This window comes from Zeus faber, assembly GCF_960531495.2.
Source record: "Zeus faber genome assembly, chromosome: 8".
Classification (NCBI taxonomy): domain Eukaryota; kingdom Metazoa; phylum Chordata; class Actinopteri; order Zeiformes; family Zeidae; genus Zeus; species Zeus faber.
In genome coordinates, this window is record NC_137195.1 from 14,266,990 (window position 1) to 14,335,994 (window position 69,005).

Genomic DNA, 69,005 nt, shown 5'->3' on the forward strand with positions numbered 1-69,005 from the left:
AATGATTTATTTTGTTATCGATCAAACGCAATTAACCTTGGGCTATCACGGAAACGTTCCACGTAATTTTTTTTGTGCAATATTCCTCGCTAATTTAACCAGAAAATCTTTGACGCAGATTGTTGTTGTGATTATTCTTAGCGTTATTACCAGCTAGCTACGTTTGCAGCACATATAGTTTGGGATGAAAATTGAGGAGATTTTCATTTTTTTTTTTTCACTCTGATTTTCTCGACGAATTTTACTGTGAATTTCTTCCATGCAAAGCCGCCGGGGCGACGGCGAGCTCTGTGACTGTGTCAAAGTGTCAAGCATGAGTGTGCACAACGTGAGCGAGAGCGAGAGTGTGTTTTATTATGATTACGGTTGTTGTTATTAATATTATGATTATTATTATTAATTTTCTTGATTTTATTTTCAGTTATAAACATGAAGTCAGATGTGAATACTGTACATTGTCTTCCAATAGTGTTACCTGATGAAATGCAACAATAATGTGAGCGACTGAGCAAACTGACCAACTTGAGTGTTATTATGAGTTTCCACAGTCCTCTGTTAAAGTCTTCTTTTCATTCTGATCCGTGTTAAAACAGTAGTACTCGTAGCTGTAGACGTGTTGAAGATGTTTGTTCTTTGGGCATTAACAGAAACCTCTGACTCGAGGAGGCGGAGAAAAATGTATTTGTACAGAATCAGGTAAAAAAGGGTGTTGTTGTCTGAGCAGATAAACGATAAAAAAATAATAATAATAAAAAAAAAATAAGGACAACAGCTCTTATGTTTTCTACCGAGAGTCCCAAAGCAAGTTCTTCAGAACAGACATGCAACTCAATATTTTCAACGGCATTGGCAAAAACATCTATACTACTATGTACGTGTTGGGGAGGAGGGTTTAAAGAGAGAAATCTTTCCAAGTGATACATGTTCATTGTAATTTAAGCATCCATATATTTGCAGAAGTCTATAGATACTTTCTTTGGGACCCTGCTCAAAACTGGGGATGTGTTCTGGGCTGGGAGAGTTTGGGGTGAGGTGTCTTTGGGTGTGGGCTGCACCCCGCCCGCCCCCTCTTGGACTTGGGTGGACTGGTCTCCATCCAGCCCCGCTTCTCCAGCGCCCGACTCCACCTGTGCTCTTACGGGGGTCACGGTGACAACACGCGACCAATAAGAAACTCACGCCGACGGGTTTTCGCCCTAAACTCCCCAAAAAGATTCTTTCACTGTGCTTCCCCCAGTGACACCCTTGCACCATACCCCCGTGCGCCCCCCCCCCCCCCCCCCCAAAAAATCCTGCAAAACCACCACCACCTCCACCCCACCCCACCCGGACCTGACTTTTTTACCGAAACCTAACATTGATCCGGCCCGTCTATGTCGATGAGCCCGTGTACGCCGTGTATGCATACAGGCCCCGGCCCTCTCCTCTTCCTCCCCCGCGGTCCTGAGCGACTCCAGACTCTCCAGGTCGAACCGCGGGCACGAGCCGCCGTTGTTCCAACGGGAAAAAAAACAACAAAAACAAATCCAAAAAGATGCTTCCAGATTCATAATTTCCATTTGTTTTATTTTCATTTGAGAAAAAGAATAATATGACAAAAACTGCGCACAGATAGCATTTATGTGGGCAATATGAATAGTATGTAGTTCAGAATAGATATATCTAGAAAATGATTATGGTTTATCTAAATGTGTGATAAACTCAAACACTGTATTGCACGACGTTTATAAAAAAAACCCAATAACAGACATATTCACAGACTGCTGGTTTTTGTTTTTGTTTTTTTCATCAGAGGAGGTCTGTTTTGGAGTGTACACTGATCACGCTGTTTTTCAGGAGCACGGTCGCGTTGATTGAATTTGGAACCTCATAACAAAAGGACCATCGTTAGAAAATGCGAGAAAAAAAAAATCATTTCTAAGCATTGATTTAGAAAACGATACGAGGTCCGATGTGACTAGACCTGGAAGACTCAAAGCTGATCACAGTCACGCTGCAAAACTGTCACATAATATTACAAAAGCCATATTTACCAAATGAGTAAACATCATCATGTTATTCAAATTTTTATGGTACAATGTGGGTTGTGTTCGAGGTGAATATGCAAATGCCATAAAATGCAGAGAGGACGGGACAGACGCTGGGTTATTATCAGTGGCAAGGGCACGTCCGGTGGGAGAAGAAGAGCAAATAATTTGAATGTGTGAGCTGGAAGGGGAGAGGCAAGGTGATTGTGCAGACGCATCAGGGCAGAGGGCCCTCGCGTGGTGTCAGGGGACCTGCAGTTGCCAAAAGCCCCCCTAGTCTGTGGGGACTTAGTTAGCGAGTCTTTGAATGCCATTCCCTGCCATTATCATACCCTTGGCACCGCACTTATTAGCACAGTCATCCCATAATGAAATGCCCGAGGAGCTCTGTCACCCAAATAACTAACTGTGTTGTATACGTTTTATTTCATATCGTATCTATCATAGAATTGTTGCGGAGATGTGTGAGGATTTCTCACAAATTACAGCATGACTATGGTCTGTTGTCTTTTACTGAGAGGAAACACCAGAGACAGAGTTAAGCCTCGAGAAGTTCAACCTTCAGTATATTTTAGAAAATCTATAATCTTCACCGAAGGTCTTCACTGGTTCATTTCCAAAGGAAACAAAAAAAAAACATGCGAGCGGTGATCACACACCACTAGCCACGCAGCCCCCTTAAGAGTTATTAAACGGCTATATATACATCTGGGATAGTGTGTCTGATGTATTCAGTTTCTGCCGACTGGGAGGTAGGAGTTTACAGTGTGTGTGTGGGTGTGTATGGCTGTGTGTGTGTGTGTGTGTGTGTGTGTGTGTGTGTGTGTGTGTGTGTGTGTACCCATGTAATCAGAGTGTGCGAGCCGACTCGTATGCCGACGTGCTGAGACATTGGAGTTTGAATGAGAGGAGCTTTTTAGGACATGTGACCTGATCCCCAGGTTGGTCCTATGGGCCTCGGGGTCCTGGTTTGGGGGAGGGGCGGGGGGGGCTTCTCCCCTAGAGACAGCAGGGAAAGTGACGCAGAGATCCGGACGGGCAAGGGGAGTAGGGACGAGCACGGAGCTATGTGGCCACGCTGGGGCAGGGGATGCATTATTGAAATTCATGGGTAAGGTTTCCCAACCTCTGCAGTGAAATGTGAATGCGATGAGATCTTCCCTAATTATAGCGTCTGGGCGGCGGGAGGAGAGGAGATGTTCCATCAGGAGTGTTGTTAGGAGACGCAGAACTTAAAACGGGTTCAAATGGGTGAGTGTCCAGTTTAGTAGCAACAGATGAGAGGGGTTTGTATTTCTTTTATGCCAAATCACTGTTTATTAAGCCAAACTGGTACAGAGTGTGCATGTAGTGTGTATGTAGACAAAAAAAGGTGAGTCTCACATAGCATAAAAAATAAAAGGGTGTTTTCTGTATATGTGTGTGTGTATGTGTGTGTGTGTGTGTGTGTGTGTGTGTGTGTGTGCGTGTGTGTGTGTGTGTGTGTGTGTGTGTGTATATATATATATATATATATATATATATATATATATATATATATATATATATATATTATAGGGTTATTATATATTTTATTTATCTATCTACCTATTTTATATATTTTATATTTTATATAAATATATATATATATATATACATATAATTTTCTTTTTATAATATATATATATATTTATTTTTTGTTTGTTTATTTATTTATGTATTTATTTAGCAATTTATCTATCTATCTATCTATCTATCTATCTATCTATCTATCTATCTATCTGTTTGCATACATTTAAATACACCAAATACCTGCGAGAGCACTACAAAACATTATCAAGTAAAATATAAACACATATTTTATATACAGTTTTCTGGTTATAAAGTGAGTCCATACAATACACTGTGAGATACAAATTGCCATTTTAAAAATGTTCCTCACAGTTGATTTCGACCCCACACAGATTCGTCTCATTTTGAAACAGCATTCATCCAACACACCTTTACACCACACTTTGATCATAAATATCCAGTAAAGTGATACAATTACAGCTTCTTAATAATCACTGACATATTTATAACATAGGAAATGGCAGGACATAAGGCAGTAACTTCTGTGATGCTCCTCCATAAACAGCACTAATGTATTGTTCAACAGCCATGGATCAGGACCAGCATGATATGTCACTATATCAATATGTTTTAGTTTATTTTTTGTCATTTAATACATTGAGGCTGTTTTTGTATTCTTTAAGAGGAGGGAGACCACAGCTACAGATTCTCAGTTATGCATAAACATCATGACTTTAGTAAACATTCTGTCAATCGGAAGATCCACAGGTCCATCCTACACCTCTGCACTCCTTCAGTCATTTCCTCAGTTCGTCATTCAATCAAACCAGTAAGTGTCAGTTGTGCCATTTGTCCTCCTGTTTGACAAAAAAAGGCGGAAACCTGTTTCTCAAAACCAAATCCTAGGATCAAACAGTATCCTCAAAGCTCGTCATCAGCCTTTTAAGACCCGCTATCAGTGTTCTGAATCAAGGTCCCAAACCCCGCTCATCATTTTTCAGCTTTTAGGAGCCGACGTACAGCGGCTCCGCTGTCGACATCCCAGAGGCGTTGAGCCGTCCGGCGCTAGGTGGTTCTGTCCTGCTGCATCAGGCATTTCTTCCAGGGGCTAAAGGGAAGCGAGAGGAGGAGGAAGAGGATCCCTCCGAGGATGAGTATGGCCCCCGCAGAGCCCGCGCAGGCCACGGACCAGGACAGCTCGTGGTGCAGCGGGATGGAGTGGTCGCTGGACAGAAGGGCCAGGACGGACTGGTGGAAGACCAGGATGGAGAGCAGGACCAGGACACCTGCGGGAGCAAAAACCGGGACATGGGGGATTAAAGATGGCGGCATGAACCTTTTTGCGTTGAAATGTCGGTGTCGTACCTGACAGGATGAAGCAGAAGGACGCAGGCTTCAGGAAGAACTGCACTCCCTTGCTGAGCAGCATGGTGATGCAGATGGAACCCATCACCATCATGGTCAGACTCATCAGGGCCAAGATGGCCGCCGCCAAGTTCAGGTCTGGTCAGGGCGATAAATCGACACATTATCAATATCATGATGCAAGACTGGATATTTTGGTTATCGCGATATCTGTAATGTAAATAAACGTTGACTTTAAGGCTGTTTGCTGAACTCCATAGACTGCTCTAGCTGTTCCAATAAATGCTTCTCCCTGCTTCCTCATAACATTCACCTTATTAATGATTGTTATACAAATATTTTGTGCGTGTGCGAATGAAGCGCCAAGAAAAAAAAAGGCGATATTTGAATTTGTCAATGTCATCGCAGCCTTTCAGGGGATGAGAAACTACACACCCGCCCATACTTTGGGTATGGGCGGGTGTGTAACTGTTTGGGCGTGTTCCACATGTGTGTTAAAAGGATGGAGGCAGGGGTGTGGGTAGGGGGCGGAGATGTCAAACGAAAAATTGAAGGTGAGGGGGTCGGGGTGTTATCTCACTCTTGTTTGTTGTCTTCTTGAATATGACCGCGTTCTCCCCAGAGGTGAAGAACTTAAAAAAAGTGCAGTTGGATTCTGTGGGTAAAAGGGAAACAAATCAGACAGACAGATATGTACCCAACCGGTGAGTAAGTAGACATGCACGCACATACACGCACACACACGCGCACACACACACACACACACACACACACATGCACACACACAAACAACACACACTTCTATGGATGGCTGCTGGTCCTCCACGATGTGCCTCCTATGCATCCATGTGCTCTTTCCTCCAAGGCATCATTCCTATTTATATCCAGTGTGAAGCAATGCTGGAATACCCAGAGACACATTGCTCCACACACATACACACACACGCACACACACACGCTCCCCAACATCGCACATATGGTACCGCCAGAGAGAGTGAGAGACAGTGGAAAAACAGAGGGTGGATAAAAGAAAAGGAGGTAGAAAGCGCCGGGGCAGATGGAGGAGGAGGAGAGACGCGGAGAGACATGGGAGCAGAGGAGGAAGCAGAAGAGGGGACACGGGGTGCGGGAATAATGAGCAGACTGACGGAGGAGAGGATGCTAGCGGTGAATACAGAAGGTTAAGGGACGAGATAGGAAGAGAGGGAAAGGGGGCAGATGGAGGGGTGGTGGGAGAGAGAAGGAGCCACAGATGGAGAAGGGGGAGAAAGGAGCAGGCGATGACAAGAGGAGAGGGGGTTAGGGGGGTGGTGGTTAATACTGCATTAGGCGCGCACACACACACACACACACCCACACTCTCCCTCTGCCCCCATCCCTCTCTCTTCCTCCACCGCTCTTCCTCCTTCACCCTCGCCCTCTATATTTAGAAGAAAAACTGTGAAGCAGTCAGATTCCGCTCGGCTTCATCGATGCATAGTGATGACTTTCAGCCACTGGATGCTGAGCTCAAGGGGACCACATGCTCACACAACCTGAAGGCTGCAACTTCCGATACGGCAGACCGAAACTGACTCAAAACCACCTTCCTTTCCCACACACAACTTGACCAACGACACAAACACAATTGTAACACGTGTAAAGAAGATCCAACTATCGACCGTTGTCTAAGGGTCAGGTGATCTTGGAGAGCTGGCGTCTCCGTTCCTGCCGGGGCTCCAGCCACCGAGCTCCAGCCACTGAGCTCCAGCCACTGAGCTCCAGCCACTGAACCATCATGGCTGTGCCCATGGAGATAGAGAGCGGCTCTTCAGATGACAGACAGGGCGTCGGTGGGGCCCCTGTGCCAGGGACGGCGGCCAGAGGCGCGTAAACAGGAATGTGAAACAGAGAAGCACAGAAGGCAAAACAGTTGTTTTTCCTCCAAACATGACGAGCCCACGGTGGCTGTGGCAGGCGGCGCGGGCCAAAGGCGTCGGTTTGGAGAAACGACGCGGAGCGGCCCGGCTGTTCTCAGGACGCCCACACTCCAGATCCTCGCCGTGGTTCATAATCAAGCGGTGAGATTCAGGCATTTTTAGACAAGCAGCGAGAGACAAGAAAGATTATCGGTCCGAGTCATCCATTGAACGGCAAAAAAATGTAAACTTATTTTATAGCGTTATATTTTAAATATTCGTAAAAATAGAGTGTTGATTCATGACAAAATTGGAAACAAACGCTGAAAAATACGATGAATGAATTGATAATTGAATTGAATTAATAATTATATCATCTTTTTTCAATGTCCTGCATGACCCTTCTACGTCGACATGTTTACATATGAAACATAGGAAGGACCTCTGTGTCAACATACATTTTATAAACCACATAAAAAACATGGCCTTGACATCATTTTTGCCGTGGAATTAATATTCATAATCATACGCTGCATCTATCATTCATCGTTGCCATCTTGCACGCGTGCAGGAGCTGTTCAGCCTCGCTTGCCGTCTCTCTCGCCTCTATTTGGGTTCTTGCGATACCTGCGTGCCTCCATCTCTGGACGATCTTTTCAGACAGAAATAGGTCATTGTGCAAATAAGCTACGCACACTGGAGGACCTAACAAGTCAAGTGGAATAAATGGCTCATGAGAGCATCTAGAAAGTGCTGTCACAACACTAAACACGGAGCGTCACCAACGCTAATAAACCTGTTTCTCTGTCGGCTGTTTACAATACCGGACCAATTGTAAATTCTCGGTAGTCCCGCTGGAGGAGGCCACTGCAATGAACGGCCACGTTCGTTTTGTGTCCACAAAGGACGATGTGACATGACGCCGCCCATGCGTGCCGATGTGCCGTTGCTTGTCGGGATGAAAAAAAATAAATTCGAAAATCGATCACTTTGTGTTGGGGCTGAAGCGAGTCCCAGTGTTTGGGTTGGATCGTTTTCAAAGCTTCGTATTTCTTTAATGACTCCGTTTGCATATTATCTGTAGGATGACCTAGATACATACATATGCAGACAGCCTCACATAAACAACGCGTCTTTCTCAATCCCTCCGCAAGATTATTGTACACACACACACACACACACACACACACACACACACACACACACACACACACAGGACATGGCGGCCTCGAGGATCTCGTAAAGAAAATCCCGAACTATTTCACTGATAAATCCATCGACTGCATCGGAGGGATGCCAAAATATGTTAGTTCCACCTCTGATGATTCCATAGCCCTCTGCATCCCTCCACGGGCTCAGATGAAATACTTTGATATTTTCACGAGCTTAGACCTACAGATGCATGCGTACTGGGCATGCATCACATTAGTTCTGCCTGCTCCTTCTGTTTTCAGATAAGTGCAAATAGTGTGTGTGTGTGTGTGTGGGGGGGGGGGGGGGGGGGTGGTGAGGTGTCCGATTTCGCAACCAATTCAAAAAAGCCTTTTGGGGCCTTTTCTGTGGTAATTCAATTTCAATAATAGATCTCTTAGCGTAAGGAGCATAGAAGTGGCCTGGAAGCAAGCATACATGGCGAAGAGCGGACAGAAACGAATACAAACACATTCCCTCCGGAGGCCGACTCATTCCTCCAGGCGGATACCTACCCCCAGGTAGGTCGGCGGGGCCGCAGCTTGTCCTTTCAGGATCTATGTCGGCCACCCACAGGGTCCTGGTGCAGCCCTTCCACAGGCCGTAGTGCGCCGTCTGGCACGTCTGGTTGCTGCTGAAGTTCTTGGGCTGGGCCAACTCCACCCAAAACTCTGTCCCCACGCCCAGCACCGTCAGGGTCACGCCGACGATGGACACAAAGAAAGCCAGTTTGATCTTCCCCTCCTGGCTGTCACTCATCTTGTGACGCCTCTTCCCCCGCCCACCTTTCATCCCCGAGGAGCCCCCCAGCCCCCCGCCGGCGCCCGCTCCCGCCACGCCGATGCGGCTGTCCTCGTCCTGCGGCACAAAGAAGTTGGACCACATGGTGGTCGCTGAGGGAGCAGGTCAGGGCCTGCAGAGGCCACACGGGGGGCGGGACAGATAGAGGGTGGAAAAATGGAATTATAGGGTGAGATGATGATGATGATGATGATGATGATCTGAGAAAGAAAGAAAGACTGAAAATGGGAAATAATGTCCAGTTGTAAGTAAGCAAAACAAAAAAAGAGGATTTGAGAGTGAAAGTGACAATTGTTTTATATGGGTGAACGGAGACGGGGTGAAAGTGGGCAGAATGAATGGAGGGTTAGGGAAGAGCCGTGGGAGGAGTGTGGCGGAGATTGAGCAGCCCCGAGATGTGGCCGGAGCTGTGTGAAAGTGTCAGGCGGATGAAGAGATATACGGATAAAATGTTGGGAGGGAAGGAGGAGGGAACCAGGGAGGCCGCGCGTCTGTTTTCTCTCCAACCCTCTGAAAGAAAAATACGAGAGGGGGGGGGGGGTGAGAGAGAGGGAGCGAGAGAGTTAGAGAGAGAGAGAGAGAGAGAGAGAGAGAGAGAGAGAGAGAGATGAAAGAAGAGCCAGCTTTGGTCACAATTGCAATATTTCATTTCCAACTGCCTTATCTGCATCTATTCCCTTGTAAAAAGCCCAGCCAACAATAGATACAAGGTAAGCCATATGGCATCTCCCTAAGAGGCACATTCTCGGTTGAGATGAAGAAGGAATAGGGTTGAATGATGTCCCCTTTAGAGGAATTACACTCGGCTGGTACTGGGGACAGGGTGAAGGACGAGCCCCAGTGCGCCATGCGAGACCACCCACTGTGGACGGTGAACTATTTTCCCAACGGATTAGACAACAGCGCTCCTCCACCAGCAGGTATCTCCGGCTTAGATGCAGATCCCCCTTTGATCTGAGAGGATAATGGGTTGCCACAAATACCTCCACTCCAGTATTACATGTACCAGGAAACACCAGGAATCTAGGTGTGCGCGGATGCTTGCATGCCTGTGTATTTGCATGCTGGCATACGTATGTGCCTGTGTGTGTGTGTGTGTGTGTGTGTGTGTGTGTGTGTGTGTGTGTGTGTGTGCGTGCGCGCGTGCATGCCCGTGCGCATGTTATCCCACCGTGTAGGCGGGTCTTGTTCCTGCTATTCCAAACAGAGAACAAGGGGGGCTTTGGGCAGAGTGAGTGACGGGCCACACGGCTTGGCCACCCGGCGCTGTGTGTATGGAAGGTGATAATTCATGGCTGAGCCCCCTGACAGAGCGGGGGGGCCAGAGTAATTAACTGTGCGGCGCAGGCGAACAGGTCACATAGTGGAGGCAGCGAGGCTGGACAGGAAGCAGGCGGCACTAGAAAGGCGGGTCACACAACCACTGGCGCTTTGTTAACTTCACAGGTTGCCGCCATTTCGCCGTTCTGCATCTGCGACCAAAAACCTCCAATGACCACTTGACGTACGCTCAAGCTTCAGAGAGTATTTGTCGCGTCTTGCCCAAACCTATAAAATAGCACTTCGTGCATTAGGAATACCTCTCAAACTCACAAGAACACCGAGGCTTGAGCTGGTGACGGCCGAATTGAGTGGTGGTAAAACTTGCACTACTCTATCACGTTACATTCATATCAACCACAGTCGGATCCAATGGGTCGGAGCGCGCCGGTACGCTCAGCAGCAGCGAGAACACTGACAAACGATTTTCTCACTCGATGGTATTTTCCCGGCTACACCGAAATGTGCTTTCTGTTGACCGTGAAACAACCACCATGTCACACGGTAAAAAAAAACAAAAAACAGCTGTAGCAGATGAGCCGAGGATAAGCGGGAGCACTACTCCGGCCGAAGCATTTTACGAGTACAATCTGTTTGTTTTTTTTTACTTTATGAGCACGGCAATTCTACGCTCATGAAGCGGAGGAAAACCCGCCGACATTTACTGACGCAAAAGCCACAGCCGGCCAATGCAACTCAAAGCATTCGAAAGAAATAATTCTGACCTGTGGAGTGTGTGTTGCTCGGCTCGGAGGGAGAGACGCCTGAAACTTAACAGAGGGGGAGAACGGCAGTGGAAGAGTGAGAGAATGAGAGACGGAAAGGGGGTGGGAGGGAGGCACCTCAGGGTTATGGAAAGAGAGTGTAAGAGGGGAGGAGGTTGCTGCAGGGTGGGTTGGTACTGTTGATGTTTAAATGTGTACGTACTGGATTCTGCGCCACAGACTGTACCTCCGGACTGGACTGTGGAGCACAATGCAGTTTCTGATGAATAATTAAAATATAAAATGCGTGACAGGTGGGTGCATCTCAATGGCAATAAGATGAAAAAATGTGATTATTTTTGTGTGTGTGTGTGTGTGTGTGTGTGTGTGTCTATTTTAGACAGCCACCTGTTAATGACATTAAGGGGGAAGGAGGAGCCTGTGTTTATATACAGTGAGAGGGACCAGGACCAGGCTACTAGGGGGCAGTAGCTCAGGAGGTACAGCGGGGTGTCTCGCGATCGGAAGACTGCCGGCTCGGTCCCCGGCTCCTCCCGGTAGCTGTCTGAAGTGTCCTTGAGCAAGACACTTAACCCCCTAACTGCTCTCGTCGAGCTGGCTACACCGAATACCCAGTGCGTTAGAGAGACGCAGCCACTGGGGCGGCTTGGAAGTGACGCCGCGTGTTTTGTGAGGCGCGTGGTGGGTCCATTCCACACAGGACTCGGTCCAGGAAAACTAGGGAGACCGTTGCGGGTCGCTCTTCCACCTCGAGGCCGCAGAGGTTCTCGCCGGTTTGCCAGTGTAGGCGCTCCTCATGGCCCCGGCTCTACCCGGCTGTTGCAGTGACAGTTTAGGTTACACACTGGCAAGAGTCGACGAGGGATCGAGCCGAGCAGCCAGCCACACTCAGCGTGAGGAGGGTGGGAAAGTGGGGGTGGAAGAAATCAGAGGAAAAGTGGGGAAAGGAAAAAAAAACAAAAAAAAAACAGACAGATCCTTACTAAAGCCATGGTGCAATATGGGAGTTTAAGACTCACAAGACATAAGAAATGTGAAATCAGTGGGAAATGATAGAAAAATAAATACACCTGCAAGGTGTATAAAAAAGGATTATCTTCTAGTGCAATATCTGTAATTTTCCCTCATGCAATTAATGTGGACAAGGTTGCCTTAATCTTAAGTCATCAACAATACATGGAATGACCATGTGACCTGTCCTGGGCTCTCTACATATCTGAGTTGTCCTGTCAGCAACACGCTGATGAATGATCCAGCAGTCAGATGCACTTGTGCAGTCATAAATAAACAAACACACTCAAGGCTGCATCCATCCCTTGAAAGTCGCTTGAAGTAAAAAGCAATTCAAGTCATTTTGTGAGAGTAGGCCCGATTAACATGTCTATGGTATCAGACATGTTAACCGGGACTACTGATCAAACAGACCTGCTTAGCAGAAGACACACTTGCCCATACAGACAAAATGCACTCACACATGCACCCCCGGGCTTCAGTGCTGCCTCCTCCCAATGCTGCAGTGCTCTATCTTTCTGAATGAGATCAATTGGGAGGTGCCGCCTGGAATGACAATGACCATGTGCCAGCTTGTGCATCCTCCACTAGAGGGAGATGACGCACACAGCCTGCACTGCAGTACCAGGCCCTGGAGGAGCTGCCTGTCCTCTAGGCCTCACATGGGGGCTGTTCATTTCCAAATAAAATGTTGTAGTCGTGCCCCTTCGCTTGTTGATACGGCCCATGCAATGGGCGGGGCGATCTCATCTTTCACCCATGCCCATAGGGACCGAGGCCGTGGATGTGGGATTGTGCAGTGGGGTGCAGCGATGCATGGAGATGGGCTGCAGAGCTGACACAGGAGATTATTTCACGTCAGAGAGCCATTGCTGTAAAGCGCTTTATAGGAATTCCCTGTTGGCCAAGTCTCGGGTGGGCAACGGCTTGATGCTGCTTACTGCTATTGACCGTGACTCCGTTATGCTGCTGGCTGAGCGATACGCAGAGGGAATTCCACTTGAAACTATCACAAACGCCATCATTATTTTAGAGGTTGCTTGGGTTCCCCCTCATCTCACCCACTGATGCATCATTCATCACTAAGTACACTTAACATAAGGATATAACTTCATATCCTTTTATAAAATACCATTCCGTCTAAATACAGAACTACACATGCCGAAGAGCAAAAGCAGTGAGCTGAGCACTGGACCTTATATTATAAACGTAATACAACTGTAGTAAACTCAGGCCTGACAAAGGAAGCAAAATGGGAAAGAACATTCAAATTCAAATTTTAATCAATATCCGAAAAGAAAAAAAAAAATACAAATGAAAATGTTTCTTTTATCAACTTCATGTGGTTCCAGCAGTTTAATTATTTCACGTATCACATTTGAGGCAAAAGAAAGACAATAGGTTAAGAGCAATTTTGTGATTAGTTATGTTTCAAAATAATTTTCTCAGAGTTGTCTGTGCAACCGATTAAAAACAAATATTAGAAGGTTACAGCGCATGCCTATACAGTGTAAAAAGGTGAGCCACACATCAAAAACAAACAAGAGTAGGTGGGGAGGGTCAGGTTTAATGGCTGAGCACATGGTACATTCTGTTATCTCCAAAAACGCATTCTCTAGTATGATTACATCTATAATGATTATTATTATTTTTTTTTTGTAAAGCCAATCAGCTTTCGATAGAGCCGACCTGTTGATCTAACCTGTTACAACCGAGATGGTTGCAACAGGTTAGAGAAGCACCCCTTACCCTGCCTTGTGGCAGACAACAGTACAACATGAGTCGTTTGTATTAGTCATGTGTTTATTTGGTCTTGTGAAAGAGGTGAGATATCTTACAGAAAAAAAAAGGGTCCAACACATCTCCAATTTACATCCCACAATAAGGAAACAGGGAAAAAGTAAAAGTGGAAATGCAATGAATGCTTCAGAAAGATAGTGAAATTCATGGAGATACAGATCTAGGATTGACAGAAGGGTAAATCTATGACAGTTTAGTTTTCTAGTGGGACCGACGTGAAAAAGTAACATTAAGGCTTTGTGGCCAGGAGCAGACGGGTCCTCACTAAATACCAGTCTGATGTTTGCCCTCGCTGCTTAATAGGGAGTTCTCCTATTCTAACCTTTACTTCATTTAAAAGTTGTTTAGGACTTGCGCTGTTGAGACAAAACGATCCCACCTGTTAAAATGGTGCACAAAAAAAGATTTTCTTGAAACAACTCAAACCCAAGCAGGCGTGATTATTGGACCGTTCTGGCTCCTTCTCGCCACCGTGGAGCGTGGTGATGTCACAGCCCGGATCAGTGAAGCTACACACGGCGTCGGTACAACAGCTCACACCCAGACGGTCAGTCCAATATTAATCAGATTTCTCTAGCAATCACCCTGAGGGGGGTGGGGCAGTAGTCAGATGAATATGTAGGAAACTTAAAGAAACAATCAAAAGACAAAATTCACAAAACAAGGCGGCTTCCTTTCACCCATTTAATGAGATGGTATAACTGAAACGGGCGATACAGCTACATCTACATAAGACAAAACTAAAATGCCCTCACCTCCTCTCGACCTTCAACTCCTGCTAACGTTTCACGACAAATTAACACGCCTTTTTGTTATCCGTCCTCCTGGAGCACAATTGCCCAGTTAGTTTCTCACCTCGACTCCTTCTCAAAGTACTTAAAACAGGCCCGCTCCATTTAAATACAAACCTTAATGTGTGGCACCCCCCTCCCCCCCCCACCCCATAACGACATCCCTTTCTCACAAAGTATAAAAATGATTTCTTCCCCCGCCCCGAACCTGTTACTACACACAACACATTTCTCAAAAACTTAAACCCCCTCCCCCCGCCCACTAAATCCAACCTTATTGGTTTTTGACAGAATACAAACCCTCCCCACTTTATTCTCACTCCAATTCCAAGTCTGCGTTTCAACATAAACACTAGACATTTCACGTAGATCTGAAATGATAAAATGGGTATATCCAAAAACACTCTCCAAACTTTAGGCCGAGATGTACTTTAAATGCTGTGCCCAGCATGCGACCAAAGCGGGTGATTTGGAATTGGCCGGTACGCATCACCCCACCCAACCCCCTCTCTCCCTCCCCGGACCCCCCCTTTTTCGGGCATCCTCTACCAGAAGTCTCGGCGGTGATAAGCGTCTGGATCGCAGTATTTGGTCACCACCACTCTGTTCGCAAACTTCCTGCCGGTCAGACCCTGCATGGCCTTCTGGGAGTCAAACACCGACATGAACTCCACAAAGATCTGGAGCAGAGGTAAAGAAGGATAATTTAAGTTTTTTTTTATTTTTTATTTTGTTTACAGAAAATCTTAAAGTAAAACAAGTGGTCACAGTAATGATCATCACATACCTTGCCGGTCCCGGGCACCTCCAGGCCGTCCACAGGACGAGGGATCTCGATGCTCTTCACCTGGCCGTACTTGCTGCACTCTTCCCTCACGTCCTCCACAATCTCCTCGTACTCCTCATCGTCCAGCAGCTCTTCTGGGGCCACCATGTTCATCAGACACAGCACCTCAGTGGGCAGGCCGCCCATCTGGGTCACTGAACTGTTCATCAGGCCGGGCACCTGGAGCGTCACGGGGGTCTGGTTTATACTTGTCTGGTGGGGAGAAGAATAGCGGTTAGGTCACGATTTGTAGTGTAAGGTTTGACAGATTGACAGGAATTCAGCCTACCCTACAACATGGGTTCTTTCCTACCTCATTAGTTCCAGTATATAAAAAAATATTGTTTTGTGATTGTTTGTCATTTTTTACCTTTTATATTCAGAGCAGATTAGGTTAATAATTAACCAATTAGTTAATAGATTAAGTTACTGACTATACAAAGATTTGTATTATTATTATTTTTTTTTTAATAACTAACAAACTTCCAGGTGTTTCCACGCAAAGACACTCACCAGAGTAGCATCCTTGGATCCCACACTGGCTCTCTGCACCAGCAGCTTCTTGTCTCCCAGCTGCATGCCATTCAACCCAGCAATAGCCTGAAATGGCGAGAAAAAGCAAGACATTTAGAAAATGGGGGAATGGACTTGGATAAGTTCGGATTATGAAAAAGGTTATGAAAGTAACAATCCAAAAGGAGAAAATCCCAATTTGCTTATATTTTCCTGGTTATGAAAGATATGAATTCAGAGTTTTTAATAGTAAAAAATATTTAGCAATGTTACAGTGATTGAGCGAATATATATTCCTCCTATTGTAAATTCAGTAACCAGGCTCCCTTAGTGCCACTATCAGTTTGGTCTGAGCTGGGCCCCAGGTGCCGCATTGATGCGTAGATTACATCTGCATTGGATTTAGTGGAGCTTCGGGTCAAACAGCAGTGGTTGGTCTGCCAGAGAACATCCACGGATCTTATTCAGCAGCAGACACCTACCACGTGCCTTTCACAACATAACCCAATTTACATGCACGAGTATAGAGGTCTAAAACAAGACAAACTCGACCTATTAGCACAACTTCAAATTCAACATACACAACATTGGTTATGTCACCATCTAAAAAAACAAGGGACGGGATGTTTATAAAATATTGAATATAATACCAAACATATCCGTCAATTCATGTATTGAATAACGACACATCAAATCGACCCCTTCCATAGACGTGTCTCAGCAGGGTGAAGCTCATAAGATGAATAATGAGTCTGTTCCATGTAGAGATCCCAGTGCAACAGTACAGACTGAGTAGAGCCATTTCAAACTCATTGTCTATACTGGTGCACTGTATTCCTACATGGAATATACTGAAAAGGGTTCATATATCATGTTCATTTAAAAATGCTGCGGTGAGATGTTCCGATATAATTGTTTAACAGCTGTATACCACTAACCCTGTATGGATGTGATATAATTGCTATCATTGTTGTATGGCATTACTCAGGTTTGTAAAACATGAATAAATGCATACCGAGAATGAATACCATAGAACTTTCTTTTATTATCTAGTTTGACAGTCAGTCATAACTAAAAAAGAACATAAATAAGGAATAAATAATATTAAATAACACAAACTAATTCCTTTAAAAAAACGTTAAAGTGCAGCCACAATTTAGTAAAATAAAAGACATTTAGAATTTTAATTGGACAGTAAGTATAAAAAAGTAGTGCAACAGCAACTTAAACTAAATAAATCAACGACTACATCTGGCACTGTTTCGACAGGCCAGTGTTCCGCTTTGTTATTGTTTGTGACAATGCTGCTTCACATTAAGGTTTGCGACAGTGTAGTGTTTGCTTTACTGTTGTGAATGGTGTTGATTAAATGGAGTAAGCTCTGACTATGGCTCTGGATCCAGGCTCAGTCATTCAACATAACAATCATCATGTGATTAATTATGTTATATTGGATCGGTGCATAGACTGGCAGACTCACGATGCCCAATCCAGCATTTTAGGCTGTATCAGAACCATTTCTGATAACGGTTATTGGAACAACTCAATTTGTTTTCATTTTCTAATATTCAATATAGTCATTCAAATCATGATGAACCAAATGATTTCAGTGTGTATAAGTACTTTACCACAGAAAAGAGGAATGACTCCTATTTTGCCAAATCATTTGTCGACCCTTAAAACTATGGAAATAAAGAGAAACTTCCGCCCTAGGCTGGGATTGTTACCTGGTCATTAAGGTTGACATCAACATATTCACAGAAGGCGTATCCTTTGGATAGGCCAGTAGCACTGTCCTTAACCAAGTTGAACGCTTTGAGAGGACCAAATGACGTCAGCAGCTCCTTCACCTGAGACATTTAGCACACAAGAGAAATTGGTCAATTAAAAAGACAAAAAACAAAACAGCAACAAAATGTTCAAAACATTTGGATCTCAACCTCTGCTTTGATCTGCACTGATGCTAGTGAAAATGACAGCTGTGTAACAGTTTAAGGTGGGGTTTAAAGTCTTACTTTTTTTTTTTTTTTTTTTTTTAGTAGAAATCACTCCTTATCTAAACTGCAGTAATGTGTTCAGAAAATGTATTTACATTAAGATAACTTTCTTCAGGTGGGGAAAGTCACGTGTCAGAGCAACAATTATCCAAAAAAGTTGAAAACATCTGTACGCCTAAAATCAGCTGGTTGCATCAGTTCTCACAAGGTGTTTTCCACCTCATGTGCCCAACATTGCACTCTGTTCAACATCAAAAACGCTGTCAACTATGAAAAAGTGTAGTCTTGAATAAAAGTTTAATTTAATTATGTAACAATATCATCACTGCTGCTGAGATTACATCTGCACAGTGGTGCAGACTATATTGGTATGGCTTCCCGAATGATCCAATAAACTGTGAGAGATCCAAGCCGTGACCCAGTTGGGACGTTAAGCTTGTTATCAGAAGCACTGACCTGGTCATCGTTCAGGTAGTTGGGTAGGCCGCCAATGAAGAGCTTGTGTGCAGAGTCGGGCACCACGGTGGACACCACACCTAAGTGACGGAGTTTGGAGAACAATGTGGCACAGTGGCATGAGTTGTGAATTATGCTGCCATCAAGACTGAACTTGAAACAGACACCAAACGCAAATCTAGTGTGTACCTGGCACGTAGACACTCGGGTTTTCACTCATGCCGGGGAGAGGCTGGTAGTCGTGGGGACGGCGGATCTTCAGGCTCTGGCCTTGAAAGATAATGCCATCAAACGCCATAGCCTGGGTGGTTTCATCCACCGAGCGAAACTAAACAGACAAACAACAAGTTAGACATAATATCGCCCCTCCTCTAAAGGTTCTGTGGTACTCCTCCACAGGGAAAACAAATGGGATAGCTTGCTGGATTCTGACCTCAAGGAAGGCAAAGTTCTTATCTTGGTTGATCTGGACCGCCAGGACGGGGTTCCCAGGTGCCTGAGTCAGACCACCTAAACGCATTTGAGCGTTGAAGAAATCCATCATGGATTCCTGCAGAGCGGGAAAATAAATATTATTGCAGAAATTGATGATGAAACCCTGATCTGACTGTTGGAAAAGGTTAATCGAATGCGGTACCTCTGTGATACCGAAGGGGATATTGCCGACATAAAGCCTGCGAGCCTGTCTGGTCATCTGACTTCCCACCACAGGCACAGGAGTGGGGGTGACGGCGAGGCCATCCGGGGTCATGGTTGGCAGGAGAGCTGTGGCTGGGATCTGGCCTGCGGCTGGAGGTCGGAGACAAATGACATTAAAAAAAAAATCTGACTGCAAAAAGACTAAATAGCCAAGCTTCACCAACGAGAAGAAAAAAACGTAAGTTAAAATCTCTACAGTTGTGCGTTTTCCCTTTTGACTCTCACAAGACACTTTGTCCTTATCCCGCGTCCTACCTATTCATTACTTCCACAGTGCAAAAAATAGTTAAACTGCTAGTTTGAGTTGATTAGACCAAGGGCATGAATAGCTTTCATATGATTTTGTGGGAAAAGAGTATGCAGGGTTTAATTCTGATCACCACACCAGCCGTCTATTAGGAGGCTAACTGATTAAATAAGCTGATGTCAATAGGTTGGAACGTGACCCTGCATACTCTTGGTCCTTCATGGCCTGTGAAGGCCACTTTGTACACTTGCTGGATACATTAAAGCATATAAAATAAAAGCTCTCGTTAAGTCAATGCATTGTAACCACTGTGGAACTTTATCATTATCTTGAAGAGCGAAAAGAAAGTTGACCAAAAACATGCCAGCAATAACTGTGCTACAGCTGGAGCAGAATATGTAACTATGTATAATCTTCAAAATGCTTATTTCTTAAACGTTGAAATAAGTTGTGCTGTTACTGTTATAAAGCTGTTTTTTTTTTTTATCCTTTGGTGTAGGACAATTATTGAAGTTCATTATGAAATAAAAAACTGTGCGTGACAAATTGCATTACTTGAGTATCTTCAAACTTTAAGAAATGTGAGATATTTTAAGAAATGTTGCTTCTAGTTAAGAGGGGATTAACTTGCATGAGGCCTGGGAAGATTTACGATTAAATCGGTGATCGACATTGATGACAGACCATTTGAAAAAAATAAAAATAAATAAAATTGTATCCGCCAGGAAAATCCGAGCATTGAAATGGAGTGAGTGCACTTTACCGTGTTCTGAAACTGGAGCAGAGAGGGGGCATAGGTTCTTGCCCTCTCTGCTCAGAGTTGTTGAGTAAACACTTATGATCGGATCTCACTTCCCCGCTCTATATGCAAATCTGGTGATTAGAATATAGCAATATATAATCTCAGAGAAAGATTGATTTATTTTATTTCCTTTGTTTCTTACTTGTATGGAAAATGAAAAATGTAATGGGGTGGATTTAAAATAAATAATTGTATTTCTCCTCCAGACGGTGGTGCACCGCACACGCAGCGGTTCCTGACTGCGTGCTGGTTTTCCTGTGTTTTTATTTTAGATCTATTTATTTTTGTTTGTTTCCTACATGTGTGATTTTTTTTTTTTAGTGAACATAACTTGAGTTAAGGGAAGTCCCGTTCCGTCCTGTTCCAAAAAAAACCAAAAAGACGGTGCATCACCCGTTGCTTTCTGTTGCTGAGACTTCATTTAGTAAGTAAACTGGATGTTTTGTGTAAACACTTTACTTGTAAATAACAAACTGCACATCGGTAACGGGGAGACCATATTTGCCGCATTACATTACGTTATGTGCGTGCCCCCCCCCTCGATTAAATCTTCAATTGGAGTTTGGAATTTTGCACAATCACCCAAGCCTACCTTGCATGGCTTTATACTGCATGGGAGTGATGTGTTCAAACCCTGGAGGAGGCACATCCCAGTACTTTTTCACCTTGTTCTTCTTCTTCTCACGGTGTGGGGAACGGCTGTTGGGGGAGGAGAAAAGAGATGAAAAAGTAGTAAAGAATGAAAATGTATTCAGGCATATGAATCAGACGTTAAGTGACGAAAGCAAATTGCAGTTCTTCAAGTACATAATTGCCCGATAGCAATTATTTGAGTTGATCATAGTGGTTTTGCAAAATTGTTAGGATTCCAAAACTTTACATTTTCATCCAAATGTCATCGGAATTTTACACCAATATGAGATTAAATATTACTCCAGCCGAGTTGAGGGGAAATTATTGGAAGAATAAAATTTGACATTAGTCAATGGCAATAAAGGGCTCTGATTCATCAGTTAGATAAAATATCCACCTGATAGATAAGAGCCATTATGCTTGCTACCATAGGCTTATACTATTATATGGTATAAAGTTGGCAAATAAAGGACAGTTTCATTATTAATTGCAATGATTTTCTGTCAACTAAAATTTCGTGATCGTGACATTCCTTTTCCAAGGCAAGATGGGGAGCCATCCAACCCAGAATGAACCCATACTCTGGTAGTTTACTAGTATAGAAATAAATACCCAACTTGCATGAGGTCACCCATTTGATTCTCATTATATTGAAGCCAAAAAAACAGTGGCCTGGAAAAACTATTTTAAAACCAGGGCCCACATGGCAAGTACATAGAATCAGGACACTGCAGCGATTTGAATTGTGTTTCAACGATGCAGATATCAGCTCTGTGTTAATTTGCTGTATTACCTTACAGCAATCTCTTGGGGTTGGTTGGGTGGTGGGCTGAAATGACAGTGGAAAGGGTTCACATTTTTCTCAAAACAAACATGATGCTAACTAACATTTCTACCATATAGGATTTGGGGCGAAGCCACATGGGCCTTCATGGCATTCAAAAGGATGTTAATTGGCTGTTCACAACCAACCTCTTGGTTCACTGTGTATAATGGAAAGCATTATGTTCAGATGATACGTTTGGGTCTGTGATAATAGCCAATGTGGCTATTCACTTTTCCCCTATTTCTTTTTCCAATCGCTCATGTTATGACCATGTCAGACTGAAGAGGGGGAAATATAAACAAGCGTTGATATTTGATTGGAGCCCCGGCCAATGAACAATATTGCAGGCACTTGATGTCTCCACACACAATCGACATAAGAGTAGCTGTGCAACACCCAGAGCTTGTACAGCACAGAGGAACTTGGATATTCCTTTAACCAATCAAACTCATAAAAATTCAGGAGCTGCTGGACATCACATTGCGGATGCTTAACGCTGGCATTTGATGGACAAGCGGGAATCAAACATTGGAGATTGTGGCAGGTGTGAAAAGTGTGGTGAAAAAAAAAACCCATCCAGTTTTGTATCAGCTCCCAAGCAACAAGAGAGGTGCCCAATTACCCATGATACCACATGAGTCAAACCATTTATTTTGTTAAACTAAAAAAGAAAAATTCGAAATAATTCCGTTAGTCATTTATATATTCGCCGATGCAAAACTTAAAAGATGTTTTCAGCAACTTGGGGCATGACAAGCACCATCAAGGTAACATACAGAAACATAGCTGATCGTCAAGGAAGTTTGGTGTTCCCGGATACCAACCTGCGCCTCTGTCGGCGGTCCTTGCTGTCCCCACGCCGGTCCCTGCTGCGTCTGTCCCGGTCTCTGCTCCTCCTCTTCCTCTCTCTGCTGCGGCTGCGGGAGGGGGAACGGCGATGGTGGCGGTTCTCCTTGTCCCGTTCCGCTGCAGGTATTAAGGGATGAGTTAAAAGCTTGTTAAAATACAGTATGGAATGAAAGAGCAAGCACTTTCTGAGATGTTTTAGATAAAATTCAGTTTTTTGTTTCAACTGAATTCAAATAATGCATTGTTTGTTTGAATGAGAAAGACATCTTCAATAATAGTATTGCATATAATGCGTAGCAATGCATAGTGTCTGCCAAAAGGCAAAACACTAGAGTGTAATGTACAGCAAACACAGCTTTTCAGATAGGCTACATTTGGGGATGAGTGCAATGTCAATATTCTTAAGGCAAAGAGCTCTTATTTTTCCAGACGGACTTCTTGTTGTGGGATGCAACAACTGTACATTTTGGATGCCCGCAGGCCAAACACTCAAAATGCTAAGTCAAAATGTTATCTTAAATTTCATGTTGTGCATCAGTAAGGCAACAACTCCACCGCTGGCTGGCCTGTCCTGGTTGACCTGTGCTCTCAGAGGTGCACACAGCTTGGGTTCTAGCGCTAATGGACAAGCAGTATAACAGTGCTGTGAGTTGAGATAGACAACTTATTTTTCTATAAGTACTACTACTAAATTTACTCTAATTGCCACTTGTGAACAGATAGTTTAATGCTGACAATGTTACTCAGAAACTTTCAGTACAATATTTTGAATGTTTTAATATTAGTAGCCGGTTTGGTCCTGGGGCCTCTGCTTGTAGACTAAATCCATCGGTGATGTGATCTTCCATGGCTTCTCCTACCACTGCGATGGCCATGACAGTCAACTCTACTTAATATAATATCAGGATATCGAGAGGTGCATCTCTGCATGTCTTAAAAGACATTAACGCATGGATGCCTGGGCATAACCTGACGCTGAACCTCGACAAGACATAACTCCTTCTCCCTGGGAAAGACTGCCCTCAGACTTCTCCATCACCACCGAAAAGCACCACAGTATCTCCCTCTCAGATAAAACATCCAACTCTACTAGTTCTGGGGATGTTTAGCTGGCGGAGACTGATATAGTTGCAAACTTGCACCGTTCCTTATTCTAGACAGGGTAAGTAGTTCGTTTATTGTTCATTTTTAGGTTTGCTGTAGGCTGCCATTTTTCCCCCAAAATGTTTTTTTTTTTTTTAAATTTGTCTATTTTTTGCTAAAATGTATGTTTACTGTATGTTGACGTTTATTTCTATATCAAGTAGCTTATTATTAGCTGCTGTAACCCCGCAACTTCCCTCCAGCGATGAATAAAGTAGCGTCTCCAGCAAAAAGACGGGCCCCAGCGTTGCAGCTAGCTGGCTAACGTCCTGGCGTTACCCCAAAACACGCAAACTGTTGAGCACGCGAACATCCACTCGTTACCTTGTTTGTTTTCGGACAGTTGTCTTTCGAATTCGTCGAAGTCAGACATCTTTGTGACTCTCGGTGCTGCTGTGAAGCTAAAGGCGGCTAGCTTGTTAGCCAGCGACAAAGTGAACTGCACTCTTCGGACAAAGTGCTTCTGCTGCCGCGGCCCGGCTAACTAATCACCGACCTCAAGCCCTGGCGCTCGTCGTCCGAAGCGAGCAGAAAGCGGGGCCCCCCGTGCGACTGCGATATTTTGAGTTTGTTTACAACGCAGCGGACAACACTGGAGTCGAAAACGTGTTCGCGGTGCTAGCGGGAGGCAGCTAAGCTAACTGGCAGCGGGGTCCAGGAGAACGGGCCTGCTCGGCTAGTTAGCAGCTCAGAAAGACGGCTGAATAATGAGCCCTTCCGCCGAACCGAATACAGCCCCACGCGGCTCGTCGACCGACCAAACGTGCTCGTTCGCCCGTTCGCGTCGCTACACACGGCGTCGGATAGAGTGATTGGAGTGGTTAAGGCAGCTGGACGTGCAGCGTGCCCGCTCTCCGCTGTCTGCAGGCGCCCCGTGACACCGGAAGTTGATGCTTCGCGCACTTCCGGAAAGTGGAGCGCGGCGGGATCAACCGGCTGATGGACCCGGGAGGTGTCTAAGGCTCTAACCTCGGTGAGAGATGTTGGAGGCCCGACCTGGGACGTGCCCCGGGCCCCGCTGGGCGGGAGGGAGGGAGGGAGGGAGGGAGGGGAACGGTGAAGCCGCGTCTCGGCCGGACGGGAGCACCTGGGGGTGTGTGGAATGGAGGTTCTGCCCGACGGGGGACGCGGCCTACAGCCGCCATGTCTAGAACCAGTGGTGGTAGACTCAGACTCCAGGCGAAGACAAGGGAGCAAAGTGCGGATTTGGTCAACGGGTTCCATTGTAGTACAGAAAGTAAACACGCAGAGTGTGTACAGGTGTTCAAAAGATCCAATATCAGACAGAACCGGTTCTGTGGTTGCCCGGTGGCTTTAGAGAGGGTTGAACCAAAGCCAACGCAAACAGAGCTCTGATCTGTAGTGTTTCAGCGCCCGGTGTGTGCAGCCTAAAGCCAGGTTTATCCAGGCATCGCCGGTAAAGAACTACTATTTAAAATAATGGAAATACACTCGCGAGTAATAAGACAAGGCGCTGCGGTTGCGCTCATCATGGGCAATGAGAGAGAGCCGACAAACTAGCCAAGCAAGCGGTTAAAAAAAAGGAAAACAAAGACACTGAAATTAAACTTTGAATTTGGGAGGGAAAGGGTATTGCATGGTAGAAAGTCAATAACAGCACTGGGATCGGGAGATAAGAGGAGGACAACTACTCAATTTGCATACCGCCCCAACGAATCGACGGACGACGCCATCGCCCTGACGGTACACACCGCCCTCTCCCACCTGGATAAGGGAAAAACATACGTGAGGATGCTGTTTGTAGATTACAGACCAGCATTCGACATTATTGTGACCGCTAAGCACGTTCCCAAGCTCAGGATCCTGGGTCTTAACACCTCCCTCTGCCACTGGATCCTGGACTTTCTGACGGGCAGACCAGAGGTGGTGAGAATGGGTAACCCCACCTCCTCTGCACTGACCCTGAGCACTGGAGCCCCTCAGGGCTGCGTACTGAGTCCCCTCCTGTACGTCCTCTTCACGCTTGACTGTGTGGCCACACGCAGCGCCAACAGCATCCTCAAGTTTGCAGAAGACGCCACCATCCTGGGTTTCATCTCCAACAACGATGAGATGAGATCAGCGTCTTGGCGACATGGTGCCAGGACACCAATCTCTGTCAACGTCTGCAAGACCAAAGAGATGATGGGTGGACTTCCGGAAGCAGCAGGGGAGGGGTCATGCATGCATCCATTCACAACGATGGAGCTGAAGTGGAGAGAGTCTGCTTCAAGTTCCTCGGTGTGTTCATCAAAGAGGACCTCAACCGGGCCGGGCAAGTGGACTCAACGGTAAAAACTGCACAAAAGCTCCTATACTTCCTGAGGAGACTCAAGAAGTTTGGCGTCTCTGCCAAAACTCACCAACTTCTACAGGTGCACGCTCTGGCTGCATTACTACATTGTACGGCTGCCGATCACTGCTGGCCCGCCGCAGGGTGGTGAAGACAGCGGAGTGCGCGGCTCATTAGCTGCCAGCTCCCCTCTGCAAGGCATCTACCACATACGATGCCTTAGGAGAGCACGGAAAATCATATATGACTTCAGCCACCCTGGCTATGGACTGTTGACGTTGCTGCCGTCTGGTAGATGTGACTGGAGCATTCGGGCACAGACAACCAAACTCACAAACAGTTTTTATCCCCGGGCCATCAGGCTCCTTAAACAGCAATACCAAGCTGCTAATCATATTGATGACACATGAACAATTCTACAGATGCTCTGGTCAATTGTACATTCAATGTAAATGACCCATTCTAGTGTACATAATCATCGACACACCTCCACTTTATATTATAATATTTAATACTTCTATTCTTATTATCCCTCTTGTCCACAACCATCATAATATGACATATTCCCCATTTTTGCATTTACATTCCCCAAAACTGCTGCTAATATTCTGTTATTGTGGTTTTCTTTTTATTATGCATATTTTTTTTATGCTGTAGGCTTTTTTATTTTTAACAATTGAATAGCTTCTTTGAAAAAACAAAAATCAGTGCCTTCTACATAGTTGTGGCTTGCCTTGTCACAAGAATTTCACTGTTGAGAATGACCCTGTGTTATACTGTGCATGTGGTAAATAAAACACTTTTACTTTGACTTTAAATGCCCTTAAAAATGGAGTGGGTATTGAGAGAAACAGGGAAGTGGAGGAAATAGAAAAGAGGAGGTGGCAATGGCCGGACTAAGAATAGGACATAGTAACCTGAACGGGACTCTCCACATTATAGGGAAGCATCCAACTGGACTACTGTATGTGAACTCCGTCAGGTACCAGAAACAGTGGAACGTGTACTTGTTAGTTGCAGGAAATATACTTCAGAGCAAAATGATTCGATGGAGGGAATGGAAAGATCAGCACCAACAGGAGTGGGGTTAAAGGGCACACGGCAATGTGGTGGAACTGGACACGGCAGGAAGCGTCTGGTCAGCTTTCTTAAGTGAACAGGATGGACAAGAAAGATCTGACACGGTTGGAGTCAACTAACTCCAGAAGATGGCAGTAATGTAACACCAAGGATACAAGCTGGTAGCTGCCGTCAAACACCCACGAAGAAGAATGTTAGAGGAAGTAGGGCAGTAGATGTGTTGAATATTTGATCTTTATGTATTTTTGCAGGGGGGTGACAATGAATACACAAACTTAGAATAAACGTATACAATTTTGCCAAGTATATGCCCATTATTAGTTACGTAGTCAGGCGCTCAAAGCACCAAATAGATGGCACGTTCTCTCTCGCGCGTGCTAAAATACCTAAAGTTTTAAAAAAAATCTGCATTTTGTTTGCACATGTCCCCTTAGGGGCTCTGTAGTACACAGTTAAGTGAGGATAAAAAAATGACTTGCAAAATAAATGGTAGTAATAAATTTAGCTGCAGGCAGCAATACGCGGGGTCCAGGGTATCCGGCCCTCTATTAAAGTTCAATGGATGAGTGTGCTTTGGCTCTCTGTTTGTTTTGTGACTGCAGGAGTTCTTTCGTTCCGGCCTGGTTACCGTGTAACAGTGTAACAGTGTTTGTGGCTGTGGCTGTGGGTGGAAAATCAACAGAAAACTGCCTTCACCATAATCAGAATGTATTTTATAAATCGATAAAAAATAAACTAATATAAATGGTTTAACTGACTTCAACTGTAGTGGATATATAATGAAATAAATTGTGTTTAGTGCGCTAAACATTTTTGTTGTAATTGTAACAAATTTTAGGCATCTGGGAGGGAACCCAGGCAATCAAGGAATACAAATATTTCAAAACACATATATAATAAGTACATGTTCCTTTTATTATGTAATTTCTTATGGTTGTTACCAGTAATTAGAATTCAGGAAGTTTGTATATACAGAATTGATATCTCTAGAGTGTCTATAAATTCGGACAGTATTGCTATTGGGTTTTTATTTTGTAAAGCCTACATTGGTGCATGTCAAATGTCCTCAGAAGCATATATATTTATGGCATTTAATACGTTGCACTTTGTTTAATCCAATTGTCTTCTGGTAATACTTTAACTTAATTTTTCCAACATAATAAAGGTTAATAGTAATAAAATTATACCTGTCATTTAGTAACTTTGTATGGTTAAGAGTTTTTATCTTACATTATTTTAGTTAGACCAATTGCAACAATATCTGTGACGTGATCTGTGCACTCCGAAAACTTGCGCATGCACACTGTGCGTTGCGCCAGCTTGCTGAGGTAATGATTGTTGATCACAAACTCCATCCATAAAAATCCAATGAACCGATCTGTATTAAACTTGAACGATGCAATGTTTGAACTGCCCCGATTACAAATCTTATTCAGATTGTCTGTAGGTTTGTCGGATCCTCGACATCCTTGAAGTTCTGACGCCAGTACCATCTGCACGTATCGCCATCTCTGTGAGGACAGGGTGGTTGACCAACTAGACTGCATGCTATCATCTTACCTGTGCGAGCCGTCATATGCCCATCCTTGTGCGTTGTGGCGATGATACAAATTTCAGTTTTTTACAAAATGATTCCACAATAATGGACAGATCAGGATGAAACTTGGACGGCAGCATCGGGACCCTGAATACATATTTTATTTATCTTTGCTGCGAGTGCGGCGGATCCATAAGATCCATTGACTACTGATGTCAGTTTTCATTAACAATAGCAATAGGGCTCCCGCCCCTTCGGGCGTGCCGCTATCTAGACTGGAGAAATTTACAAGTGTGCTGGCCGCATGTGACCATTCGTTTGTGTTGTGTTTGTGTTGTGGCCAGCTCTGTGTGTGTGTGTGTGTGTGTGCGTGTGTGTGTGTGTGATAAAAAAAATCTGTGTCAAAATTGACATTTCTCAGCCGCAACCTATTTTCCCCTCTTGGGCAAAAAGTGGGAAATTTCATGAATCGCTGGCCGAAACCATCCACAAGGTTATAGCACACCAGTCAGGACCCTCTGGTCCCCTAAACTAAGCCTGGTGGGCATAGTTCAGGGGACTCACAGTGGAGGAGCAGCCAGACAAATAGGCCTGTGTCATAGTCCGGGTTCACTGGCTTGGGAGGGACCAAGGGCAACCTCAAATGTGATTTACCAATAGTAAATATAGTTACAAAAGAAAAGAGCTGGGAAGAACAACACTGAAACAATCTATATAGAGTTGGATGCAGAGGTATTCCCTAGGAAATAGTTCTGAGGGTTAGTGGGTTAGAGTTGTTTTTTTAGAGCTTTAATTCCCAAGGCATTTAGATGTTACATATGCAGAGATAACAGAGAGAGAACAGGAGATGTGCAAAATGTATTTTCTTCTTAAAAGCATATGGTCTGATGTGGAAACTAAGTCTTTTAATTAAGTTAGACTTGAGGGAATTAGAGGGTAAGCAATTCAATTGGATCAAATACTTACCTTGATGGGAGAACTATGCAATTAATAGGTGATGATTTATCTGGCAGATATACAGTGGATAATGGGATTCTGCAGGGTACTGTGATCAGTCTCCTGTTATGCAATGATTCATTTTCAAAAGTGAACTATAATACAGGGGGATCTCTTTTTTGCAGATGATGTTCCACAAGGCATATAGGACACAGACCGCAAACATCTTTTGGGGTCTGAATGTGCACTGTATGCACGTAAGTCCAAGAACATCTCCCAATTGAAATTCATTATTTTAAATGCCGTTCACGAAAAAGCAGAAATGCTCTCATTAAAATGAATGGGTTTGAATTTTGTTGTGTCTAGCACGGAAAAATAAATAAATTGGACAGTCGTGCTCCAGGACACGATGCGATAGGTTCATTTATGTGGCTATGAGCACGAGAAAGCGTGCTACCGGGTTGTCTGTCCTGTGGGTATCAAATTCAGGGGAGTGTGACTGAAGTAGAGAAAATCATGTTCCACAGATTTTCCTACTTTCTCCTGCATTTTGGCAAATTGATGTAGATTAAAAGCTCTTTGTGCACTCTTTCAACGGTTTTAATAAAAACACATCTCACTAAATAACTGCCAGCTTACAGTTTACAACTCCATACATTATGATACAGTATGTCTTTGAAAATATTCATGAATCTGAACTGCACATAAACCACAGAACACCAAAGTGCTTGTATAACGTGTTTGTAATGAGGCATTGAAGACCATATTATTACAATCAGTTCCATTTACTGGAACCGCTCAGCTTAATGGAACGTCAGTTATGATTAATTTGGATGTCTGAAATATCAACTGTTTTATTAAGCAATGTACTAGAAGATTATGTTTTTGACATATAAGTGCAGTATGATGACAACATGGGTGTTGGGCATCAACATTGTCACTTACAACTGCAACCAATCTCCTTGACCCTTCCATTTTCATGCAATCAAAAAAAGGTACAACTCAAGTAAGGTTCTGGAATTCCTCACCCATTACAGATTTCCGACTTTGACATTCTTGTGACTTTTTATGCATGAAAATCACAAAATAATCAACCAACATCCAGTGCAATGTAAAGTTAAAACACGTATTTATTACAAAGCAGTAAACTTCAACAAAACTCTTAACGTAACTACTTTTATTGAAATTTAACAATCCATTTATCTTTACAATGCATACATTTTTCAAACTGAGGTGCAGCCATGTCTGGGCGATCAAAGTAACAGCCTCAGCCCCTGAATAAATTAGAATGGCATACTGGTGTATCGAATGGTATCGAATGTTGGGTGTTTTTTCTTCTGATCAAATTGTCGTTGGCTGGCTTTGTGCAGCAGGTCATGATAACGAATAGATAGAAAAACATTTCTTCAACTAATTTTCACCCTGGGAAACTACTGGGCTATGAAATTCGACCCTCTCCCTGGAGAAACTGGAAGGGTTGCAGTGGTGGCCAATGCCAAATGGTGATCCAGTTTTTTAGTGAATGGTAGAAAATTAGAACATAATGATTGATAATTATCATCAATTACCCACATTAGTGGCATCTTACATGCTTCTATGTGCCAAAAATAAGAAAAACAGAATCTAAAATTTGCTTGTCTGACGTGTGCATATGTTGTGCATATTTTTGTATTGTATGCTGATGGATGGGCAAACATCTGATATCTTATACCAGTGCCCCACCCCTACTTGTAGTCACAGCAGTTGAATCCTCTTAAAGAGGGTCATACTTGTCTTTAACCTTGAGAAATGTTGAAAATAAGATACTTTGCTCCACGACTCATTACCTTCAATGAATCCACTCAAGAGGCAATCACAAAAATGGAATTAAGACAATATGAAATGCAGCCAGTCTTCATACAGTATGTATGTTTCTACCACAAATGCCTGACATTTTCCTTGCTCGTGTCGTGATGTACGTATGTGATGTATGTACATGATTATTAAATAAGAGAACAAACATTCCTAGCCACAATGCAAACACAAAACGAATTGAGGGTCTAAAGAAACAAGCACAAATATAAAAGGAAACACTATATTTAACATCTTTGATAAAAAAAAAAAAACACATTGCCATAATTTTATAGATATAATAGAATGTCTGAACTGCAACATAATTTAAACATACACAGATAATATAACTGAAATTCTTTTTTATAAATCCTTTAGGCAAATAATAAAATTAATGACTATCCTGCCATTCACAAAATGAAAGGAAAGACAACGGCATCCTAAAGACTTACCACTCAATGGAATGTTGCTTATACATATACAGTATGTATGTGTATATATATATATATATGTATATATATACACATATATACATATATAAATACTGTATATACATACAGTATATGTATAGTATATAGAAACCTTCAGCATTTATAATGAAGACAACCCTGTCGACAGATCTCTCACAACAGATTCTGAATCACAAAGATATGCTATGTTCCAACTTACACCTTTACATTTTTATATTTATTTTTAATTTTCACTCATTTTTGCCTTTTCAGCTGCAGCAGGCACTCCCTCATTCAGGGCTTAAAATACTTAATATGTGCTGATGAGGGTTTTGTGTTAACAGTAAAAGTACTTTCAAATGTTCCAATGAAAACGAGGTTTCAAAGGGGGTGTTTGCTCGGATCTGAACCTCAATTTAGCCTCATCCAAGACACTGCGGAGGAAAAATAACACTAAAGGCCCTTGGACATCAATACAACTAAAAGGTGAGGTTTGCCGCTGGAGCAGAGCTTGAATGTTCTTGCTTTTACCCACCACCCAATGTCTTCTGGAGAGAGCTGCCCCCCACTTCAGTGTCTGAACCTGTAGGAGATTGGCAGCAGCAGGTTATTTTTCTTCAGGGCCTGAACCCTGCTGAGCGTCTCCTCATCGAGGGCGATGTAGCACCGCCGGGCGTAGTCCAACAGCTTCTCCTTGGACGGATCGAATTCGCCGACCTCGGCAACCTTCTCCGGGGCCACAAGCAGCATCTCGGCGATAGGTGTTGTGGAGGCCACTGTGTTACGGTCAACACCGTGGATCTGGAACGCTTTAGACATATTCTTCAGTCGCTGGTAGGTCAGTAGGATCTTCTTGTAGCGAAAGAGCACTCCAGCCGCATCTTTTACTGGAGCGCAAAAGTCAGGATCGACAACAATGAACTATTACTGAAAATGAAGATTTTGTCTCCAATGGCATACATTTACTTATTTTTTTCATTTTAGGAAAGAATATCTATTTTCACAATTTGTTTCGTCGTCTCACCTCGTTGCCGCTCCCTGTGGGCTTGGAAAAGCCTCCTCCTCTTCACTGGGTGTCCATTACTGTTTATGGAGTCGGGCAATACATCCTCTGCTGATATCAGATCCCCCTCATCCAGGTATACACTGTCTTGCTCCAGGTACACATCAGATTCTCCCAATATTGAGAGCGATTCTGAGGAAAAAGGCAGAGCGATCTTGTGACTTAAAAGATTATAAACTGTAAAACAGAATTCTGCTCACTAAATTGGGGAATACAAATGCCATTCAAATAGTCTCACCTTGGCCTATGTTGGCCCGTGCGCTCATTTCACTCATGGTGGGCCTGCTATTGTTGTTACTGACACTGCTTCCACTCGCCGTGGTACTGGTGCTGCTATGAGCAGGCAAATGGGCCTGAGAAGATGCAGAGTTGAATAATGCACTCATGGAGGCAAGCTGATTAGCTATCGGGCTGGAAACACAATTTTTGGAGGAAATCCTCGCAGGAGTAATGGTCCTTCGCTGGATGAACTGGTGTGTGGGGAATTGCTGCGAATCAGACTTCTGTTGATCTGCAAGGTGAGAGAAAAAGGCTGTGCAAACAATAAAGCAGCTAAACTCAGCAAGTATGAACCTTATTAAGCTGTGACGGCAGAATTCTGTCATTTGCAAACAAATACTCGTTTACCAACAGGGCGATCTTCCTCTCGTCTAGCCCTCCAATTGAATCGTCTGGGCTCATAACCTACAATGAGGAAAACCATTTAAAAAAGGGGCTCTTCCACTCTGATATCTGTAAAAATATTTATTTTGAATCGGATGTCAGCTGGCTGTTTACAGTGAGCAAAGAACCCGATGGAAATTTCCGCCTTTACGATGCATTTTACTAAGCGCTGAAATGCAAGTGTTCCATAGTAAATGATCACTGTGTTGATCTTATTTTCATACCATTGCTATAGTGGCTCTGATTCTCTCCCTGTCCCTGGCTCTTAGTGGAGAAAATGAAGCGGTCCAGCTGGCAGCGCAGGAAGTCCCTCTCCTCCTCCAGGTCCTCGATTCGCTTCTGGAGCCACGAGTTCTTCTCCAGGGAGATCTGCAGCTGGGTGCGCAGGTTGGTGATCAGCATGTAGGAGTTGTTCGCAGGAGACGGACCAGATGTGGGAGTGGACTCTGAGGAGGACAGTTGCATGTTAAATTTGGGGAATCACTGGCTATGTTTTGGGAGAAATATTGTAAATAAATAAATAAAGTGGCTGATTTTGATATTTACCGTCAAAATTCTGATCACTTTGGTTGAAAAACGCTTGTTGCTCAAAGTTGCTCTCCTCATAGGGGATGGATATCTCATAGGTGTCCTCGTTTTTCGGAGCTGAAGATGAGATTGCGCACAAAAGTTAAGGGCAGTGGTGAAAAGTAACAAAGAACTAGTACTTTGTTACTGTACTCGAATAGATTTTTCAAGTATCTCTTACTCTTATGCTTTAGTATATTCATTTTCAGAGACTTTTGACTTTTACTCCACTATATTTCAAAACAAATATCTATACTTTTTGCTCCGCAACATTTCTAGCTGTTTTGTTTTTTTTAATCAGGATATATTTACAGTATATATACATCAGGGACTGGATCGATCAAAAAAATCACTAACACAGCCTATGCTATTGTTTTGTAAATGGTAATCACTTAAGAGCAAACACTTGTATAAAATAAACAAAAATAAATCAATAAAAAATACAAATGAAAAAGATTTAGAATAAATACAATCCACACGTCTGCATTAACATATTTAAATGCAAAAAAAACCCCAAAAAACAGAAACACAAATAAAATAAATATCTTACTTGTGTTGTGTAACACATTTTGCAAATAAAAGTAATTACATAATTTAAAAAAAATTGTGAATTGTGAGACAGATCCTTCCGTCGGTATCTTTTTACAAAAGAACAAAACGAAGTACACCTGGGAATCTCTTACTCTGCAGGTGGATGGAGGCCGTGTGGGTCTTGGAGGTGGGGGCAGCATCGCTCCTGTTGCCGTCCTCCATCTCCGTCCCTTCCCTCCGTCGCTGCCCAAACTTTGGAAAGAGAACCTATTCGGGTGGAAAGTAACTCGTTGGTTAACATTCCAAAAAGTGACAAGTCCTCTATAAGTGTTATCATAACCGACAGACCACCACTGTAGCGCGTCACATGAAGATGAAGTGTTCGTGAGCGGTGGAAAACACATTCCAGTCATCCTCTTACTTTAACTTCTCGAAAATAACGTTATTTTAGGGCAGCAAACCCATATTGTAACTGTGTTACACGACCACGAAGTTGAGAAGGAAGTGAAGTAATATGGGGAAATAGACGACTCAATTTATGGTAATTATATACTGGTAGTAGCATGTATTATTCTTGCTATCCGATCCCAGCTAACGTTAGCACCATCGTAATATTAGCAAGAATTTGGCTGCGAATAAAAACATAATCACAATCTTGCCGAACATTTGTTTTTTTATTCCAATCCAACAACTGGAACTTGGTGCCGTGATTATTTCTGACAAATACGCGCTACGTACCGTTTTACAGTTGTAATAACTGGACCGTTCACATGTAATACGCTGTTATTACTCCGTCATAGCCCTATTCACGGAATAGCTACATGCTAGAAACGGAGCTAACAAGCTAACAATAACAATTATCACTTTTTTTATTTTTTTGTTCAACGATGACGTCATTTCCGTTTGCCACGGGGACCTGATGCAAGCCACGCCCTAAATCAAGGACTGTTTTGGTTTATTTAAAGTATAATACACAACACGAGAACACACGTGTATGCATTGTAGTGTTATTATTATTATTATTATTATTATTATTATTATTATTATTATTATTATTATTATTATTATTGTTATTTATTATTATTTTATCTGATCCAGAGGTTTAGTGCATATTGTCAGATTCCTATATTTTATCTATCTCTCTTTCTGTCAATCTGTCCGTCTGCCTGTCCCTCTGTCTGTCCATCAATCTGTCTGTCTGTCTGTCCGTCTATCAATCTATCTGTCTGTCCGTCTATGGATCTGTCTGTCTGTCTGTCTGTCTGTCTGTCTGTCTGTCTGTCTGTTTATTATTGTGAGCCCATTCGGGACCAGTGGCTTAAATACAAACTGATGTTGTTGTGGTCCTGGCCTGGCAACGTGCTGCAGGTAACAGGTAGAACAGCTGTCTGTCTGTCTGCCTGCCTGTCTGTCTGTCCGTCTATCAATCTATCTGTCTGTCCGTCTATGGATCTGACTGTCTGTCTGTCTGTCTGTCTGTCTGTCTGTTTATTATTGTGAGACCATTCGGGACCAGTGGCTTACATACAAACTGATGTCGTTGTGGTCCTGGCCTGGCAACGTGCTGCAGGTAACAGGTAGAACAGCTGTCTGTCTGTCTGCCTGTCTGTCTGTCTGTCTGTCTGTCTGTCTGTCTGCCTGCCTGTCTGTATGTCTGTCCGTCTATCAATCTATCTGTCTGTCCGTCTATGGATCTGACTGTCTGTCCGTCTATGGATCTGACTGTCTGTCTGTCTATCTGTCTGTTTATTATTGTGAGACCATTCGGGACCAGTGGCTTACATACAAACTGATGTCGTTGTGGTCCTGGCCTGGCAACGTGCTGCAGGTAACAGGTAGAACAGCTGTCTGTCTGTCTGCCTGCCTGTCTGTCTGTCCATCTATCACTCTATCTGTCTGTCCGTCTATGGATCTGACTGTCTGTCTGTCTGTCTGTTTATTATTGTGAGACCATTCGGGACCAGTGGCTTACATACAAACTGATGTCGTTGTGGTCCTGGCCTGGCAACGTGCTGCAGGTAACAGGTAGAACAGCTGTCTGTCTGTCTGCCTGTCTGTCTGTCTGTCTGTCTGTCTGTCTGTCTGTCTGTCTGTCTGCCTGCCTGTCTGTCTGTCTGTCTGTCCGTCTATCAATCTATCTGTCTGTCCGTCTATGGATCTGACTGTCTGTCCGTCTATGGATCTGACTGTCTGTCTGTCTATCTGTCTGTTTATTATTGTGAGACCATTCGGGACCAGTGGCTTACATACAAACTGATGTCGTTGTGGTCCTGGCCTGGCAACGTGCTGCAGGTAACAGGTAGAACAGCTGTCTGTCTGTCTGCCTGCCTGTCTGTCTGTCTGTTTGTCTGTCTGTCTGTCTGTCTGTCTGTCTGTCAGTTGATTATTGCATTCCTGGCCTGGCAACGTGCTGCAGGTAACAGGTAAAACAGGTAAAACAGGTGGAGAGCTGTCTATCTGTCTGTCTGTCAGTACAGTACGGGCGGTGGAAACATTCACGGAACACCTTTCTCTGTGAACATTGTATTGTTCAATGCACTGAGACATCTGAATAGTAAGTGTTTTCTCTTGTATGATGTTTTATTGCACCTGGTTTATTACTCCCAGAGACGGCGTTTTTTCACTGACATGTATTTGAAGTATGTGTTTGAATTAGTTTGGGCTATTTTGTTATTTTTATTTGATACGAGTAAAAAAATAATAAAGATGTAATTTATATCTAGAGACATTCGACCATAGTAAATACTTAAATTACTTTCAGTGTCCGCCAATGAAATAAGGATATCATCTATTTATATTCTGCTTATATTTCTTGTTGTAACTCTTTTTGGTGCCTGGGACTGTTCCACTTGGTGTGTGTGTAACGTGACTTGAAGCGGGTCACAACTTGCTCGATGCATCAAAAACAACCTGGTGCATGTGTCACCTTTGAGCTTCGGATGACGCCTATCCCTAATCACTGCACGCTTTGAGACCTGCATCTACTGTACGCATGTATGGGCGAATGTGCAATTACAAAATGAAGCCGTGAAATACCACAAAAAACGAGTTGTCCTCAAAAACAGCTAAAAGGAAATGGATCAAAAAGTGTTGAACATGTTTGTTTAAATAAGAGAAAGGAAAAGTTTTTATAGATAATTATTTTTGTTTATGCAAGACACTTGTTTTGGGCTCGCTTGATCCCCTCAGTGACAGAGATACTGTAATGATGGTTGATGGCAGGTGACTTTATGTATTTTAATTCAATACATTTTCTCACACAAGTAATTTGTAATTTATTTAGAAACATTCAATGGGCATGTATTTGTATTTTGTATCTATATACATTTCAATGTGTTCTTATTACTGGAGATACTACGGTGCTGGAGTACTGGAACTATGCACAACACAGGTGTGGCATCAGTTTCTCAACTAAAGTTTAACTTTTATGAATAGATTCTGAAAAATGTAGTGGACAAGGTGTTAATACATATAAAAATGTTTAATATAGAAATAGAAATATACATAATTCTTCTTAGCACAGCCATATTAACAAAAACAATAGCTAAATTATACTATATATATTAATTGAAATGTGTATCATATATGTTTACACACATTAAAAAGTTCACGTTAAAAACAGTTCTGAAAGTAACAACAATCCACTATTGTGGATGCCTGTACCGTTGCTTGTGCAAACTTTTTGGAATGGATAAAAGAAAAAAAAAGATTGGAGTGTACTCGAATAATCAGAATAGTGAAGTAACATGTGAGAAACTCAAGAAGTAAAATAAAATCCTTATATCCTATTAAACTCTGTGTCTGTCCTTCTTTCAAACATTCAGCCATGGCCCCCAAGTATGACGGCCTGTCCCACTGCAAGCTGGCCCTGGTGTTCGCTGTGCTGATGGATCTGCTGGGCGTGGTATCCCTGCTGCTGGGGGTCTTCGCTCCCCTGGAGATCCAGGGGAAGGACTTTGGGGACTTCCTGGTGTACTCGGGGGCCCTGCTGGTGCTGCTCTCCCTGGGGGGCTGGGTCATGTGGTACAGTGGCAACATAGAAGGCCTGACCTCCAAAAAGGAGCTGGGCGGAGCCGTGGGCGGCGCTTTCGACCGCATCGCTCGCTCCCTGAGCCGCAGAATTCGGCTCCCCAGAACTCAAAGCAGCCCATCCTGAGGACCGGAGGAACAGGCCGGAGAGGCACTGCAGACTAAGGTGGAGCCCTCACCGTTCAGACCAAACTGCCCCCCCGGCGGTGACAGCACAGACATTCTTTAATATCTTCACAAACTGTCGGTTTACACGCGTTCCCAGTGAGTTTGTAATGCATGGTGTACGCAACAGTAACTTTGTGGGCTTTTTCAATTGCACAGTTTTGTAATGTACAAAGTACATATTCATAGCATTTAGATCAAAATGATGCTTCCGACATCCTCCGTTGTCCTGTTTTCAGTTGACAGCGCCATGGTGAGACACGAACAGTTCCATATATTTTCTTTAATAAAAATGGATCCGATTTACGAAAACAATGGTCAATCAGCTGATTGTCTTTCCAAGAGGACACAGATTGGAGTTCATACTTATCCAGTCACGACGTGAGCGCATATTGAAGGCGGTTTCTCATGTTGACACATCAAATCTTTTCGGGATTTCTTAAGACATTCTTAATCCGAATAAATACGCACCAACTTAAAAACCAAACACCACGTGCATTTCATAACATCGACAAACTGAACAATGCAAAAAGAAAAAAGATGATTAAGAAAATATAAATTTGGAGGGAAAACTGTCTTGTTTCATTTAGAATACGTTTGAGGGGAATATTTACACACACACACACACACACACACACACACACACACACACACACACACACACACACACACACACACACACACACACACACACACACACACACACACACACACACACACACACACACAGAGTTGCATAGCAGGTATGTACAACCTTACAACATGCAAACACGAAAGCAAAGCCCACATCAAATGAGCCTCACCGGTCACCATGCAACACTGGTGGAGGAGTCGAGAAAACCACCTGCTCCATTTAAGAGTTAATGTTAGCAGAATTACACAGCAGCTTTACCACCAACCTACACTTAGGTACATGTTTTAACTGGAAGAAGAGTTTCATTTATTTATTGTTTTTATTAGAAGTAAGTGTTGATGAGTTGTTATGTCGTGTTCTCTAACGGGATTAAAAAAAGGGAAGGAAAAAAAAAAAAAAATTAAAGAATTATGCGTAAAAAATATATATTTATCACACTTGTGTGACGCAAATAGTAAAAGGAATCAGTTTGTCAGAGACTGCAATTAAGATTAAGGCACACATTGAAGCTGAATGGTCAAATGTGATTTAACCATGAAAGCATGCACTGAAGAAAACACAGTACACACGTACACACGTACACACATACTCACGTACACACGTACACACTCGTGGTGTAATAAATATAAGGACAATCAGATTAAATGAGGAGACTTTGTTTTTTTCCCCCTCTTTATATACATGTGTGCAGCATATACCATCTCAGCTTAGTTTAGTCCTTTTCCATATCATTCACTCCAGATCTGAGCTAGTGCAGTCTGTCGTGTCAGAGCATAGAACTGGGAAGAGGAGGTGTTGGACTCTGCCAGATGATCATGTGACTGCGTTCCGACCTCTGAGGTGTTTGGGGGGAATCGGGCGATCCATCACTCGCATCATCTCCTGGAAGAGGGAGCGGAGGAGTAAAGGTTTTTTTTTTAGTTTTTTTTTTAACTTAAGCAAAAGATAAAAAACAGGAAATGAGGCTGAGCTGATAGCCATGTTATAAACATAATGAATTTAAGGGAATCTGCAATCCTTCCACACACCGATTCGGAAATTGATGTAGCCCTCTCCTCCACTGAGGATGAGCTGAGAGGTAACGTTGCTGCCGCCAGTCGAGGTGTTCAAACAGTCTGTGGAAGAAGCTCATCAGGATGCGAGAACAAACAACCTGAATATGCAGCTCATAGGATGAATCTTAAGCTGCGTTCACACATGCACTCCGGACCTGATTATCCGGAGTTACCCTTTCTCACATGCAGCAAAAAAACGGAGATACAGTAGTCTGTGTCAGACGTGTTTACACTACCTGGAAAAAAATAATAATAATAACAATAATAATAATAATAATAATAATAATAATGGTTTAGACGAGGGGTGGACCCTGGGTAGAGCGTACAGGAGGCAGGACGTGACACAATGACGCTGCAGAGTTTTACAGCAAATCCAAGATGGTGGACAAGGCTACCGACTTATCAGTAATTGGGCATTTTTTTTGTTTTGCTCGCCCAATGAGCCGGACAATTACCTGCTCTGTTCACACATACTGTTCGATGGGACATTACGCAGACTTTGTACACAGGTGCTGGCTGGGTCAATTCCGGGTCAAATGATTCAGGTATCTGCGTTCACAAATACAGCTCATGCGGGCAATGTTGGGATAATTTCAGGGTTGCAGTGCATGTGTGAAAGCAGCTTAAGAAGCCTTTTAAGAAGGTGTTCAGGTTGTCTCCGTCAGTGCGTACCCGGTGCAATGATGATGAACTTGACAGCTTGTCTGTGGCCGTGGTAACACAACTGGGCGGCTGCCAGGGAGCAGTATGGGATGGAAACAGACTCTGATGCTGTGGGAAGTCATTGTTATAATAATGAGTAATTTAGTGCATATTTCATGATATACAACACAAGTACACAAGTGGAAAAATAAAAAAATAAAAAATAAATCAAATAAAACTCACTGATTGATAATGGGATAGAAAAAATGGCGCCGCTTCCCATGCCCACCCAAAGACGACTGGAGATTATGGTGAGAGTGGAGATCTGAAGAGATGAGAGTGCCAGGAAAGCTTGCCCTAAAATGAACCAGTGAGTAAAACAGGAACAGGACAAAGTCACATCACAAATGGACAGAAATATTCAACTTCTTCAGCAAATACTGGACATACATTATAAACGGAGGAAATCTGTCAGAGGAACCCTGACTGATTTCATTGTCTCAATTTTTGCAGTGTGCATGGGTCGTCCACCTTGCTGAACTGTTTTCCCCACTTAGTTTTTAATGAAAACCTCAAGCCATGGGAATTATGCCAATCATTTAAATGAAGCACAATGATGGAACATGACATTATGACAGTGCTATTTGAAATAAATAAAAGGAGCGTGTAAAGCTGAGTATGTCCTTTCACATTTAAATTCATATCTAGACTATTACTAATGTGTATTGAAAACTGTCAGAAGAATTATTTAAGATTTATATTGCATATTTGGATTTCCTCTCTTCCATCCGTCAAAGAACCTAAAGGCTTTTCTTTGAAAAAGAATGGTGCAATATCCCACTTTGCTCAGCTCAAGACTTATTCAGCATGGCAGCATTCCAAGAAGGATTACAGACGTTACCAAGGCAAAGTGTGGCACTGCTCCTTAGCAAGTCCTTGATGATTATACACAGCTGTTTTTTTATTTTATTTTGTCCACCACCCCCCTGTACATGCTGAACTCGTATATTTTCCATTAACCATCTAAATTGCCATCAATATAAATAAATTAATAAAAATAAAATGCCTACACCAACCTAGTGCCTTGGTGACCAGAGGAGTCATATCCAGCTGCTGCAGAGGTCTTCCAGTTGACCAGTCAAACAACCTGAGTACTGGGTCAAGGCGGCAGGACGCCCACACGCCGCTGCCGCCAGCGCACAGGAAGCGGACCTGCTGCTCGCTGCGCTCAGACACCGAGATGGTTTGCTGTAGAATAATGGAGACTAGTGAGGCTTGACGCAGAACACAGAGTTATCCATGTTTTGTTATCTCTCCCCTTCTCCCCCTCCTCACCTCAACTTTCAGGCTCTCGGTGTCAACCACGTGGACCCGGTTCCAGTATCCGACCCACAGTCGCCCGGCTTTCGCGAGGCAACAGCGAATGGGCTGCAAAGGGCTCGATCCAAGGGACATCACCCTGTGCGATGGTAGATCCCAGCCTCCTGTCAAACAATCAATTTGGTATTGCATCAATTCATCATTTGCAATGAATGTGAAGATAATGACTGAAATAAGAAAGAAAGTCGTTACCCGAATTGCAGGAGAAAAAAGCCAACGCCCCATTAGCTAAGCCCGCGATGACCTGATCTTTGGAATATCTAGAGGATTGAAATAGGTTCAGAAATGAAAGTCACATTTTTTAATTTGTGTACATTTTTAAATGAAGGATATATTGTAAATAGCCTCACCCAACACTATAAAAGATAATTTCTATAATTAGTAATACATCACTATTCCTAGAAGGTTCGAGGAAAAACAAATTCTGATCTCACGTGAGTGAATGAATGCCCTCTGAGAGAGAGATGGACTGCATGCAGCGCCTTTTTCCTGCTGACGCCGGATGGACCAGCACACTGGGACAGAGAAAGAAAGACAAAGGTTCAATATTAATACAATTTTAACGCAGTATTCAAGGGCAAAATTAGAGAAAAAAAAAATGATGTGGGTGAAATGGACATTTTGTGAGAAAGCCTCTGCATCCACGACTGTGTGTTATGTCTTTTCAAGTGGGCTGATTCAGCAGGCGCTACCTTCCTTCCTGAGTTCCAATCCACACTGTTCCAGTGGTGTCACCTGAGAAGGAAAACTCTCCAAATCAAAAAGGGAATTTTCAGAGAATTGTACCGACCAATAGTGTGTGCTTTGGAGTTATTCCTACACAAAACCCATCAGGTATGTTGCACATATAGCATGTATTGCACACTTACCCATGGGAGGCACGGCACAGATGCAGAGGGCAGGGGAGGTGGGCGGCAGGCTGAACTGGTCCAGCACCGTGTTGGACCGGGCCGGGTCAATCACTGTGATGTCACTGGACGAGCCGAGGCCAGACACCACCCACACGGAGCACTGGCAGATAAGGAAAGGTGGAGCACGGAAGGATAAATGGCGTGAAACAAGTCGTTCTTAAATTGGTGGCTATGGTTCTGTGCTGCTGTATAATTTACTGTACTGTACTTACCGCAGGCTCTCCTGAGATTTCAGGTGTGACTGCAATGGCACAGTTCAGCTGAAGAGAAAAATCACATCATCAGAACACAGGCCTGATGAAAAGGCTTGTACGCCTTCTTTAGGAATTCAGGTTGCCTAACTGTGGTCAACACAGTGGAGTAAAACCAACCTTAGCCGTGGAGACTCTCTGATCCAGCAGTCGGAGCTGCACTAGCACGGGAACATCTTTAGGCTCAGGGGTGGGCTCAAGAGACTCCTGCAAAAAAACAAAGTAGAATCCCCACAATGTCATACTGACCGGCTCAAGAAAATCTGGAAATGTTTATGTTCTGGGCATGCATACTGAGGAGAGAGATTGCGCCTCGGGCTGAAAGAAAAGGACCCGAGGCCCCGTAGCAACAGTGTGAGCAGTGTCTGTGAGCTACCTGTGTGTGAGACAGCGGCATGCTCCATCCATTGATCTGCCGTTTTCCCAGAGATTCCCAAATGTGAGAGCGAATCTCTCTGTACAGTTCCCTCCTCCTGACACGGGGGGAGAGAGCAGCGGGAGACACAGATCTAGAACAACAGCGGCTCCAGCATTAAACTTATTGATACGGATGCCATTCTGGTCACAAACGATGCTGTCGAACTACTGACTAGCAGCTTCTTACTCGGTGTGAGTCTGACCCACGGCCCGCAGCAGTGGAGACCCGGAAGGAGAGCGGCCAAGCGCCGGGGACGTCGGTCGAGGGAATCCAGGGGCACGGTGAGGTATGAGAGGGTCCTTGGCCAGGCCAATGAACTTGTTGAACCTAAAGTGCAAAAAAAAGTACAATAAAAACTCAACTTCCCCCAGCTGGTTTCATCATACTACATAAATCATACATACTGTATGACTGCAAAATATCATTCCTCACTTTGCTCAACTGTCTTTCAGTATTTCATTTATTCATTCAACTTAGTATGTGTAACAAACACGGAATTGGCCATCGATTCGTTTTCTTAACGTCTTGGCCCCGGATCCGTAGCGCCATGTCTGGCCATCTCCTCTCGTCGCTTGAGGCCTTGGTTCACTGCCAGGCGAAAAAGTTCCCTTCCAGGAAGTCAGAAAACCCGTTGCCGTTTATACAACCTTTCAGGGTTCAGAGCCCGAACTGAACTGAACGGCATTTATTATTCACCTTCTCCATACGCTCGTCCTTTTCTCCTCTGTTATCTTCTCGTCTTTCGTGGCTCTAACAACACATAAGGGAAGAGAAAAAAAAACAAAAAAAACACATTTGATCTTCCTTATAATTGTTTTCATTTTAAAACTCAGATGTGCGGAAAAGGCAAAGTCACCGGAAGGTCTCGTTGCGTCGAACGGCTTCCTGCAGCTCAAACAGACGCTCCTTATACTGATTTTTTTCCATGACCACACGGGCCATTTCAGAGCGGGAGAAGCGGCGCATGGAGGTGGGCAGAGAGGCCTGAAGGAAAAAAAGAAACCTCTTACTAAAAAGGGCTAAAGTCATTAAACCACAACTTTGCCACTATGATAATACCATTCCAAAATTAATGAGTCATAGTTAATTTCTTACATCGGGGTCCTCAGACTGGCACGCTTCCAGATCTTTCCGTAGCCTGTGAACAGAGTTAACATCCCCAATTTATGTTAAGAAATAACATCAGCCAATAGAAGATCGGAGCGGGTTTGATAAACACCATTTAATGTAAACAAGCAACATCGAGATGGACAAACATCCAGAGCCATCTTGCGTACCTCTTGGTTTCCTGCTCCATCTCCTTCAACCTGTTTTCCAAACGAGAGACGCTTTCTCTAAATGAGGCCAATTCCAGTTTAAGAGCCGATCGGTCGTTGGTTAACTCCTCCACCCGAGATATCAGAGCCTTCCGGGCTGCGTCCACTAACTCGCTGAGGAAATGGAGAAAGAAAAAGATAAGCAACACAATTGCATTTTTGACGCCGATAAAGCTCAAAGGTCTTTTTTTTTTTTTTTGTTATGCTTTCAGGTTTGCACCAAGGGAATTGTTAGGCCAAAATTGTGCAGGGAATCGTATGAGATTCTCGTAGCGGGAAGTCAATACAAGGTTAGAGTAACATAATAAAATAAACACTCACTGGGTGCGTTTCAGTTCCTCGTGTTGAGAAAGAATCTCCTCAAACTGGTCGGTGCTGCCTGGGTAAACAATGACAAAAAACACAAATTGTTCAACAAACAAGATGCATTCTATCCACGGCTTCTATTACTTCACTATTATTGCAAAAGTGGTGAAGGCAAACAAGATAAATAAATACTTTTGCAAAATTGTGCTACAAACAAAAAACTTGAAACCTTGCATTTTTTTTTTTACTCTTTATTAGAGGGATAAACCTTGCATATTTGTGGCACTTTTCGCGTTATTTCACCTCTGACACTGGCTCCGTGGTCGACGCTCTCCACGTAATCCCGACTCAACTCGGACAATTCGGAGAACAGAGAGTCGGTGTTCCGCAGCTCCCACTCCATGCTATCGTCATCGTCATCATCATCATCATGATGATTCTCATCCTCTCTATCCCGCTTCTCTCGATCCCTGCCGTCCTCTCTCACGGGCTTCTTTTCCGCCCCCTTCACAGACGCCTCCTTCAACTCCTCCTCCAGGCTGGTCTTGGACCTGTCTCCTGAAGGCTCACTCAGACTGCTTTTATCTGGAGTACTAGTGATGGGGGCAAAACGGCAAAAGTAAGACGAGCAGAGATGAAGATGTGGTTCGTGCTGATGAATGTTGATTGGGAAATTAGGTTTGCAGCCACAATAACGCCATTTTCACATTTCAATAGATTTACATAGACAAAAAAAATCACGTTAACAGTTTGACATATAAATGATAAATGATCTGTCTCGGGTCTGTATGTGGTCCTGTTTATCAGACAACAGACATGTCATGTCATGTCATGTCAACTTATGGTTACACTCGTTACACTCAAGGGGAACTTTGGGGATTCACAGATGCTGGATGATATTTTAGGATCGATGACACTTCAAACTAGACCGTTTTAGACGAGCGACACGTTTTGGTTTTTTTTAGGTAGGAGACGTGGCTTGCTTTAAATTTAGCTGCCACAAAGTCATGAGTTGCATATGATGTTTTACATCCTTGTATCAGCCAGTTCAATGAAATACTCTTTAAGACCTGATGAACAAAATGTAACAGTGTTTTTTAAACAAATCCTCTCTCTCTCAAGCATGAGATTCAGCAGTAGGCTTTGTATTTTAAAACATCACAAATGTAAAGATAAAATGGTTACGCTGAAATTAAGGTTATTATCATAAAAATAATAAGATTATGACTTTTACGGCCTAATATTTGTAAAACTGAATTGAAGACATTTTAAAGAGACTTTTTAAAGGTCCAGCCAACAGCCCCACATTACAGACTACATATCAACATCCACAGCCTCTTACCGGGCATCAAACAGGCTGTGGAACTGGGACAGCTCAGGGGTGGAGCTGATGATGTCATTAATAAAGGAGGGATCCGTAGAAGACTTTCCTGCAATATCAATAGCATTCGCTCCCTTGGCTGCAGGTTCTTCCAAAAAGGTGGAATCAGAGTGCAATTCTGATTTTATGATTGTCTGGTGAAAGGAACATTAAAATCCATATTCAGGCTAGATGGTCTAGTGAATATGCAAAAAATAAAACACACGCACGCACGCACGCACGCACGCACGCACGCACACACACACGCACACACACACACACACACACACACACACACACACACACACACACACACACACACACACACACACACACACACACACACACACACACACACACACACACACACACACACACACACACACACACACGACTACTTACTTTATCGTTAACAATGGATTCTGACAAGATGTGGGATGATGGAAGTTCTGAACTCTTGGGATGCGCAGAGTTTCTAAAGACCGTGTGGAAGATACAAAATAATTGTTCAGATCCTTAAACATAATCTGTTAAAACAATCTCAATAGCAATATAATTTTTCCTTTTGTTTAGAGCAACTATCTGTTTCGTGAAGGTTGGCATGAAGGAATCAAAACAGAACAAAAAAAGGGCTATTTTCCACATTATCCAGATCTAGACACATACAAAATACATTATAACTACAGTTTTTAAATGGCGATTAATCTTCTACAATAACATGTGGGCATAAAACCAAGCGTTAAAAAAGGCAATGAACCACCTTAAGGGAGACTCTCTTTCAGAATCTTTTTTCCTTTCCTGCAACTCCCGATAAGTAAGCGTCAGCTAAAAGAAAGAATGACAACGACAAAGAGAGATATCGTGAGAATAATAGACACACACGGAGGGTGAGAGAAGCTGTTGAACATTTATAATAAAAGGATTAAAACAGTGCAAACTCACCTTGTTGTGGTTGAGCCTCAGTGTACTCAGCTCTCTGCCCAGACTCGCTTTCTGGTCCTCCAAGGCCACCACTGCAGGAAAGGCCAAACAAATATGGCATTACTGGATGCCTTTTACAAAAGAATAAATTGTCAAATTGCTCTTAAAAATAAAAAAAATATATATTTTTTTTAAAAAGGAGTGAGACACGGACTGAACCCTCTTTACTCACACTGGTCAGCTTGCCCCCTTGCCTTCTTCTCCAACTCCCTTTCTCGCCGCTCTCGCTCCTTCTCCCTCGCCCGTAAGGCCCTCCTGTCCTGCTCAATCTGGTCATCTAGTTCTAGATACTTCTGGAAAAGGTAAAAAAAATAATAATAGCACAGTTTTGTGGTCCACAGCTTCAACAGAAATAATAATAATAATAATAATAAGCCGCACAAATGTCACTGGAAACCCCACCGCATCCCACCTCCTGACACTCCCTCCGCAGCGCTTTCTCCGCTTGGTATCTCTCCAGGAGCCGCTCTCTCTCTCCTCTCTCCCTCTCCGCCTCATCCTCCCTCTCCCTCAGCTTGGCTCTGCTGTCGGCCAGTCCCTCCAGGACCCACACCAGTATGGGAACCAGCGACTCCACCACGCCCGCACCGTGAGTCTCGACCACCGCCTGGGAGGGATCGGAGCAGAAGAAGGGATATTTCTTGTGAGTCAGAGTTATGGGGAACGGTATTGTCCATTCTATGACATTAAAAAAAAAAAAAAAGCTACAATATAAGCTCGACAACATTATCATCACTGGAAGAAAAAAGAGGGTTTAAGACCTGCATTACCTGCAGCTCTGAATACAGCTTCCCCGCTTCCTCACTGACGATATCAGGATCCAGCTCAAGCTCCCCGGCTCCACACAGAATACTCTCACTATACTCCATTTCACAGTTTACTATGTACAGTTTATTTTCACTATCAAGTTTTGCTGACTCAAAACCAAAAGCTGAACGAGCTTATAATAGTATGGGCTGGCTTAAACAAGTACAGTACTTCCTCTTCTCTATAAATACCGATCCAGTTAATATAACTACTCTTCTTGACTCAAACAGTTTGACTACTTTCTTTCTACCATCGCTCTACATTATGGGCCATTTGCGGCTACAGCCAACAGGCAAGCTGCCCCTAGTGACCACTCAGACATTTCTGCACTGCTGATTGTGGAGGCGGCCACAGTGTCCATTCTGAAAAACCAAAGAGAGAAAAAAAGAAGACTGAAATCAAAAGTTAACGGTGAGTTTCTTCATATCAGATGGGTTTGTTGTTTTTTTTTCGCGAAGCTCAAACATCCGTCTAATTCGGTTTAAATTGTGAAATGCAGGGAAAGCGTGCTCATTCGGAGCTCAGCGGTCGATGAAAAACACCACTTGTTAGAGATGAAGCATTACAATCGCTTAAAACCGACAGAATTCTATCTTCACGGTGGAAGCTTAAGCAACTTCCACGGTTGGGCAGACAAGAGGCACACTCTCACACACACTCACTCTCACTCTCACTCACACACACACACACACACACACACACACACACACACACACACACACACACACACACACACACACACACACACAGGTCACACCTTGCTGCCTGTGCACACTCAATTTCCTGCTTTCCTTCACTTTTCCACCCTTCAGTAACATGTTCTGCTCGTGCTGCACTTTCTCTGGCTTACAGGGCCAAAGCCCACACTCTACTGTACATAGGGGGGGGGGGGGGGGCACAGCACATCTAAGAAATTGCATGTGAAGGGGGTTAGAATCACAATGTGTTTATTCAGCCAATTCCATTTTTCATTTATAGGGGATTTGTCTTGGTAAGGGATGGTACATTGTTGTACGGACCAAAAAAAAAAAAGACACCTAAACAGTCTTTAAATAAATAAATAAATAAATAAATAAATAAATAAATAAATAAATAAATAAACAAACGAATAAATAAAAATAATACTAATTATTTATACAGTATATGAACAATGTGATTTATATGTACAGGATACATTAAAATTATGACTTTTAAAAAGGTCCACGTTTACGTTTCAAAATGTCTTTATTGATCGGTCGCTCCGCAGCTCCATGTCATGGAGTTGTTATTCGTGTGGTGACAGCAACATAAATAACACAGCAGCACGAACAGAACGGATTGAATGACAGCAGCAGCAGCAGCTTGTATTATTCTGCCGTTCGCTGCTGTGGTGGTTTTAAACGGTGTTCAGCCGCTCCGCGGTGCTTGAGCTACGAGCAGCTTCATGACAGTGGACAGGACACATCTTTTAACCGCATTTCTTAAAAAAACGGTACAAACTGAAAAACACTCAGATCGCGCTCAAATGCCCGAAGTTGGATCTCATCAAACGTACCTTTGCGGCTACGTCGCTCGGATACAGTCGGCGATCCCGTCCATTATTCGTCGGAGCGCACAACTTTCCAGTCGATCATTTAAAGTCAAGATATCACTTTACACACGGGCGAGTTTAAAGGAGGGGGGCGTTGTTTAAGGTCGGAGGCGCTCCCGGGCGACTCCTCGGTCTGGCCAACCAGAGCGGGCGCTCGCTCGGTCGTGACCAATCAGCGCGGAGCGGAGGCGGGTCTATGCTTCCGAAGGAGGAAAAAAGAAAAAAGAAAAAAAACCCAAAAAAGACAACAAAAAAGGGAAAAAGGGAAAAGGAAAAAGGAAAAAGGAAAAAGGAAAAAGGAAAAAGGGAAAAGGAAAAAGGGAAAAGGAAAAAGGGAAAAGGAAAAAGGGAAAAGGAAAAAGGAAAAAGGGAAAAGGAAAAAGGGAAAAGGAAAAAGGGAAAAGGAAAAAGGAAAAAGGGAAAAGGGAAAAGGAAAAAGGGAAAAGGAAAAAGGAAAAAGGGAAAAGGGAAAAGGAAAAAGGAAAAAGGAAAAAGGTTTCCTCAAAGTCCAGCGGCGACACGTGACCCGCGGAGTTCGGCGGCCGTCAGGTGACTCCGACGCGGCGGATCCCGTGCGAGCGCCGTGCTCCGCGGATTAACCCGCGCGTCAAATAACGCCTGCACTGCGAGGTGTAAAAAAACACCCGTGTCACTTTTCGTCAGTAATCAGCAACAGATGCGGCAGAAACATGTTTATTGTTTAATATAGTTTTTTTTTTTGTTTGTTTGTTTTTTTTTTTTCTTCTTTTCTTCTCCTCCTGGCCCTTGGGTGTTGCTTTGCATCGCCTTTCACAGTGACGTCATGTCAACGAGACGGAGAAACGACGTTTACATTTTCAAATACATCGCCTTGCTGAATATGTCGTACAGGGTTAGGTGTGCAGTTCTATTTTATTCCAGCAGATGGAGATGTGAACACATTTTTCTATATAGCTGTCTGTCTGTCTGTCTGTCTGTCTGTCTGTCTGTCTGTATGTCTTTCTGTCCGTCTATCAACGTGGCTATCTGTCTATCAATCTGTCTGTTTTTCTATCAATCTGTCAGTCTGTCTGTCTGTCTGTCTGTCTGTCTATCAATATCTGTCTGCCCATCTATCAGTCTGTCTCTATCTATCTATCTATCAATCTATCTATCTATCTATCTATCTATCTGTCTGTCTGTCTATCTATCTATCTGTCTATCTATCTATCTATCTATCTATCTATCTATCTATCTATCTGTCTGCCCATCTATCAGTCTGTCTCTATCTATCTATCTATCTATCTATCTATCTATCTATCTATCTGTCTGTCTGTCTGTCTGTCTGTCTGTCTGTCTGTCTATCTATCCATCTATCTATCTATCTATCTATCTATCTATCTATCTATCTATCTATCTATCTATCTATCTATCTATCTATCTATCTATCTATCTATCTATCTATCTATCTATCTATCTATCTATCTATCTGTCTGTCTGTCTGTCTGTCGGTCTGTCGGTCTGTCTGTCTGTCGGTCTGTCTGTCTTTTTCTCCTTTCAACATAAGCTACAGACAGAAGATAAGATAACATAAGACAACATAAAATTCAACTTTATTCAGAAATGGAATTCTCAGCAAGATCACGTTGAAACGACCCGCAGCCTCACTCTGGGAAAGCATCCTTCACATTCAGTGTCTCACTCCTGCCCAGTAAATATGCGCGCACGGCGTTTTATTATGAAAGAAAGAAAGGATGTATGTTTTCTTACTTCGAGTCTTAGTTCTCTGTCATGTCAAAAGGTGAACTGAAAGAAAGAAGCGACGAGGACGCAGCGCGGAAACTGAAAGTGAATAAAAGGATGTTAAAAAAAGAAATACCACAGAAGTGAATTCACCCCCTGAACACGTCGGCACAACCTTTCGGCCCGGTGTGGCAGAAAAAACCCCAAAATATGATTTAGTCGTCCATCTTTCTTATACGGTCACTGTTTTTATCACCCTTTCGCCTTCCTGCACCAGAACCACCAATCCCTCCTCCCTGTCCCGTCTCCCGCTTTCCCTCTTCGTCTTGGTCAGGAGGTGGTACCCCACCACGCTGCCCACCATCCCGAACCCCACTGCCAGGATGGCCCACCCCAGCTCCAGGAGATGAGAGGCCCTTCCCTCCGACAGGTTGGACTGGTGCCACAGCCCCAGGGCCACCACGCTGAGGCCGATGAGCGTCCCCCAAATTCCGAATGCCATGAGGCAGGAGCCACAGGACAGCTCCACCCCGCCGGTCACAAGGGTGATGCCCGCCATGGAGACCACCCCTCCCGGCATGGTCACGGTCTCAGACCTGGGGTCAAAGGCCACGGCAGAGACGGCAGAGGGCAACGCGCTTGTTGCCATGGTGCGGGTTCTTCTTCCGTCTTCAGTTTTTAGTTCTACAGTGTGACAGTGTGAGCTTTATAACAGTAGCATAACAGTAATTATGAGATGGATATTTTGGAAAACAGGGGAAAACACAAAATGAAGAACTCTTTTGCCTATTTGTTCACAATTTGGAACTGAAAATCCAGTCAAGCTGAAAATACTGAAATTGTGATTTTTGTATACTGAAATGACAGCAAACACGTTGATACACCTTGTGGTTTTAAAATGCCAATCAGATTAGAGTAAAGAAAATATGAAAACTATTTTCAAAAGCAAACACATATAAGTCTTCGACTTCTCTACTCTTGATACCATATAAATGTTGACAAGTTTACTGGAAAAGAGCATCTAAAAGAGCAGTGAACATGTTCCAACCACCCAATAAGAATGAGTAATACTTATAATAACTCTGTAAAGCCCAAATAAAGTAAGTGAGCTCAGAGAAAAATGTGTGAGTTCTTGACCCAATTCCAAAATCTATGAACACATTACCCATCCAATGGGATGGCTAGGATAAACTATTGAGACCCATTGAGAACGTACATACTGTATAGATATAATAATAAAATAAAACGTACAGAGAGCTCTGCGTGAATGTTGTAATATCACAACCGGGGTTAAATCATTAACTTTAGTGATTTCATGGAGGTAAAATGCATGAGAACGCTTACCTTGACAGGGCCGCAGGTTTAGGGGACCGTAGAAAGCAGCTGTGGACGAATTTCTCCGAGATCCATGCTCGTTTTTTTCCCCGATCAATGCGTACAAGGGATGCTCATCATTTTAGGTTGAACCCTCTCTGCTCTGGTGACGGTGCTGAAGTGGGAGTCGAGGACGCATTCCACGCTGCTTTATCAATTGCATCACGACCAAATGACCTCACCCGACTGGGAGAGGGTTGTTATGATTGTTGTTATCGTTTGTTTGTTCCTCTCATTTCTTGTTTTAGGTAGGAAGTTCTCGTCTGTCATTAAGCCTCATTACAACCCATTAACCGGTATTTATCTGGGAACAACTCCCTTCCTCTTTTTCTTCCCTGTTTTCGCTCCTGGATTTTGGAGTGTCACCCGCCAAGACATTGTTTAGGTTGAGAGCGGATTATGTTCACATTTTTTTTTTTAACGTTTTTTTTTTTCTTTCCTGCTCATTGATTTAATTTGCACTTGTTTTATTTTAAAAAAAGTGTCTTTAATGGGGGGTGAAGTACACTAAAGGAGCAACAAAAGTCCTCCTTATCTATAATTAAAACACACACACACACACGCATGCACGCACACACACACAGATAAACACACATGAACGGGCTAGGCATTGCAGGTGTAGTGGTTTTGACATTGAGTCGGCCGGATTTAGTATATATGTCGATCGGTTGATGCAATGATGCAAGTAACCCCTAAGTCAGTTAATGGCTAACTCGTGTTTAACGGCCAAGTGTGATGCAGCCAATAGTGTGTCACTGCAACTGCCGAGGCGGTTACTTTTAATTTTGTTGTTGTTGTCATGCCTCAACAGTGTACCTACTTTTGTCATGTATAACCTGTATCATATATCATATCTTTGAACTTTCCTTTCATAGATTTTTGACTTTCTAAATAAAATAATAATAAAAAAAAGGAATAGAGCAATGTTTATTGTAAAACTCAATGATATCTTGAGGTAGTCCAAGACTGTTATTAGACCTGTTATGAAAATGAATGATATTACTGAGAAAACAAAGGTGTGTATAAATTTGTGATTTTGAACTTCAGTTATTTTACTATTGGAATCGGAGTGCCATGTTGTTTTATTTTTTATTTTTTAGATGCACTCATATTCCGGCTTGTTTATTTGTTTACGTGGCATTTCAACTTACCTGAAGAAGATTAAACAGATCTAGGGTCAGTCTGATTGACAATATTTTGTCACCCTCCACACATGCTCAAACCTAATTACAGACCTCATTACAGCTTTACTATATAGAGCAGGTCACTGAGGTCAGGTGTCAGGGGCTGTTATTAGTAACGATGAGGGGATGTAAGTCCCCTGGGCATGGCTGCAGGATAATGGTAATTGTAATTGGCTCAGTGTGGAATAGGGCGGGACAGGGCGGGGCCCGAGTAATCCAATAGAAAGACGTGCATTTATAGAGGAAAGAAAATCCCATAATAAAAGATAAAGAGATAAAAGATTGGACAATAATCAAAGGAAAGTGGAGGAGGGTGCCTGAAGGGATTTGTTGATAAACATGCTCTCATCGGTGTAATGTGAACACGGGTTCCGCCGAATCCCCGGACCATGAAACTCAGAATGTTTCAAACACTGAGAATTACCACGAAAACAAAGTTGTTTAGTGTTCTCAGGGGGAAGGTAAGCAGACAGAAAGGCTGGAGACCAAGCACAAAGAAATGCTTAAAGGCTTACTGGGATGGACTTACTGCAGATCTAGAGGGTTCCTCAGAAAAGGGTCATCCCCAACAGTGGAAACGCCAACAACAAAACAATGACGTTTCAGTGTTTGTGTCTGTGAACATGTGCATTCTTATGTGTGTGTGTGTGTGTGTGTGTGTGTGTGTGTGTGTGTGTTTTTGCCCGTGTGCATGTGCGTACGAAACATGAGAAATCCCTAACTCAGAACGTATATGACGAACTTGGGACTCGCGCGGTTGTGGAACTCAAAATCTGGTCTTAGGGTCATGGGAAAGAAGGACACCTTTTTTGCCCCGCTAGTCGGACTTTGTAGGGGTGGGCCGAGATGATGGAGGACCTTGGCGACAACGGCAGGAGTGTGGAAAAGTAAGGAAGGAGGAATGACACCCACCCAGCCCGGCCAAACAAACACGCTGAAAGACACATCCAGGAAAGCTGCGTACGACCATTACTTGGCTGCAACAGGAAAGGCGACTGGGTGTAGATTGGAGCCACAGAGTGAGGTGGTATTGGGTTTGTTCTGGGTGAGGGGGGGGGGGGTCACGTGAATGTTGCTAAACCTCCTGTGCAGATGGCATTCTGGAATTAGTTGTGGATGGTCAACTAAGCCCATTCGAAAGGGCAATCCAAAAATAAAAGGAAGACCCCTTGAGGACCTTAGCGTCTCTTCTAAACCTACCTGGGCCTCGTAATTCCAAAGTTTATTCAAAGGTTGTGCACCGCTCTGGGATCAGTTTGTGCTCTCAGTTACCATTCATTTATTGTTAGAACCAAACTCAGTCATTTAGATCATCAAATTATCCTCATGGTTAGGGGTTTTTTTTTTTTTGGCCGTCCTCTTCGACCAAAAACAAAAAAACACGGACCATTGTTGTATGGAATGAAGATGTACAGCATGTGGGATGTTTTGCTACAGTAACTCCCCAGTGTTTCAGAAACAATACACTTTGAGGTTTTCAGCGAGTGAAGATCTCAATAAAGCATGTGAATGACGCTCAAATGTTTCCCCACGCGGGCCTCAATGGATTAAAAAAACAAAAACAAACAAAGAACCATCAAAGAAGACGGAGAACCTGGATGTTAATTTTAGTCGGAAGATCAGCCACCCTAAATCCCCATTAACAGAAATAACCCAGCCGCCCATGGTAGGGTACTAATTCCCCCTCCCCCCCCACCTTCCTCTATGTTACCTCCTATCTTCCTACTCTTCGCCATCAAGACAGTCAGTAGAACATCCCTGACCCACATCAACACATTTCACAGGTAAGTCTCCACAGCCGTAAACATCCCATGGCATTGTCGCGGGCGCAGCGTGGCGGATACCTTTAATTGTGCTGATTATCTCGACAGACGCCGTGCTTCGCTCTAACTTGTGCCAGGGCCGCTGTCGTCCCGAGACATCCATCGGAGAAAGCCTCCCATGTAAAGGGCCGGCGGAGGAAACATCCACGTGAGTGGCGCAGCATCGGGCCGGAACGGCAGAAGAGAGCTAGAGGGACAGGACGCGGACGCGAGACAACACCTCCCGGCGGACGGACGAAGAGACCGCGACAACCATGGGAAATACCACGAGTAGCGCGTTATCGAAGGAGATCCTAGAGGACTTGAAGCTCAACACCAAGTTCACCGAGCACGAGATCTGCCAGTGGTACGAGAACTTCCAGAAGCAGTGCCCGACCGGGCGGATCACCCCGGAGGAGTTTGAGCAGATCTACACCCGGTTCTTCCCGGACAGCGACGCTAAGAGCTACGCGCAGCACGTGTTCCGCTCCTTCGACACCAACGACGACGGCACGCTGGACTTCAAGGAGTACATCATCGCCCTGCACATGACCTCCACGGGGAAGACCATCAGGAAGCTGGAGTGGGCCTTCTCCCTGTTCGACGTGGACAAGAACGGGTACATCACCAAGACAGAGGTGTCGGAGATCTGCCAGGTGAGAACGTGCGCCGGCTGCGACGGAGATGGGATGACAGTAGTGACAGCGGTGTGGAGCTTACAATGTACGGGTTTTCATATTGTTTGCGGTCATGATGCCGACGGTGTAGGGAATGTTATAACTGTGTCAGGGTGAATACAAAATCTGGATTCAAGGCAGCTTCCACAGGACAATTAATTTCAAACTTTTAGGTGTCACAACGTGGATCTTTCTTTACACGATTTTCTCTAAATTGACCGCAATGATAATTTTTGTGTCGTGGGTTGGAACAAAGCTATTCTACTGGGGAAGTTGTTTCCGTGTTGCTTTGATCATTATGTTGCTTATTGAGAATCACTGAAGAGTCATGAAGCCTCAGGTGTACTGACTCCTTTCTATAAAGTGTTCGAATGAGCTCTCTAAAAGTCAGCAATGCCTCTCTCCTACAAAAAAACAGTTGTTCCTTTGTTTACTTAACATTTCTGAATCATCAGTTTATGAGGTATTACCGTTTCCTTAGAAAGTGTCCATCCCTCTCACAGCATGTAGGTTGTGGTTCTAAGTTTTAGCCCTATTAGTCATCCCATTTGAGCCTTACAATCCAGATCATCTCTGCGATTATAGGTTTAACCGTCCCTCAGATATAGGCAATTCCACTTTTAAGCGATGCTCCTCTGTTTGCCCCCGAGCTCCGTTTGATGAGGTGGGGTTGCCCATAATATCACATATCGTAGTATCATTTAGAAAACAAAGTTGACAATAAAGTCATTAGGGCCAATCAAATAATCATGGCAATTATAACAGCGACTTCCTCCGGTTATAGTATTGTAGGTTGATCTCATGACCAATTAAGCTTGTCTCATGTTCTCTTTTTAACCAAATAAAATAGTGTTCCAAAGCTTAAGACAAATCCACATAAACCCAACTGACACTGCAAGTGACACATAGAGAAGACTCCATGTGAATATGAATGAAAATCAAAACGTTCAAAAGGCCGAGAATATTTGAACATTAAGTCGTTTGGAGATGTTTGACTCAATATTACTATAATATTATAATAAGTTTAAATCTGTACATTGGTGTAAACTAGGCGCCCAGCTGTGTGAAACGGAAAATAAAATCCAAAGTTCCTACAGTTTTACAGTTTTGTGTGTGTGTGTCTGTGGTGTATCTGAATATCTATCTATCTATCTATCTATCTATCTATCTATCTATCTATCTATCTATCTGTCTGTCTGTCTGTCTGTCTGTCTGTCTGTCTGTCTGTCTATCTATCTATCTATCTATCTGTCTATCTGTCTGTCTGTCTGTCTGTCTGTCTGTCTGTCCTAGCTATCTATCTATCTATCTATCTATCTATCTATCTATCTATCTATCTATCTATCTATCTATCTATCTATCTATCTATCTATCTATCTATCTATCTATCTGTCTATCTGTCTGTCTGTCTGTCTGTCTGTCTCTGTCTGTCTGTCTGTCTGTCTGTCTATCTATCTATCTATCTATCTGTCTATCTGTCTGTCTGTCTGTCTGTCTGTCTGTCCTAGCTATCTATCTATCTATCTATCTATCTATCTATCTATCTATCTATCTATCTATCTATCTATCTATCTGTCTGTCTATCTGTCTGTCTGTCTGTCTGTCTGTCTGTCTATCTATCTATCTATCTATCTATCTATCTATCTATCTATCTATCTATCTGTCTATCTGTCTGTCTGTCTGTCTGTCTGTCTGTCTGTCTATCTATCTATCTACCTATCTATCCATCCGTCTGATTGAACTACGATATTCGACATCCAATATCCTGTTCGATATTCGACATCGAACAGGATATTGATTCATTTACACTTTGCCAGAAGTGTGAGCAGTGCAGAGCGGGAGGAAGTGCGGGGAGTAAAAAAGATGACATCTTGGTGTTTGGCCTGTGGTCTGAGACTTGGCACTAATCCATGTTAATCTAGGTGTCTTAAATGTGGGAGATGAGTCTTTCCTCGCTCTATGTGGGACACACTTAAAAAGCGCTGACCCTAAATTCACAGTAAGTCACATACAATATGGTTCGCACTAAGTGGCAAACCTTCTATGAAAAACTATATTATCGAATGCCATGGGCGTATTACAAATAGGGACCAACAGATTATTATTGAAAAAATCTTTTGACAATCAGAAATCGAACACTGTTTGGAATTTCCGTTCCGACCAGTATTGACGTGACGGATATGATGAACTGTGGGAGGTTGAGACCGAAATACCCGGAAGATTTGCTTTGGCTTGATTTTTAATTCATCTGTTGCATTATAGTATTTTATGCAGAACCACCAAATACTATGGCAGTAACTAGGGGCAAACCAATCAAGGTTCTAATAACGAAGGGGTTACCAGCTCCTTACCTCTCTCTAGTGGTAATGGATGTTAACGTCAGCTCTAACAGCCACGAGGCACTTCTCCACCTCAAGAGGCTGCCTTACAGGCTCTTGAGAAGCAGTTTTTCCAATACGTCGGCTTTCACCAATGCCACCCGTCCATCCTCCAAAAAGAGATGTGCAGCGTTATCACGCCTGTCATACCTGACTCTCTCTCTCTCTCTCTCTCTCTCTCTCTCTCTCTCTCTCTCTCTCTCTCTCTCTCACACAGGCCATTTTCAAGCTCATCCCCAAGGAGGAGCAGGCCAAGCTGCCAGAGGACGTGAATACGCCCGAGAAGAGAGCCAACAAGCTGTGGTCCTTCTTCGAGAAGAAAGACAACGGTACGACAACGCCCGTAAAAAGCATGACCCTCCCAGCCGCCGTCAGTCCAAGCCCATGTTGCCGAGTTGCCGGTGAAAGCGGTGAAAGCCAGTATTGCTGTCCCTCAGCAGCTGGCGGTGCATCCCACCGGGCAGTTATTTTTTTTTTTGTTGTTTTCTTTCTTTGTCAGATTACATTTTGCACGCACTCCGTTTGTGGCATCTGCCGCTCGGCTTAAGATCACGCAAGTTACAAATTCACCTGCGAGCGCGATGCGGCCTCGCTCGCGGCGTGCAGGGTTCATCCCGCATCTGCCGGCGAGGCGGGAGGAAAAACCTCAACGCCCGCCCTGTGTCGGGGGCGACGTCTTCTCTCATCTTAAAAGAAATAAAAACAACGACGACGGTTTCTTGGGTTGCACTGCAGACGGAGTCACGGTCGTGCCGCCAAGGCGTCACACCCCCCCCCCCCCCCCCCTTGTAACCCCTTGTCCTGTGCGTCTCTCTCTTCTCTTCTTTCAGAGCGATTGGCGGAGGGAGAGTTCATCAAAGGGGTGATCGACAACGAGAACGCGATGCGTCTCATCCACTACGAGCCCATCAAAGACTGAAACCCGTCTCCCTTCGTCGCCCCCTCTCTCTTCCTCTCAGTAGAATCTTTTCTCTCTCCTTTGCTTTCCCTTTCTCTTCTTCTCGGTCTCCAAGCTCCCCCTTGCAGCCCCCCTCCGTGTAAATACTCCCTTTCCTGCCGTGTCTTGAATCTCACTGTACCCTTTGAGTAAGTAAAGATTTACTTCATGGTACATCGTATTACTGATGTTTGTCGAAAACATTGCGCAACGTTAAAATAATACTGTGTTAAAGCATTTGTGAAAGGAAGACGATTGTAATTACAATGACGTGGGTGGATATGGGTACTTGTTATGGAATGTTAGCCAAAAGGAAAATAATATGTATATAATCTATTTATAGGTTAAATTAATTATTATTTACTTTTATTATTAATTAATTCTCGCTCATTCACTGTACTATATGAAAATTTGAAATTAAAAAGCAATAAGAAACGTTTCGAATACTGTCTAGTGTTTTGTAGAGTTTCTCGATAGTATACACTGCGTTGCGGGTCCTTTTTAGAGCAAAAAATTTAATGGAATTAGGAGTATTTGGAGTAATTCTAATAGCATCATCAGGGATTAAAATTTGCATAGCTCCCCATTGAAAGATGTTACGGCTCAAGATTCCTGACAGTCAGGGATTGTACACATTGTGCACAAAATTAAACACTTTTCTCACCATCTCGATTTTTCCAATCATTTCATTTCATTTTGCACGAAAATCTTGAATTTATCCTTTGACCTCGGGTAAAAGAAAAAAAAAATGCATTCTGCAACTGTGACAGAAATCCAATTGAGGAGATGGCACATGATGTCCAGTGCTTTTTGATTGTATTTGGCCCAGAGCAGAAATCCAGGATTAAATGAAATGACAGCCCAAATGCAAAAACGTGCATACATTTGATGGAATTGGAAAATAGTACTACCCAAATTTACAAGTGTATTCAAAAAGCTTGCATGAAGGAGGTTTTGGAAGTAGAGAGAAATGGTAGCATGTGCATTTCTAAACCAGAGGGATTCCATGCTCTTTTTTCATGCGCCAGCACCGTGTGGGCTTTATGTATGAGTGGCTATGTGCTGTATGTGCTGCTGGGTTTTATGCCATTTTCTTTCCATTTCTTTCCAAACTCATTCCGCGACCCCCAATAACCCACCCATCCCCCTGTTATCCCTGCATCCCTCCCTTCATGCCTTCCGCCTCTCCTCCGTTTATTTCTCCTTCTTTCCATCCAACTCGGGATTACTGTCATAATCTTCTGCTCAACATCGGAGCGCCGACTTTTCAAAATCTCCGTAATCTTTCCATCTCTATGTGTCTATTTGACGGCCTGTCCGTGCATGAGCAGATAGACGGTGCTTCTTCGGGCGTCTACTCTGCGCCGCCGCGTCCCGGTGTAGCCGTCAGAACAGTGTGCGCAGCATCACCGAATTGACGTCACAGATTGAAAGAGAAATCGATGCAGAATCGCACATTGCCCCCCTTGTTTATTTGTCAGTACAGAGGATGTGTGGACTACCGCTGAGAGGATGTGTGGACTACCGCTGAGAGAGGAAATGTCATGAAATCCCCCAAACCCCCTGAAATAGATATAATAGAGCATCAAGTGTATATTTTCTGGGAGGGACAGTATTAACAGTGTACCCTCGGCCCAGGCAACAGAATGACAGAGGATTGAGGTGACTGTCCATATGATGAAGTACACGTTGAGCCAAATATATTTTAACAAATGAAACAAACACAAATATATGAGAAACCTGGATTTCTTGACTACTATTAGGCACTGAGGATTAACTGAGAAGAAAGTCGGTGCTGCATCCCAGTGTGAGCCGTACGCGCTCATTGAATTTAAAAGCGTCAGAGGAAATCCCCGACCTCTAAGTTTTCTCCTTGCGATCCATTTGCTGCACGGGTAACCACGCCTTTCCTTTAATAGTTTCATGGATCGGAGGTTGTGGGATCGATTTCTTAACAGGGCGAATCCGCTCTGTCCATGGCCTCCTCCATTTCGTCCATCTCCCTCTCGCAGTCCTCGCAGCCCTCGGGCCCGCAGCCCCCGACCAGGACCAGCGTCGGCACGTCGCCGTTCCCTACTCCGACCACGCTCCCGTCGGGGGCCCACGCCACGTCGATCATGCCGTCCGGACACTGCAGCAGGCCGCTGACGGAGTAGAGCCCGCCCCCGGGAACCACCTCGTCGTAGGCCGGGGCGTGGGTGGCGGCTCGGGCCTCCTCCAAACGGAGCCTCTGCCGGCGACGGAGCTCGATGATGGTCTTGGTGTACGAGTTGAGCGTGACGACGGCGGCTCCCATGCAGCAGCTGAAGGAGACCCAGGCCAATCTAAGGGGAGAGAAGGGAGGCGGTTACAACCTCCCAGGGAGGAATGAGCACGAGTTCTTCCACCGAGGTCAGCAAAACCTACGCAAAAGACCAGCCGTAGTCCCAGGTCTGAGGCCTCCAGTCCTTTGGGCCGACGATGACCGTCATCTGAAACACGGTGGTGAACATCATGTGGGCGACCATCCCCAGGAGGCCTGAGCGGGAGAGGAGCGAACCGGGCGATGACGTGAAAGACTTACGGAGGACGCGCACGCCGGAGGGAAAAGAAGAGGTCTGACAAATGGCGGTGCATTGAACGAAGCCTCACCTGAGAGCACGGTGCAGATCGCGGCGTAGGCGTTGATTTTAAGCGAGTGCATCTCCTTGTGGGAGCACAACACCTCCAGCCACATCAGCAGGAAGCCCATCCCCAGCAGGCCGATGTAGGTGAACTCCGAAATGACCGACAGCCACAGCACACCTGATACACACGCCACCCCAGTCACACGCCGAGGAGAGAAAGAAATGTTGAGAGTCGTTCAGTAAATAACAGTAGAATAATGTGTCGAAAACTCCCACGTACCTTGGGTTTCCCCCGGGGTTAGCTCTATGAAGCTGCGACACTTCTCTCCTGCAAAACAAGGAACACAGGAGAACTGAAATCAGTTATCTTGTATTTCGACACACACACTGACAAACCTCAAATATCTGAATGTTTTCAAGTGCATGTGTGTGTGTGTGTGTGTGTGTGTGTGTTTGTGTGTGTGTGTGTGTGTGTGTGTGGGGCCTCACCATCGTTGTGCTTCTCACAGCTTTCCCAGAAGCCGGTGTGGAAGTATCTGAAGGCGTACTTGTCCTCCCCTGTCTCCCAGATGTAGTGCACGGCGTTGGCCAGCTGCCGCTGTCGGATTTTGGCCAACTCGTCCCTCCTGGCCGGGGACATTGTGCGGTTGAACGGGTTCTGGGTAGGGCTCTCTGTGAGGCAACACAGGAGATGAGACACAGACACACACGTGCACGCACGCACGCGCGCGCACACACACACACACACACACACACACACACACGTATATACTGTGTATATAAAGTACTTGATACTAAATCAAATGGGAGTCAAAAGTTAAAATACCCACCGAATGCCGTGATCTCATCTCTTGAAACATTTGTCCTCAATGTGTTTACCTCTACTGTTTGACTGAAAAGCATTTCGTTGCTCTAATAGTTTCCTCTTGTCGGAAGGCTTAAACTTAAAGGTATTTCCTTTGTACAAACTGATTGCATCGCGTGTATGAAAAACTCTTTTGAGTATAAATAAATGCTACTTACTACAGATGTTACACATCAATGTCATGGACAACATTTTCTTTTTGAAATGAAGTGGAGTAAAATGACTGAAGGAGTAGAATGTAAGATTCTATAGCTACGTATCTACCCAGTGAGGTAAATAGCAGCACATTCCTCAATTCATCTTCCCTTTTACTGAGCACCGAAATGCAAGTCACAAAACAAAATCCAAGTTCAAATGATAAATAAGGCTGTATAAGGTTCACCCACTCTCACCAAAGTAAATCCAAGTGGGAACAAAGTAAATATGTTCTGATTGGACTTGAGGATTATAGCCTCATACAGTTGTCGGAACGGTACATTGATAAATGCATCGCAATTTAAGGTAATTTACTTCCACCCCCGAATGTATGAATGATGAATGACACATTAAAACAAGAAATAGAAAGTACGGTACCATCTAATTTTCTACTATCTGTCAGAATATTTAAGTATCTTTGGTTATGTTATTATTTGTAAGAGTGGCAACTGTCAATAATTCAAGAAAGCTTCAATGCTTCCAAAATGTTCTCTCGATCGCCCTAAAATCTCTTGTGAATCAGTTTACAACTAAACATGTTCAATTTATTGTTTAAAAAAAAAAGACTTATTCAACGTATTCCTTCAGTGCGCCCGGGAACAATATCAGAAATGGCCTATTGCTTTAATCAACACACACATTTGCTCAAATCCCCATTCCACTGTGCTTGCTGCTTGTGAGAGTGAACGCCAAATGGATTTAGAACGAGTGTGTGCTCTGAAGGAGGAAAGGATGCATTTCTATTTTGTTGTCTATAAATCACGCCATTATGTCAAGAGTCATGCGCATCTCAACGCGCCTGCACGCTTAAATCCCATAATTTGTATATCTGTCTTTGCACACGGGGCGGTTACATCGGGAACCGGATGAGCGAAGTTAAGTGTCCTTCCTGTACCGAAAAGTACACAAAGTACTGACAGTGATAATATCACAGCTAATTCCTTCGTGGGGTAATGGAGATTTTAATCCGGATTAAACACACTCAGCGAATAAATAAAGGTGACGGAGTGTATTAGCCTCTCCGGAATGGATCCTAACCTCTGGATCCGGGCCCCCACATTCCGCAGATTAATTCCAAACCATAATTCAGAACACTGCCACACTAAGGTATGGCCAAAAAAAAAAGAGATTAAAATATATCAAAACCAAGGACACCTGAAGCCCAACATGTCAGAAACATTCATCCAGATTAGTTGGTATTTGGGTATTGGGTCCTAGTGCAAAAAACATTAAGTGCAACACCTTGCATGATAAAGCAGGAGTGATTGTCAAGGCCACGTTGTCCGAAAGGTCAATCTTGGACGGTTTAACAATTTGTGATTTTTTTTTTTTCAGGGGTTAAAAAAAGGCTGAGATTTACAGAGAATGTGAATGGAAACGCAAAAAGCCTTACACAGAAACGTATGTGCCAGCGACTTGAACAGGACCCTGATCTACGGATGGAGTGGAAGGGGCGAACACTCGGAACAACGGACGCAGGAAGAAGACAGATAAAACGGGACAGCGTCAGCTCCGGGTACCTGTCGTGTAAGGCTCGCTGTTGTTCTGCCCGCAGTTCTTCATCTTGACGGGCGACAGGCAGAGCGGCTTCACCACCTTGTGGGTCCCCTCGCACCAGTAGGAGGTGCAGAGCGCCAGGATGGACAGAGCCAGGGCCAGAGAGGTCAAGGTGAGGGAGAGCAAGGAGCGCGAGCGGCGGGACATGCCCTCCAGCATGGCCAAGGCGGAGGGCGGGCGGAGGGGGCCGGTGGTGGCGGGCGGAACGGAGGAAAAGGAACGGAGGCTCTGGGAGCGCACGTGGCGCCGGGACGGTGGGGTTTGGCCACGGGAGCAGATGGTGCAGAAGGGGGCAGGACAGATGTGTTAGGGCGGTGTGAGCTGCCAGGTTTCAGAACAAATGGAAGACAAAGATGTATGTGATATAATAGGACAAAGGGAGCATGCCAAAAAAAAAAACGCGGACAAAGGAGGGAGTGCAATTTCGGGCTAGATTAAAGTCGAGGCAGATAATGAGGACCGGGGGAGAGGGAGTGAGCGGCGGAACAATATTTGAAGTTTGCACACGTGGGAAGGGACAGATGGAACGTAGAAATGAACAAATGGGGATTTAGATGCCGGGTGGTCCACGCGAGGAAGGAGCCGTGGGATGCAAGGGCATATGCCGTCCGGAGAGCTTTGCCGTGATCCTGTTACGCATCCCCAGGCCGCCCCGTGTGGTCATACATCCCCTGACCCCAGGCCCTGAACCGAGGGGGGACTGACGCCTCGGCGGCGGTGCGTCAGACGAGTGCGGCCGATCAGAAAGATGGCGGCTTGATGCGCGCCGCGGGAGCCATCGCTCGGGAGACCCTCAGAACTTAACTTACTGTATCCCCCGGCCAGACGGTGAAAGCGAAAGCAGATTGTTGCGTAAAACAAAGACAGGAAGCCGCAGTCACCGTGTCCATATGGTTCCAGTTCCGCTTAATACCGCTGATGTAAGTTTCGCTCATTATCCTCGCCGAGATCACATAACCCCCTCCAGTTGTGCATTAGCGTATGTAAGTGAAGAGATAGGGATCAGATATACATACTGTCCTGGGCTGGAGGTTAATATCTCCCCCTGATTCCTGATTAAAACATCCTGGCCTGACCCCTGCCTCCCGTTGACGGACAACCTTACTGGAACCCAAGAAGATGGGAGGGCAAGATGGGAGGGCAGTTAAAAACGGGAGATTACTTTTTTTGATGAAATTATGGATAAAACTCGGATCGAAATGAAATTTTGCGTGTAATCCCCGTTTATCTGCTTTAATCTGTTTCTGTTAGGTGTGTGTTTTTTTAGTGTGAAACCGGCTCTAGCCCCTTCCTGATGTCCCTCTCGTGTGAAGGCTCGCTGTGATCCCACGGCCCCTGAAATGCAACACACCAGACAGCCGAAATGAGACAATCAGTCCGTCTCCGATCTCAACGACATCCCGTCGACACCGGTCTCTGTTTGACTGACACAAATGACAATGGGCATGATCTTAGTATTTGGCGAACGTAGCATTATACTGTAGCAATACATCAACAAAAGGATATTCGGTTAGATGACAACATCTGATTTATCAATTTATCAAAGTCTTCACCTTATTATAAATAACCAATTTGACCTCAAGATACACATCCATAATGTGTATAAATAAACAGAATCTCATAGAGCTATTGAGAGACATTGTAAGGATGGGTAAATAATAATACCCTGGCAGAACGGACAAATGGGCTAATCTGTCAAAATTCACGGAATTTTGACAGATTAGCCTTCCCAGAGAAAAGAAGGCCCTCAAGACGCATATTACTGTTTTATCTCGGAGGCCATTTGGAAATGTAGCGGTTAAAAGATTAGATCACTCTACTTTAAAGGCAGTGGAATTGGCCTAAAAAAAGGGGGGAACTGCAAAATGACATCACAGCTCCATTTACAAGTGTTTGTAATAGCAGGAGAGAAGCCCTTCCAATTATAACGGCAAAGTTGAATTAAATACTCTGCTGGTCCTAATTCACCTGCATCTGTTATCAGATACTGAAATATATATTAAAAAGAAAACCTCCACTGTAGAGGTTTTTCACTTATTGAAAAATAAACAAATTATTTGACGGCGGCAGAGAACTACAAAATGACTATTTTGAAAATCTCATGATGCAATCTTCCTGATCAACAGAAGGAAATCAACTACAATCAAAGACAGCAATATTTTAATATTAATTTGTTTAAACCTGTACACATCAAATCCTTAAAATAATTAAATAAAAACAGAGTTTTTCATTTCAGTCACTTCATCATAAGCAGAATATCTTGGGGGTGGTAGCTCAGGAGGTAGAGCTGGTGGTCTAGTGATCTAAAGGTTGCTGGTTCGATCCCAGGCTCCTGCTAGCATGCTGTAGTGTCCTTGAGCAAGACCCTTAACCCCTCATTGCTCCTGATGGCTGCGTCCGTCGGTGTTTGAATAATTGTAAGTCGCTTTGGATAAAAGCGTCCGCTAAATGACAAAATGTAATGTAAATGTAATCTCCCATTTTCTAGGCTCTCGTTGTTGTCCGTCCTCAAACCACAACATTCCCACATCCCGGACACTTACCTCTCTGGGCGCTCCTCTCTTTATCCTTCCGACCGAAAGTCGGATGCAGATGTGAGACCGCGAGCGGGAGTCTGCCCCCACGCCACTCTACCCCCTTTTCTGTCTTTCTTGGGAATTTATGTCGCAAACCCATCCTGAATCGTGTAATCCCTCCAAGTCCATCTGTTACTGTAGTCGCCCCTCTCTGCCTGCGTGCTTTTCTTTTGGATATACAATTCCTTTCTCACCTTATTTTTTCCCCACCAGTCACTGAAGTTTTACCCCCGCTGCTCATCAGCATAATGTTTTACTTTACATTGCTGATAGTTTAAAAAAAAAAAAAAAAAAAAGAGTAAAATAGTGTTTTTCTTGCGCTCACTTTTCTTGCCCTTGAATCTGTGCCAGTGCTGCACAAAGCTAAATCCTGTGTCCACTGAATCAAGTTAAAAGAGTGTTTATTTTTGGGTGTCAACTGGGTACTCCAAAAACAGAGAAACAAGAAAGGAGCTCAGGTATAAATAGTAACAACAATTTATTTACAATGTTATGTACAAAAAATGTTCAAGCACAAGAGGAAAAAAAAAAAGAATGCAAAAAAAGCAAAGATATTGTATATGTGTGTTAATAGGTTATGTCTGTAATGTTAAAGTCCGGTAAAAGGAAGAAGGGCGAATGAACAAATAAAGTAAAAAAAACAACAAAAAACATTAACCCCAGGCTTGGGATTTACAGTAGTGCAGAACCAACTTGCCATCACTGCCAAAACACTGGAAAAAATGAGACGGGAAAGAGATCAATGGTGAGTTAATATTTGAAAAAGGAACAGAAAAAAAAAATAATAATTAACAGTGAGCCGTTGGTATTCAATAAAAAAAGTTGAGCTCGGTTGCACATCCCTAACACTGATGTTGTGTGAAATCCTCTAAACTCCAAAGTTAATGATTATCACCTTGTTATGACGG

General features: G+C 43.9%; 9 protein-coding genes across 12 annotated transcripts in view; 2 read left to right on the top strand and 7 right to left on the bottom strand.

Moving 5' to 3' along the window:
- Window positions 1-3,585: 3,585 nt before the first annotated feature.
- On the bottom strand, window positions 3,586-8,917 carry cacng6b (calcium channel, voltage-dependent, gamma subunit 6b; the record flags this gene model as incomplete). Its single annotated transcript, XM_080005678.1, has 4 exons — window positions 3,586-4,864; window positions 4,944-5,081; window positions 5,524-5,598; window positions 8,548-8,917. 4 exons carry the CDS (start codon window positions 8,915-8,917, stop codon window positions 4,644-4,646), a joined length of 804 nt encoding a protein of 267 aa, XP_079861804.1. The 3' UTR covers window positions 3,586-4,643.
- A 6,094-nt stretch (window positions 8,918-15,011) lies between these two features.
- On the bottom strand, window positions 15,012-24,342 carry u2af2a (U2 small nuclear RNA auxiliary factor 2a). Its single transcript, XM_080005664.1, has 12 exons — window positions 23,796-24,342; window positions 22,304-22,445; window positions 21,447-21,482; window positions 20,613-20,719; window positions 18,910-19,061; window positions 18,706-18,822; window positions 18,462-18,600; window positions 18,273-18,352; window positions 17,547-17,669; window positions 15,820-15,906; window positions 15,268-15,519; window positions 15,012-15,160 (listed from the first exon to the last, which is right to left on the bottom strand). The coding sequence occupies exons 1-12, from the start codon at window positions 23,842-23,844 to the stop codon at window positions 15,026-15,028; spliced, it is 1,419 nt and encodes a 472-aa protein (XP_079861790.1). The 5' UTR covers window positions 23,845-24,342; the 3' UTR covers window positions 15,012-15,025.
- Window positions 24,343-30,429: 6,087 nt separating this feature from the next.
- On the bottom strand, window positions 30,430-35,256 carry ccdc106a (coiled-coil domain containing 106a). Of its 3 annotated transcripts, none has more exons than XM_080005667.1 (8): window positions 35,159-35,256; window positions 34,573-34,687; window positions 33,869-33,967; window positions 33,547-33,768; window positions 33,287-33,343; window positions 32,898-33,191; window positions 32,621-32,791; window positions 30,430-32,483 (listed from the first exon to the last, which is right to left on the bottom strand). In XM_080005667.1, the coding sequence occupies exons 2-8, from the start codon at window positions 34,640-34,642 to the stop codon at window positions 32,167-32,169; spliced, it is 1,230 nt and encodes a 409-aa protein (XP_079861793.1). In that variant the 5' UTR covers window positions 34,643-34,687; window positions 35,159-35,256; the 3' UTR covers window positions 30,430-32,166. The 3 variants fall into 3 exon arrangements, with proteins under 3 accessions (XP_079861793.1, XP_079861794.1, XP_079861792.1); XM_080005668.1 differs by having other exon boundaries at window positions 32,898-33,170; window positions 34,558-34,687; XM_080005666.1 differs by having other exon boundaries at window positions 34,558-34,687.
- Window positions 35,257-36,905: 1,649 nt separating this feature from the next.
- LOC307234101 (transmembrane protein 238-like) lies at window positions 36,906-39,114 on the top strand. Its single transcript, XM_080005693.1, has 2 exons — window positions 36,906-36,974; window positions 38,245-39,114. The coding sequence occupies exon 2, from the start codon at window positions 38,247-38,249 to the stop codon at window positions 38,574-38,576; it is 330 nt and encodes a 109-aa protein (XP_079861819.1). The 5' UTR covers window positions 36,906-36,974; window positions 38,245-38,246; the 3' UTR covers window positions 38,577-39,114.
- Window positions 39,115-39,238: 124 nt separating this feature from the next.
- LOC307234073 (C-Jun-amino-terminal kinase-interacting protein 3) lies at window positions 39,239-50,333 on the bottom strand. 2 transcript variants are annotated; one of them, XM_080005647.1, is made up of 28 exons: window positions 50,210-50,333; window positions 48,639-49,037; window positions 48,281-48,475; window positions 48,041-48,161; window positions 47,830-47,900; window positions 47,648-47,712; window positions 47,290-47,362; window positions 46,870-47,042; window positions 45,831-46,120; window positions 45,543-45,600; window positions 45,183-45,335; window positions 45,001-45,043; window positions 44,762-44,889; window positions 44,602-44,655; window positions 44,092-44,232; window positions 43,864-43,960; window positions 43,608-43,694; window positions 43,449-43,496; window positions 43,195-43,336; window positions 43,018-43,060; window positions 42,760-42,840; window positions 42,518-42,585; window positions 42,281-42,429; window positions 42,022-42,193; window positions 41,189-41,302; window positions 40,976-41,074; window positions 40,277-40,363; window positions 39,239-40,130 (listed from the first exon to the last, which is right to left on the bottom strand). In XM_080005647.1, the coding sequence occupies exons 2-28, from the start codon at window positions 48,735-48,737 to the stop codon at window positions 40,015-40,017; spliced, it is 2,967 nt and encodes a 988-aa protein (XP_079861773.1). In that variant the 5' UTR covers window positions 48,738-49,037; window positions 50,210-50,333; the 3' UTR covers window positions 39,239-40,014. The 2 variants fall into 2 exon arrangements, with proteins under 2 accessions (XP_079861773.1, XP_079861772.1); XM_080005646.1 differs by having other exon boundaries at window positions 43,864-43,996.
- A 1,845-nt stretch (window positions 50,334-52,178) lies between these two features.
- On the bottom strand, window positions 52,179-53,360 carry LOC307233427 (uncharacterized protein; the record flags this gene model as incomplete). The annotated part of the gene is made up of 2 exons (XM_080004761.1): window positions 53,291-53,360; window positions 52,179-52,630 (listed from the first exon to the last, which is right to left on the bottom strand). The coding sequence occupies exon 2, from the start codon at window positions 52,593-52,595 to the stop codon at window positions 52,179-52,181; it is 417 nt and encodes a 138-aa protein (XP_079860887.1). The 5' UTR covers window positions 52,596-52,630; window positions 53,291-53,360.
- A 3,221-nt stretch (window positions 53,361-56,581) lies between these two features.
- rcvrn2 (recoverin 2) lies at window positions 56,582-60,280 on the top strand (the record flags this gene model as incomplete). The annotated part of the gene is made up of 3 exons (XM_080005687.1): window positions 56,582-56,962; window positions 59,579-59,690; window positions 60,192-60,280. The coding sequence occupies 3 exons, from the start codon at window positions 56,582-56,584 to the stop codon at window positions 60,278-60,280; spliced, it is 582 nt and encodes a 193-aa protein (XP_079861813.1).
- Window positions 60,281-62,249: 1,969 nt separating this feature from the next.
- On the bottom strand, window positions 62,250-65,680 carry LOC307234087 (germ cell-specific gene 1-like protein; the record flags this gene model as incomplete). Its single annotated transcript, XM_080005671.1, has 6 exons — window positions 62,250-62,622; window positions 62,705-62,816; window positions 62,930-63,082; window positions 63,185-63,232; window positions 63,394-63,576; window positions 65,485-65,680. 6 exons carry the CDS (start codon window positions 65,678-65,680, stop codon window positions 62,250-62,252), a joined length of 1,065 nt encoding a protein of 354 aa, XP_079861797.1.
- Window positions 65,681-68,558: 2,878 nt separating this feature from the next.
- Window positions 68,559-69,005, bottom strand: part of atg12 (ATG12 autophagy related 12 homolog) — a 2,919-nt gene continuing 2,472 nt past the window's right edge. The window contains exon 4 of the mRNA XM_080005689.1: window positions 68,559-68,810. Coding sequence (XP_079861815.1) covers window positions 68,751-68,810 — 60 coding nt within the window. The 3' untranslated portion in view covers window positions 68,559-68,750. The remainder of the gene's footprint in view (window positions 68,811-69,005) is intronic.

What these genes read in the sequence shown, in the direction of transcription:
- u2af2a (XM_080005664.1), bottom strand. Translation starts at nt 23,844, where the DNA reads ATGTCTGACTTCGACGAATTCGAAAGACAACTGTCCGAAAACAAACAA. An exon ending in ATGTCAACCTTAATGACCAG is followed by an intron (nt 15,907 to 17,546) that starts GTAACAATCCCA and finishes TCGCCATTTCAG; the next exon opens with GCTATTGCTGGGTTGAATGG. An exon ending in AGGTGCCCGGGACCGGCAAG is followed by an intron (nt 15,161 to 15,267) that starts GTATGTGATGAT and finishes CCTCTGCTCCAG; the next exon opens with ATCTTTGTGGAGTTCATGTC.
- ccdc106a (XM_080005666.1), bottom strand. Translation starts at nt 34,642, where the DNA reads ATGGAGGACGGCAACAGGAGCGATGCTGCCCCCACCTCCAAGACCCAC. An exon ending in TCAGAGCCACTATAGCAATG is followed by an intron (nt 33,344 to 33,546) that starts GTATGAAAATAA and finishes TCCTCATTGTAG; the next exon opens with GTTATGAGCCCAGACGATTC. An exon ending in ACGGGCCAACATAGGCCAAG is followed by an intron (nt 32,792 to 32,897) that starts GTGAGACTATTT and finishes CTTTTTCCTCAG; the next exon opens with AATCGCTCTCAATATTGGGA.
- LOC307234101 (XM_080005693.1), top strand. Translation starts at nt 38,247, where the DNA reads ATGGCCCCCAAGTATGACGGCCTGTCCCACTGCAAGCTGGCCCTGGTG.
- LOC307234073 (XM_080005646.1), bottom strand. Translation starts at nt 48,737, where the DNA reads ATGGAGTATAGTGAGAGTATTCTGTGTGGAGCCGGGGAGCTTGAGCTG. An exon ending in GAAAGAGAGTCTCCCTTAAG is followed by an intron (nt 47,363 to 47,647) that starts GTGGTTCATTGC and finishes CACGGTCTTTAG; the next exon opens with AAACTCTGCGCATCCCAAGA. An exon ending in AGGACGAGCGTATGGAGAAG is followed by an intron (nt 44,233 to 44,601) that starts GTGAATAATAAA and finishes TTTGCACTTTAG; the next exon opens with GTTCAACAAGTTCATTGGCC.